This window comes from Protomyctophum parallelum (genome assembly GCF_964188405.1).
Source record: "Protomyctophum parallelum genome assembly, chromosome: 4".
In the NCBI taxonomy this organism is placed as follows: domain Eukaryota; kingdom Metazoa; phylum Chordata; class Actinopteri; order Myctophiformes; family Myctophidae; genus Protomyctophum; species Protomyctophum parallelum.
In genome coordinates this window covers 8,676,973-8,749,061 of record NC_139700.1, presented here as the reverse complement: position 1 = coordinate 8,749,061, position 72,089 = coordinate 8,676,973, and the positions used below count along the sequence as shown (strand labels likewise).

Sequence of the window (72,089 nt, the reverse complement as noted above, 5' to 3'; positions counted from 1 at the left end):
TGAGTGGCATTTTGAATATGCATATTATTGCTGCCGCCGTGCCATGCTCCAGTGGCTTCACTGTGGCTCTGATACCACAGACAAAAGAGGACGGACTCGGTCCAGGAAATTAACGGAAGGGTCCAGAGATCCGTTTGTTTCACCCAAAAGGATCTGCTTTTCAGTTCAGATGCAAATGATATCAAGTTTTGCCCCCTCAGTTGATGCTACAGCACCACACACACCAAACATCTTCTTGAATGTGCACTTCAGGAGATCACAGACAGGGGAAAAAAGTCTTGAAGATTAAAAGTGTATATTAATCTCACAGCACACTGTATTCATCTCCCCGACCGTAAAACCGCCATTCTTTGGTAGCCTATACAGAAGTTTATCGAACTATATCAGATTGAATCAGCCTATCAAACAGCCCTGAGGGCAGACGGATGAAAACAGTGTGGGCTGCATGCATATTGAAGAACAGAGTGAAAAACCATCTGGAAGCCTTAAGTACACTTCAATGTAAATCCCAAATCACATTATGCAAATCTTTGGGTCTTGGATGGAGCCCTTGAACACCATTGATTAGAATCTACTCTCTCTTTCTCTCTCTCTCTCTCTCTCTCTCTCTCTCTCTTGTATGAGCGTTGAGGCTCATGCACGTGTACATGAGATTGTAGCATTCCGCAGAAGCTCCCACTCACCAGACCAACGCGCAACGTACCGTGCCAAAACTGCCAATAGGGCTGAGCCCGATTGGCAGGGGCTGTTGCGGGCTGGGTCTTGGCTGGGGGCTACAATCACGTTAGGGAATATAGCTTCATACTGTGTCCACCTCAAACTGTCATGGCTCCTGTTTGTATATGTGGTTCCCAAACTTTTTCATGTCAAGGACCCCCAAAATGACACTCATTAGCCTGCGGACCCCCATTTGAAAATATATGCCAAGGAGGACCCCCATAAGAAATACGGCTCTATCAGTGATTTTCAACTTTTTTCATTTCAAGGACCCCCAGTTTGATATGCATTAATTTAATGGCATTTCTGTCCCTGCGACCCCAATTTATATTGTAAAATCAATGTTAATTTAACACAGAGTGTACAAATGGAACTAAATGGACCCATTACTTAAGTTAATTTACAAGAAGTCTACACAATTAGAGAATGTAGAATAATTCTTATTTTGAACATCAATTACGGGTCTGCAAGGCTACTGGATTTGTTATGAAGAATAATACATACATGTGTTTATATGTAGCATATACGCCTGCCCTTCCGTCATTTATCTATCCATCCCCAACAATATACAGAAAAACATGGCTTATTCTTTTTACATTAGTCATGATGAATACTTTTTTTAAACTGTGATTAATCTGATTAAAACATTTTAATCTTTGACAGCCCTAGTTCAAATAAATCCTTCTTTAGCCTACTGGTGCAATAAATCTGTCGTTGCAACAGTTTGTGAGATTAGCTCCGGAGAGTCCGGACACGCACGCGCGCACACTTATATTCACAAACAACCTGACCCTCTTAAAATAGATTGTAGAAAGTTGAATTGATTGTAGATGTAATAAGGTGCACAATCCTGGCGCAGGATTTCAATGACTGCATGTTCTCTGGAAAGTGGAGGCACGAGGCACCTTTGAATGAGTGACTGGATTTATCTTTCAGGTCGTCGCACCATTTATTCTAGTGGCGGTAATGTGAACATTGGCAAACCATTGGTAAATGGTAAATGGTGCATTTATATAGCACCTTTATCCAAGGCGCTTTACATATAGATTGTGCATTACTTTCACCCATTCACACACCGATGGCAGCGGAAACCATGCAAGGCACCAACTAGCACATCGGGAGCAATTAGGGGTTCAGTGTCTTGCTCAAGGACACTTCGACAGTAACTCTGTGGGAGCTCGGGTTCGAACTGGCAACCTTGCGGTTCCCATCCAGGCACTCTGAGCCACTGCCGCCCCTGAGCCACCGCATTTGAGAACAAATGCTTCGATATTACAGTTCCTTGCATGATGACTATAATGCTAATATGTCCAATTTGAGAAACAAGCAATCCAACTTTTCAAAAATGCTATAATGAAATGCCCACAGTACAATCACTCGCAAAGCTACTCCCCCGTCTTGTCCAATACCTTGTCCAATCCCCCCAGACGAGTGGATGTAGTGAAGCGATACAGAGGTAGCTTATCCTGAGAGAACCCAATACGTCTCTGAAGGGAGACGGACAAAGCCTGCAATCTGGGATGGAAGGGTTCTCAGAGGTAAATCTCTTCCGTCCCATGCCGCCTTAATCTATTTTGACCTGCGCTCAGATTCTAAAAATGTCTTCTACATCCTGACAGTTTTCTGAAAAAGCTATATGCTTCTATGTCAGTCATACTTCGATTTATTTCAAAAATAGCACACCTACAAGCTCGTAGCGCGCCACAGAGTGGCTTGTAGATCTGCTATTTTTCAATAGCTAAAGCATAACATAATGCTAACACCAAAAGGGGTTCCCGCCCAAAATGCCTTAAGGAAAAGAAGCCATTACTGCCTGACACTTAACTTCAGTAACCGATTCTCAAGCTAATATTGTAGTGCAGGGTGTCAATGTTAGCAATGTTTTTTGGTGTCACATAGGCCCTAATAGCCACATAACACCCAGGACACGAGTGCTTCGCAAACAGTCACCCAAGGGCACTTATCTGAGGTAATAGATAGCAGTATAGATAGAGTATTGCCACTGCTATCCCCTCTGCCACAGAGGGAATCATGGCTCCCAATCCCCAACAGACAGCGAAACAGGCAAAGGCCAGCCATGGGTCAAGTGTGACCAAAAGCTATTCTACGACAATTACTGGACAGATATAAAAAATAAATAAAGAATCACACCCGTGTGAATTGAGGGGCGCTCTTATCATCATCATGATGTAATGTCGATTTTCTCAGACACATATGTCGTAAATTCTCCATTCATTGTCAATGGAAATTTAATGTTTGTGTAAGACGAAAATATACACTAATAGCTGAATATAGCGCCCCTCAAAAAGAAGAGAGAGATGGAACGGTAACAGAGAAGAGAAAGAATGAAGGGGTGAGATTTTGATGATGTAATGTACCTCACAGCCTGGCGGTACATCCAGTGTAAATTAACTAAGTACATTTACATAAGTAAAACCTTTAGGTATTTGTGCTTTACTTAAGTATTTCCAATTCCCAATATGTTTACTTCTACTCCACTACATGTATTTGAAAACTTTTGTTACTTAAGTTACTTTGTAGATTTGTATTATTATTACAAAACATACATTTTCAGCCCTTTAGACATTTCGGTAATTTGAAAATAGCTACAAGCTCACAATGCGTTGCAACGTGAGCTTGTAGAGCTGCTATTTTCAAAAGATTACATTTGAAAACTTGTGAAATGAGAGATTCTGCATCATGAGTACTTTTACTTTTGGTACTTTAAGTTAGCCTACAAGCTCAACAAACCATGTGCAACCTAGATTCGGCACAAACAACAAGGGACTAAATTAATTTCGCTCCTATGCCACCAAAATGTGGAATGCCCTACCAAATGTAATTAAGACATGCAAATCCCTTGACTCCTTCAAAACCGCTCTCAAAGGGCACCTACGGACGGCTGCAATTCTAAACTGGCCCCCGTAAAACCTGAATCCACCACCCACACCTTTTTTTCCCCTCACTGTATATGTTTGTTTTTTTCCCTTTTTTACATCCTCTATTATGATTTCCTGTGTTTGGCTATATAGAGTATATTTGTACGTCTCTAATTGTTATGATGAATTGAACATGGTGGGCCCTATTGTGGGACCTAAGTGTAATACTCTATGGTGTTACGTCCACAGTTAACACAACAGTTTTGTATTGAGTTGTGCTTGAAATGTACCGTAATTCAATCAATCAAACCACATTTTCATGCCAATACTTTCGTACTTTTACTCAAGTACAGTTTGAATTCCGGACATTTACTTGTAACAGAGCATTTCTATATTGCACTGCAGTTCTGCTGCACTTCAGTAAAACGTGCGAGTGCTTTTTCCACCACTGGGTCTACATCTCAAGGAGTTATTCCTAATGCAGAATTCCCAACGTAAGGCTACCTGTTTCCTTGATGACAGAGCACTCTTCGGACGGCTCTGCTGACCCGGGCCCTTCCCTGACTCTGCCCGTTCTCGGCAGCTGCGATGAAGTGTGGTCGTACCAGCGGTGATGGTGCTGCCGTCTGGGTGGCTCGGCAGAGGACTGTTAGGCGGGGGGGGAGTATCCAAGCATTAGGATATGAGTTGAATACAGAGAAGAGGTTGCAGTCCAGTATAAAAGGCCTTTATTTAAATGGCAACAGCTAGGCAAAGGGCATTAAAAGAACGACGTCGTTTAAAAAAAAAAAGCTCTTTGCTTAGCTGATGCCATTTAAATAAAGACCTACGCTACGATGACTAAAAATAAGACTGAATATATTGACAATTTGGTCAACAAAAATGTTTGGTTGCGCTCTGAAAATAACATCAATTTTCAGCATGCACCTAAATTATAGCCATTACGACGCCACCGAGGCCCACCAAAATACTTTGTTTCCCCCGAGGACTATAAACTACGACTAAAACGAAATCAAGATTTGCTGTCAAAGACCATTCATTACATTAGAGAAAGACTGCACTTGGCTTATTTGATCCATCAAGCCCATTGTTTAAAAAAATCACACCCGTGTGAAGTGAGGGGCGCTAATATATTAAAGTCTGACTCATGTTGATTAGGTGATGTAATGGTGATGTAAAACAAACGGACAAAACACAAACATTAAACGCCAATAACAATAAAGAGACAATATGGGGGAGCGACTTGGACACTCATGCATGAAGGAAGCATGAGTTCAAGTCCGTTGCTCTCCCCAGGTTGGCGGAGGGTGTGTAGAGCCCAGGATCACATTAGATAATTGATTACACAGGGGTGAAAAATGACTTTGACTTTACAAAGACGTTTACAAAACAAACATTGAACTAAAGACAAACATTAAACCTGTGTATAGGAGGTCGCTCCCCTCAAACATCAGGGTGGAACGTAGAGTAAAATGACATTATTCCAACAATGACTTTCCTAAAAGTATCTCTATTCTCGTTCAGGCCGGACTCACACCTTTCGATCTAGCATACAACATTGATGCATGCTAGATGTATACAAAGCGTGTGATACATCTTGCCCCAATGCATTTCCAATGGAAGTCACATGGTTTGACACAACATTTGTGTTGTACGGCTTTCGGCTGTGTTTTCCGACCGCCTCCCTCCCCCTCGTACAACACAAATGTTGTGTCAAACCATGTGACTCCCATTGGAAATGCATTGCGAGCTTGCATCAGCTATATGCATCTCATACAACGAGCATACATCAATCTGTTGCGAAGGTGTGAGTCAGGCCTCAGTCTGCAGCCAGAACAGACTACAGCAGGTGTACCTGAGGTAGAGGACCCGCGCTATGAGGCCGTACAGTAGGTACAGTAGGTACTACAGCAGGTGTACCTGAGGTAGAGGACCCGCGCTATGAGGCCGTACAGTAGGTACAGTAGGTACTACAGCAGGTGTACCTGAGGTAGAGGACCCGCGCTATGAGGCCGTACAGTAGGTACAGTAGGTACTACAGCAGGTGTACCTGAGGTAGAGGACCCGCGCTATGAGGCCATACAGTAGGTACAGTAGGTACTACAGCAGGTGTACCTGAGGTAGAGGACCCGCGCTATGAGGCCATACAGTAGGTACAGTAGGTACTACAGCAGGTGTACCTGAGGTAGAGGACCCGCGCTATGAGGCCGTACAGTAGGTACAGTAGGTACTACAGCAGGTGTACCTGAGGTAGAGGACCCGCGCTATGAGGCCGTACAGTAGGTACAGTAGGTACTACAGCAGGTGTACCTGAGGTAGAGGACCCGCGCTATGAGGCCGTACAGTAGGTACAGTAGGTACTACAGCAGGTGTACCTGAGGTAGAGGACCCGCGCTATGAGGCCATACAGTAGGTACAGTAGGTACTACAGCAGGTGTACCTGAGGTAGAGGACCCGCGCTATGAGGCCATACAGTAGGTACAGTAGGTACTACAGCAGGTGTACCTGAGGTAGAGGACCCGCGCTATGAGGCCGTACAGTAGGTACAGTAGGTACTACAGCAGGTGTACCTGAGGTAGAGGACCCGCGCTATGAGGCCGTACAGTAGGTACAGTAGGTACTACAGCAGGTGTACCTGAGGTAGAGGACCCGCGCTATGAGGCCGTACAGTAGGTACAGTAGGTACTACAGCAGGTGTACCTGAGGTAGAGGACCCGCGCTATGAGGCCGTACAGTAGGTACAGTAGGTACTACAGCAGGTGTACCTGAGGTAGAGGACCCGCGCTATGAGGCCGTACAGTAGGTACAGTATAGGTACTACAGTAGGTGTACCTGAGGTAGAGGACCCGCGCTATGAGGCCGTACAGTAGGTACAGTAGGTACTACAGCAGGTGTACCTGAGGTAGAGGACCCGCGCTATGAGGCCGTACAGTAGGTACAGTAGGTACTACAGCAGGTGTACCTGAGGTAGAGGACCCGCGCTATGAGGCCATACAGCACGATGGCCACCAGCAGTGGGATGACGTAGAAGATGGTGAAGTCGATGAGGTAGATGGGCAGATAGAGCTCTCTCTTCACCTTGTAGCCACACTGCACGTGTCCATCCTGGCTCACCTGGACGCAGCGGTGGGTGGGGGGGGGGAAAGTACTCAGTTGTTTTGCTTATACTTAACCCATTCTGACCTGAGATCAGATTCATACGAGGTTTCCACTGGACACACACTGGTCTGATCAACCCATTCTGACCTGAGATCAGATTCTAAAAATGTCAGTCGTTCTTCGATTTTTCAAAAAATAGCAGACCTACAAGCTCGTATCGCGCCACTCGGTGGCGCGATATGAGCTTGTAGATCTGCTATTTTTCAATAGCTAAAGCATAACATGATGCTGACACCAAAATGGGTGCCCGGTCAGAATGGGTTAAGTAAAAGTACTCAATTGTTTTGCTTATACTTAACCCATTTAGGCCTGACCTCAAAATTAAAAAAAAATAATAAATCCGTTTTCTGGAATAAATATTTTCACGATTTTTCTAAAATAGCAGACCTACAAGCTCGTAGCGCGCCACTCGGTGGCGCGCTATGAGCTTGTAGATCTGCTAATTTTTCAATAGCTAAATTCCAACATAATGTTTAAAACACCAAAAGGGGTTCCCGCCCATAATGGGTTTTAAGTAAAAGTATCAATACTGCAATAGAAATGCTTTGTTAGTCTAAAGTATAAACGTCTGGAATTCAAAATGTACTTCGTGAGTAAAAAGTACAAAGGTATATTGGCATCAAAATGTGATTAAAGTACCAAAAGTAGAAAGTATTCACTATGCAGAATGTCCAGTTTTTAAATGTATAAAATGTATGAAATAGTTTTTCAAATGGCCGGAATGTATATAGGGCTGACTTGGTTAATGTATGTTTTGTAATAATAATAATCAAACTCTACAAAGTAACTAGTAACTACAGTTTTCAAAAGATTGCAGTGGAGTAAAAGTATAATATTTGAAATGTAGTGGAGTAGAAGTATAAAAGTACTGAAATGTTTAAATACTCCAGTAAAGTAAAAGTAACAGTACTTAAGTCAGCGTACTTAGTTACGTTCCAATATACCTATTTATAAATGTCACACAGACAGTTCACTTTTATTATTGTGTTTTTTGTATGGATATAGACAGTGTTGGGTGCTTCACATATGCACACATGGCATCAAAGCATGGTGTTGTGTGCTGGCACACTATACACTCTGTCTTTCTTTTATCTGTATTGTATTGCATTGTATTGTACTGTATATGTGTCATTGTATGTATAGTTTTACTACCAGAGCCTGCTCAGGGACTACAGATGTAAATTATCTTATGGCTAACTCTGGCACATTTACATGGAAGTAAAAACTGAAATGTTGATTAATGAGCATTGTCAAATAAATAAAATAAAATAAAATAAAATAAATACAATCACATTGACATATATTATTACATTTTGTTTGTGTAGTGACTTTCCTGAGCTCAGGGTTGCTTAAAGATTAGAAAAGAAGGCACCAATAAAACGGTTATTGAAATCACTGACTGCAATACAAATGATTAAAGGAGGTAAATACGGGGCCTTCTTGTTGTTCATGGCATGGGGGTAGGAGCTAAGACAAATACGAAATACCCTAATCAATCTTTATTCTGTAATCACACCAACCATCCAAATCCCTCGCAGGCATTTACTGTGGTTTATTTTTGGAAATGACAACAGGTAAGTCATTATGACCTAATGTTTTGCTGATTGACAGTGTCACTGCAGCTTGGTCAGTGTCGGGGCCAGCCCTGGTATTTAACAAGGCTGCTAATCAGGCACAGGTGTTGCCAGTGGCAGACGGCAGAGGCTAACAGTTTTCCACTGTGTTCAGGAGGGCTGGTCCCCTGTGTTTGTTACTGTTTCTTTCTTATTATTTTATCTGTATGTTGTATAGGAAAATGACTGCGGAAAATGAACGCAAAGTTAAACTCAACGGACATGTTTTGGAGATCAGTTTGTACTGGCACACGTAAGAACTTCCACCTGGCCGTCGGCAACCAGTAGTGCCATTAAGTATAGGACTTTAGGCACTACAGTATAGGTATAGGAATAAATAAATACATAAATAAATAAACAAATAATCAAATAAATAAACAAATAAATATACAAACTCTGACCTGAATGTCAACCAGGAAAAACCAGAGCATGCAGTAGACGCAGGTGATGATCCAAACAGCGGTGATGATCCGCTTGGCCCGGGAGACTGTGCACACCGTCTGAGCCCTGATTGGATGGCAGATAGCTATGTACCTGCATGAGGGACACAGCAAAGGGCTTTGTTGCAATATAATGAGAGCCAATTAAGTTCATGTCATGCGCCGGCACTTCAACTGAAAGGTGAGGTTTACCGATGTGTAGCAAATGCCGTGTTGTAAACAATGTGTTACAGTAGTGTATTTTAAACCCATTTTGGGGGCGGGAACCCCTTTTGGTGTTAGCATTATGTTATGCTTTAGCTATTGAAAAATAGCAGCGTAGCGCGCCACTCGGTGGCGCGCTACGAGCTTGTAGGTCTGCTATTTTTGAAAAATCGAACAACCACTGACATAGAAACATAGCTTTTTCAGAAAACTACCAGGATGTAGAAGACATTTTTTAAATCTGATCTCAGGTCAAAATGGGTTAAGCTATTTTGTACAACTTTACACTTTACGATATAACGTTGGAAAGTACCGGTACTGTATGTTAAAAGAAAAACTGAAAAGCACCTACATTTCTTTAGTCTCCTTTCCGTCTCAGAGGCAAATATTGCACTTTTTACACCCCTACAATAATTTGACACAGTAGCTTTAGATAATAATACAAAACATACATTGACTGATACTGTATATATTGACTGGTATATAATAATTTAACTGTTAAGCTACATGCACAAGAATTAACTAGAAAAGTGCGCTCCTCTGAGCGCAGATCCCCGCCAGGCCGGGTTGCATACCCAGGGCTGTGTCAGTTGTATGGCGTGCAGCAGCCATCTGGACATGAGGAAACAGTAGGGGAAATACCGTTTGTATGACAGACGGTGCAACTGTTCGCATTTGTGGCGGCCCCTATGGGCAGAAGTGAAGCCAATTGAAATAACTGGGTCGGCATGACATAATCCTTTGCATTCGGCCATTCCGGTCCTGGCGAGGATAATTTCAAAAAGCCCTATATCATTATACTGTGAAATGGTCTATTCAATGGTCTATATCAGTGGTCCTCAACAGGCGGACCGCGGTCCACGACCGGACCGCGGCACACCTCTCTGCGGACCCTGGAGAAATGATAGAATAAAGAGAAAAGGCCTGGGCCGTGGCTCAGCGGGAGTGACCCCCCCATCTCTCTCCCCATTTCCTGTCAGCCTACTGTCTGTCCCTCCATAAAACATATCAAATAAAGGCGAAAGCCACAAAAAAACATTAAGAAAAAAAGAAGAAAGAGAAGAAAAAAAGTCAAGGCAACCGGCGAGTTGAATTCTCCGTTGTATTCGATCAATGCCGAGAAACGCAATTAACACTCTGAATGTGTGTATTATGGGCCGGCATGTCATGATGACAATGTTGCGCTGACTGGCTCACTAGCAGTGACCAAGGTTATAATAGTTTTGTTTTTTTCATTATAGTTTAGTTTTAGTTAGTTTTGACTTGTTTTTTTCTAATTCAGTTAGTTTTAGTTAGTTTTTAGAGCGGGTTTGCTAGTTTTTATTTAGTTTTTATTTTGTTGAAATGCTTAGTTTTAGTTTAGTTATAGTTTAGTTTTTTTTTTTTTTTCGTACTTTGGTTTATTTGTCAGGTATAGGATTAAAAAAGATCAATATGTATTGTGTAATAAAAGCTAAAAGATATACCATTTAAAAATATAAACTCTAAAAGTTCAGAAACGTAACTTTGGTCCTTTATTTCTCCACTTTGATGATACCATTTGGTATTGTGTTTTATATCATATTAATCGTTGATCGTTGTCACCTGTACAACGAGGTATAGTCTGTATAGATTGTAAGAATCGGGCATTCGTGGAATGAGCAACACAGCTAAACGTGTGGGTAGCGCCCCCACAAAATGTGCCAAAATTGCAAATGGTTGGTATACCAACCCTTACTTTGAGTTGCTTAGTGGATTGGATGATTGCACTCTCCCACAGTAATAAGGAAAAAACAACACTTGGTTCTGTTGGTTGCATGTACAGCACATACACTCGTACAGCACGCCCAAGCTGATCCCACAAGTGTTCAATTGGGTTGAGGTCTAGACTCACAGCATTTCCACTCCTACATTTTGGAGGTACTCTGTGATCCTGGCTCTACGGGGCGAGCGTTGGCATCCTGGAGGATGGCGTTAGGTCCAAGATTCTGAAGATATGGGATCGCCACTGGCTTCAGAATCTCACTGCATTGAGATTGCCTTTAATGATGACAAGTTCTGTCTTGCCCGTGAGAGAGATACTGTTCCATACCAAACCAAGCTGTTGTGGCAAGGGTGAATAAATACCAACCACTTGCCATTTTGGCAAATGTTTTGGCAAATGTGTGCTACCCACACATTCAGCTGTATTGCTCATTCCACAAATACCTGATCCTTATATAATAGGCCTATACCCTTCCGAAGTGCTCCGCATATTTTACTATCATCCTTTTCCACAAGGCACTTCCTTGCGTCTCTCTCCCATATTGGACTGTCTCTTTCTTCCAACTTTTCCTGGCAGTGTCCGAGCACGAAAATAGCGTTTGTTCACCACCAAGTGTCACTGTTGCACAGCCTAACACACAGACACACACAGGCCAGGGAGGAGGGCTTACAGTACAGTACAGTACAGTACAGTACAGTACAGTACAGTACAGTACAGTACAGTACAGTACAGTACCACTCACTTAAGACGGGTTTGATTTTCCAAGTAACATGCAGTCAGTTTCAGGCAGTGCAGAATGTAAACAAGCAACGTAAAGTGTGGCTACATGCTGCCGTATGGTGCTGAAAACAGCCGTAAAACTTGTTGGAGAAATGAGGAAATTAATCAAATGAATTTAAAAGGTTTATATTATGAATTTCCGAAATGCATATAAATATTGATAAAAACTATAACTAAGGGTATTTTTAGTTAGTTTTAGTTAACTATTATAACCTTGGCAGTGACACATTCACACATTCAGTTGAATGAACAAAATTGGATTTTTGGAGGTGTGAATAATGAATATTTGTCAAAGTGAAAAAATATATTTTCATACTCTGCCACCCCAGTGTTGGTTGGGATGGGACCCGGTTTGTATATCTTGGTTTGACTGTACTAAACAGGCATAGTTGTTTCTAGGGGAGGGGGGCGAGGGGGGCAGCCCCACCCCATGGGGCCCACGTGGCCCGCGACCCGCAATTTTATTTGCGTGCGCATGAGACTGGACCATGGTTTTATTCAAAAATGATTTGTGGACCTTCAGCATTTCTAGTTGAGGACCCCTGGTCTATATACTTGAGAAAGCCCGGAGGGGTGAAACGTTGTATAATTTAGGTTGAAATAAAAAACTATATCCTATTCTGCATGATAACTAGCTATTACGTTTGGTACTGTACTGTAGCTTGTAGATCGGCTATTTTCAAATGGCTGAAGTGGTTAAATGTATGTTTTGATTCGCTGCATTCTGTGATTCGTGACAAAAAAAATCACGGAAGGCCATGATTGGCCAAATTAGCCATTGGGCCGGTGGGGCCCTTCAGGGAAACTGGACTGCGTGATGCTGTCCCTGAAAAGGGCTCCTGGGGGCCTTCATTCAAAATACTGGCCCCGGTGCCCTAAGCGAATCAGGCTGGAAACCAGGCATTTGCCTCTGAGGTGTAATGGATTGAAGTAAAAGTACTGCCAATTGGAAATACTCCAGTAAAGTAAAAGAATGCCTAAAACTTGAACTTGAGTAAATGTACTGGGTTATACTTTACACAGTACAGTATGCGTCACCTCTCCACGGTGAAGGCGGTGATGGAGCAGGACGACACGTTGATGCCCAGGTACTGGAGGTACGTGATGCCCAGGCAGCCGGCGTGGCCAAACACCCACGTGCCGTTCAGGCTGTCGGAGATGTTGGGCAGCCCGGCCGCCACCAGCACCGTGAGGTCCGCTATGGCCAGGCTGACCAGGTAGCAGTTGGTGGGCGTCCTCATGTGTCGCGACATGAGCACCACCAGCACGACCATGACGTTCCCCACGATGCCCATTCCGCACACCAGCAGCACCAGGAACACGGACACGCTCTTGTACTCCAGGGACTCGGGGACCGTGTCGCCGCCGGGAATCAGCGAGATGTTCGTTGGGGTGTCCGTCCTGGAGCTCTCGTTGTCCGCCATGTCCGGCAAGAAAATATTTTTCTTGTTGTTTTTCTTGTCAAAATCTGTCGAAGGCTATACTGCCTCCCCCTGGTCAGCCGGGGCGCCTGATGGAGGGGAAAGGAACTATAGATGGAATAACGTGTTCCTTCCACGCGCTACGTCCTGCCAGGGAAACTCCCCCCCCCCCCCCCCTGTCAGGTGATAAGAATCGGCCTGCTCACTCGTCCTCATGCATTGAAAGGAGCATGAGCTCAGTTCAGGGGTCTCCCCAGGTTGGCAGAGGGAGAGTAGCCCCCAGGATTACAGTTTAGGCAATTGGCACCGGGTGAAAAAATGGGTTACAAAGATTGTGGGATAAAAAATTAATAAAACGTTGAAGACTACATTCATTTGATTAAAATTACGTGATGAGGCTCACAAAACCTGAAATGTCCCATCTGTGGAATCCCACCTGAATCGGTTGGGTTCACACCAACGTGTGGCAATTCAAGGGCAGCTTGAGTCCAACGAAACTAACACATTACAACATTACAATCACAATGTGAAGGATTTAAAGAATGTGTTGGTCTTCTCGATTGCTACATTCCTCTTTCATGCTTCTTTTTGTGTCGTTTATTCCATGGCCTAAAATCTCATCCATTTATCCACCTAGAAAGAGACACACAAGGAAAAGAAAAAAAAGAAAGTATTAAAAACAACTAAATGTGTGTGTTAGAGATGATCCGATAATCGGCCAGCGATCGGTGATCGGCCATATCGGCCGATATTCACTCTGATCGGTAATCGGCATTTACCCTATCTGTGATCGGCAATTTACCCTATCTGGAGAAACTGATCTTTTACACCATTTAAGACAAGTCGTATCAGATGGTATAACATAATTTTGCATTTTTGTGACAGGCCTAAACATTCTCCCCTTCCTCCCCACACACACAGGAACAGTTTTTACGTGGATGGTTTTGACATAATCATTTTGGAAATATTAAAATGTCACAAGATCAGTATCGGTATGGGACCTGTCGGTATCGGCCGATCATGAGAAAAGCAATCGGTGATCAGTATCGGTCGCAAAAAACCTGATCGGAGCATTCCTATAGTGTGTATCGTACGATGACAAACTTTTGGCATTAAAAACACTACTTTACAGTGGAATGGACAATATTCTATCTAATCTTGCAGTATTCTATTGGTACTTATTGTGCTAGCCTACTGTGTATGCATGGTGCGGAATGACTATTTCAGGTTGTGCTGAAAAGCAATTAACCGCATGTTGACTCTGTCAGATGAAACTGTTGCTGACTTCTGTTGATCTTTCACTTGTAGGTTATATAGTTGAGCGATATTGGATCTCCCCTTCTGAACACGGCCTCTAATAAATGAAGGTGGGCAAATAAGTCAAAGTAATTTATCTCCACAATCAGTCAGACTGCATCAACCATACCCGTTCCATTCCACACACAATCTACAATTTAGGCCTAGTTGGTATGGGGCAGATATCATGCACACTTCAATTACACTGTGTTACAAGTGTGTTGCTGGGGTTGTATTGGTCTAACAGTTTTTACAAGAAATCACACTTGTGTGAAGTGAGGGGCGCTCTTATCATCATAAATGGTCCTCATACATCATCACATTCCGTGCTCAGCCAATCAAATCATCACATTCCCCAGGTACACTACACATAGTCACAGGGTCTGGGCACACCTATAAGATTCCATGCGAGGACAGAAGAAGCTGTCTGCCAGCGTCATTTCTGGGTTTTTAGACAGCTGGTGGGTGGGAATGAAGCTCCACCCACGCGGCAGATTGCCGCGTCGGGCCAGATTCCCGGAAAAGCTTGCCCCAGCGGCATTCTGCCGCGTGGGTATAGAGCTTCATTTCCATCCACCAGCTGTCTACAAACCCGGAAGAGACCCCGGCAGACAGCTTCCTTTAGCCGCACATGCATGGAAGTTCAAGTGTGCCCAGGCTGATAGACACACAAAGCTGGGCATATAGGAGGAGCTAGCACCCCTCAGAACAAAAAAGGAAAACACCTGTCAAGAAATTGTATATGTTTTGTTTCTTTGGTTGAGAGAAAGAGAGAGAGAGAGAGAGAGAGAGAGAGAGAGAGAGAGAGAGAGAGAGAGAGAGAGAGAGAGAGAGAGAGAGAGAGAGAGAGAGAGAGAGAGAGACTCAAATGTATCATCTCTTTACCACATCACATACATACACTAGGGATACCTTCAATTCATGCAGGGCTTTGTTGTGTTGGCAATCTCTCTGTAAAAGCTTTTCAACTGCCAGCCCCTTAATGCTACATCAATACACTGAAAGGCCTATTTTATTTTGCTCTGCAACATCAAACGTCTATAATGTAGGGCAGGCAACCATTCAAGCTTGACTGACAAGTACTTTAATAAGCAGTATTATCGCTCTCCTTTCACGTTTGAATAACTTCAGCAGATGTCACTATATGTGATGTGAGTATATGTGATGATATAGCCTTAAACATCCAGAAAGTGAACTGATGAGCAGTGAGCAGCACTGTGTGTGTGTGTGTGTGTGTGTGTGTGTGTGTGTGTGTGTGTGTGTGTGTGTGTGTGTGTGTGTGTGTGTGTGTGTGTGTGTGTGTGTGTGTGTGTGTGTGTGTGTGTGTGTGTGTGTGTGTGTGTGTGTGTTTTTGATTGATTGATTGAAATATGTATTAACAGTTTGCAGAATTACAGTACATTTCAAGCACAAACTCAATACAAAGACTGTTAACTGTGAGTGGACGACCCAATTAAGCCTTACACTTGTTTACAACAGGGTCCACATTGTTCAATTCATCAAAACATTTAGAGACATACAAATAGACACTTCTATATAGTTAAAGAACAGAACAGGAATTCATCATAAAGTGTGTGTGTGTGTGTGTGTGTGTGTGTGTGTGTGTGTGTGTGTGTGTGTGTGTGTGTGTGTGTGTGTGTGTGTGTGTGTGTGTGTGTGTGTGTGTGTGTGTGTGTGTGTGTGTGTGTGTGTGTGTGTGTGTGTGTGTGTGTGTGTGTGTGTGTGTGTGTGTGTGTGTGTGTGCGTGCGTGTGCGTGCGCGTGCGTGCATGCGTGTGAGAGACAGAGCGTGAGAAGCAGAGAGGGAAAACGACGGACACAGAGCAGAAACCAGAAGGATGAACAGACTACAGACATCATAGCCAGCCAGAGAACCATATAATATAACACTCACAGACACTAAAATGGAAACAAGCACACATGGCATGTGTCATGCAGTGGGTCTGCTGTTGTTCAATTTGAAAACAAAGAATGTTTGCTGCACTGGGGCACCGTCCAGCTTGAGAGGGACAACTGCCACTTAAAACATTTATTTCTTTCCTTCTTTCTTTCTTTCTTTCTTATTGTCTTTATCAATTCTTTATTTTGATATGCTTTTGTTTTGCATATGGGGATATGCATAATATGGCAATATCAATGATATCAATATCAATTGATATCATCCTTGTAAATCTGCTTTAGCTATAGGCTATAGCTTTGCAGGATCAAGTCATTTTAATCGATTATATGTGCATATATACTGTATGCCTACACGTGTCAGAATCGATCAAAGAACTCTGTGACATACAGACTTGACCCAAGGCTATATAGGCTGCAACTGCGACTGTATCTAAGTATAGGCTAATATATAGACGAGATAATATTATTAAACATGCATATAAATTTAAAGTCATCATCCAATCCACCATTATTACAAGTAGAATAATTACCTACCTGCTTATCCACTTTCTTGACAGGTGCGACGCAGACTGGAGTGCATGCAGACCATCTCTTCAAAAAACGTCTTTCTTCAAGCTTTAATATCTCACTTTTTTCGCTTTAATGAGTGTTTTCAATTTCAAACTTGTCTAATTTTTCGCATTTAATAGTGAAGTATTTTCCTCCCTTGTGTCAGGTTTCCGTCTAATTGTAGCTGCAGAGGTTATGTTATGGCAGTTGTCTACAGAGCGCCTTGTGCCGCGCACTGCGCGCAGGGTCACGGTGCCTTTAGTGCGCTCTGTGCTTTCCTTCCACAAACCAAGGGCTGGGTTGTTGCTTTCTTTGCCGGGCCTTTGTCGCCCCCATGTGGTCAATAAGGCTTTAGCAACAGGTATTGGCTATGGCTTTTGGTCAATGCGCAGCCTACCCTACGCATACGATTTAAAAAGCATGAAATGAAAAACTGAAATGTATTAATATAATAAGCCTATTTGCCTCCTTTTTTCAGTAGCCTAGATTTTTTATTCCAGACTTTTACTTGTAAGCCTAACAGAGTATTTCTATATATTGCATTATGGATATACTTTCAAAGTGAGCGGTGCCTTTGGAGTCTTGATTGATTGATTGATTGAAATATTTATTAACAGTTTGCAGAATTACAGTAGCTTACATTTCAAGCACAACTCAATACAAAGACTGCACTGTGAGTGGACGGCCAAATAAAGCATTACACTTGTTTACAAGAGGGTCCACCTTGTTCAATTCATCAAAACATTTAGAGACGTACAAATAGACACTTCTATATAGCCAAAGAACAGAACAGGAATTCATCATAAAGGAGGTAAAAAGGGAAAAGAAACATATACAGTGAGGGGAAAAAGGGGTGGGGGGTGGGGGTTCCGATTTTACACGGGGCAAATTTTGCGGCTGTCCGTAGGTGCCCTTTGAGAGCGGTTTTGAAGGAGTCAAGGGATTCGCATGTCTTAATGACTGTCAAGCACATGTGTTGTATTTACCCCTCCTTCTCCTGTGTGTACGTGTGTGTGTGTGTGTGTGTGTGTATGTGTGCGTGTGTGCGTGTGTGTGTGTGTATTTGTGTGTGCTGCAGTGGTCAATGGGTGAGTGCTTAGTGTGAATGGCACAGCATCTGCAGGGGTCAATAGGTCGTAAGGCATGGGCATGGACAGACGAATACCAACTCGCCCCGCGAAAAGTGAAGAACGGGCGCCCCGGAATTTCAGAAAGTGAAGATAACTCGCCCCCAAGCCGTGGATAACTCGCCCAGAAGCGTGGATATCTCGCCCCATATTTATTTTACCATATCTTAGAACATGCACCATAATACAGTTTGCCATTGCACTGAGCATTGTTGTGTATAAAATTTCCATAGATAGCTGTCGTTCTGGAAATTCCCCCCATTACTGACACAGGGACACCCATATTGCCATTTGAAGGAGCGGTGTGCACCACTCAAGAAAAGTGAATACTTTCCACCACTGGTCAGATTAAATTAATCCACGTACCCTAGGGCTACTATACCCTTATATCTCTATGCTACTGAGTGTTATAATCATGAGTTGCCCATCTAAGTCTATGTACTTGAACTTGAGATACAGTGTACTTGATATGTATTGTGTACTGCCTGAACTGTAGCATACTTAGATATGCTACGAGAGACATCTCAGCTGCAGCAAGGTCAGCCTTGCTGCAGTAGGCACATTATTTTGTCTCATATCTTATTGTCACGTCATTATGATCCAGCATTATATATGTTCCTGTTTGTGTAATAAACTTTGTGTGAACCTTTAGCGTGATACTGTCTCGTGTCGCATTATTGTTCTCCCGGGCCCGTCGACCGCCGCAGTCGCCGTACCGAAGGAATACTTCAACCGGATTATCGCACACCACCCCGCCTGCACACACAACCTGTCTGTCAAACCAGACGAGGGTACAGTAATTAGATTTCACAGCACAGAGTAACCACTAACCAACCTGTATCGAGACATCAGACCTATAGGCCTACTGTACTACTATATAGCCTACACACCCTACAGGATCTCCTCACTGGTCGACGAAAGCACCTTGAAGACCCTAACAGGAGGCCTCGTACAAGGTTTCTTCGACTATGCATGCACCTCAGGCTCAAAGGCCCTTAAAACAAGGCTCTAGACTTCCCAAAACAAACTGGTCAGGCTACTACTTGGCCTCACTCCCCGAGCCCACCTCACCCCTGCCCACTTTGACAGGCTGGAATGGCTTAGGTACAGCATCTTGCAATGGGTCTGGTCCACAACATTCGATACACCACCAAGATACCCTATCTAAATACTAATGTCAACGTAGTCCATACGCACAACACAACAAACCATATGCAACCCAGATTCGGCACAAAGATTAAATTTATTTCGCTCCTATGCCACCAAAATGTGGAACGCCGAACGCCAATAGTCATTTAGACATGCAAATCCCTTGACTCCTTCAAAACCGCACTCAAAGGGCACCTACGGACAGCTGTAAAATCTGAATCCCCCACCCACCCCTTTTCCCCCTCACTGCATAGGCATATGTTCCCCCCCCCCCCCCCCCCCCCCTTCATGGTGAAGTATTGATCTCTAAAGCCAAATTCCAATACCCAAAATCTCGGCCACTCGCTCACTCCAACAAGGTGGTGTACAGTGAAATTGGTGACCTGCTGAAATATGTGACAATCATGTAGACAATCACATAATGTCAGCGTAAATCATTGTGGTTTAGTATACTTTGCTTATTAGCGGAGTTCAGGTTCAGGTTCAGGTTCAATTATTTGTTTGTCCCCGTGGGGCGTTTTGTTTTACAGCAAGGCATAACACAGGCAGGTAACATGAAACACAAAAACACAGTAAAAAGGCACATAGTACACAATATTAAAACAGGATGGCAGTTCAAGGTATCATTCATAACTTTTCCAGAAAGTTGTATAAATATATCAATATTATCTAGCGGCATTTAGGCAACGTATTTAAAGACCTCCATGTAAGTTATTATGTGTATAATCCACAAGATGGTCACATATTTCGGCAGGTCACCAATTTCACCGTAACACGACCATGCTGCATGCATGATGCTGCAGAGACCGAGTTCAAGTGAGCGAGTGGCCGAGATTTTGGGTATTGGAATTTGAAAATGGACCGATGGACCCTACCCATGCAATGTGACATTACACAACAATGCTGCCTGCACCACTACCAACTGTAGGCCAATATGCTTTCCCAATTCCCAATTGATCTATTGAAGATTCTGACTTTCAAATGTACATAATTTTTGTTTTCTCATGCCAATAAATCCCTTTGAATTGAATAGTAGTACTAGTAATAGTAAAAAATAAAAAGTGAAAAAACTAATAGTAGCAGAACATGCCAGATCTGATTCCAGATCAGCCAGCATTGCATTAGCTTTCAGCGCGGCAGACCGTCGGCGTTTGATGACGTTCGAGGTAATGGCCGCTCTCGCCGTGTCGTGTAGGGCTTCTTATTTTCTCCACCACAGCAGCGGATAAGAAAATAACCACATCATATTTATTGTTAAAGTGTAAAAAAAGACCATCCCGAATAGACTGGGTAGCGCCTAACACGGCAGCCGTGTCTTCAAAGAGGTGCAGCAGGTTGCCAAGGTGAATGAATGGTCATGTTTTGATGTTAGCTAGCTGACTTAGCTAAAAGGCTAAGTTTCGTGAGGAGGGACTCCGAGGGAGGCTGCATTGTTAAATGAAAAGGCAGGCGAGCATGCTTTAATGTCGGTCACAAAGAGACGCTGTGTCGCTCGTCAAAGTCCCATGCACTTGCACAGCACGATCGCTTAAGTTAAAGATGTTTCTTTGGGTAATAAAGATTCGATTGTTTTAATTTAGATTTTTGCGCTGAGGACGGGTTTCGGGCCTGGTTGTATGCTACATAGCGCGACTCAGCTGTTAGCTACTGCTACACTGTTAGCAGGAAAATGAAAAGCTGCAGGTTTTTGTGTTGTTTTTAGTCTTGTGGGCAAACATGGCGCAAGGTGTGATCGATCGCTGCTTGAGATTATGCAAGATAGTTTTGGGCCATTCGTCTCAGATCGACAATGTGGTTGCTTGCTAGCTAGCTAAATAACTAAAGCTCAAGGAATAGTCGAAATCAGTGGCCAAGTAAACAGTTTACTTACAGCTAACTTGTCTTCAACCCTGTTGTGTGCTGCTTCTAACATGTCGTTACACTTGTATTAAAGTTCTGTGCTGTCAGTCTGACAGACGCAGCTAAAGTGAGCTGTATGTCAGTTTCTCAAAGTCGATTCCAGAGAGTCTGTGGGTACATTTCAAGGGGGGTCTCTCTGAATTGACCCATACACAGTGATGTAAATTGGTTTTCAATGGTGTTTTCAGGGACATTTTATGAGTCGTACTTCAACGACATTTGAGTACAGTATTGCATCCTAGGACCCCCAGAGGGTGACATGATTGCGTCCTTTCTCAATTTAGTGAGTCTTACGAAGCAGGATGCAGGCTATTTGCATCACTGCATACACGTTTGTAACCCTGACCGTAAACAAATGGTGATATGGAATACTCCCCATATCAACCAGTAGGTTACTCATCAAGACCATATGGAGCCAGTAGGCTCTAGCTCTACTGGAGCAGAGACGTTGTCGTTGTCAACCATTGTCCGATGTGGTGTTTGTTGCGTTGTCTGACTATTACTAACCCTAAATATAACCCTAACCTCTGTCTTAAACGGCTACGTAAGTAAACATAAATCCAAGTTGTTGTATAGTGCGTGGTCTTGATGAGTAACCTACTAGTGATTATGGGTCAATAGGATTCGAAGCGGGTGAATGGAACCAAATGAGCCCTAACGGGTCCATTTGGTTCCATTTGTATACTATCGAGGGTTAAGGGAAGAGACCTTGCAATTTAAAAGTTTGAGAAACACTGCCGTATGTCATTGTTTTGACTAATTATTGAATGTTTCCAGCGGACCGTTCTCTGATGGATACCCCTGAAAGCCCTACCCAGTCACCTCAGTCTCCGGAAGAGGAGGAGAAGGGCATATCCGACAGCGAGCTTCTACGTGATTCTGCAGGCGAAGAAGACGACGACGACGACCGGCTCCTCTCGGACAGCGAGCTCGTCCACGGCGAGGAGAATGGAAGGCTGGCGGAGGAGGAGGAGGAGGACGAGAGGACGAGGGGTGGAGGAAGAAAAAGGGATTCCGACTTGGACGAGGTGGTCCCAGACTTCATCTCCGACCCGGAAGACGAGGAGCCCGCTGTCGGAGACGGAAGAGGAGTGATGGGTCAAGAAGAGGATGAAGAGGCCATTGTTTTGGTGGAGGGAGGCGAGCAGAACTCTCCAGAAGAAGGGGAGATGGAGGAGGAGGAGGGGGAGAGACGAGGACAAAACGAGGAGGTGGAGGGAGAGGAGGATAGGGTCTTGGATACCCCACAGTCTCCTGATTCAGTACCAGACCAGCATCGGGGCTCCTTCTTCCCCCAGGAGATAGAGGAAGGGGAGGAGGAGGAAGAGCCACGACTAGAGGGCTATGGGACTGGTAGGAAGGAGGAGGAGCAGCCTATGACACCGCAGCCACCCACTGGGACAGCAGAGCTGGATGATGATAATGAAGATGGTGAGGTGGAGGAAAACAGTAGGAGGAAGAGGGGGGAGGAGGAGGAGGAGGAGGATGATGAAAACGAAGAGAGGAGGAGGGGACGGCGTGCGGCGGTTATAGTCCGGGAGATAAAGGACGACTCTGCGGAGGAGGAGGAGGAGAACGCAAACCAAGAGAGGAGACGACGGCAGGCGGCGGCGGCCATCGTCCGGGAGATAAAGGACGACTCCGCGTCCGTCTCCCGCGAGCTCGACGAACACGAGCTGGACTACGACGAGGAGGTGCCCGAGGAGCCCAGCGTCCCCGCGCACGACGAGGACGACGAGGAGGAGGAGGACGAGGAGGAGGGGGAGCAGCAGCACGTCGTCAAGGCGGAGGGAGGAGACGAAGAGCAGGAGACAGAGGAGGACATCGCGGCGGCCCGCGCCAAGCGGAGGAAGGCGCTGAAGCCCATCCTCCCTCCGTCTCCCCCCAGCGACACCCAGACCAAGAAGAACGAGGACTCCAGGGGAGCAGAGAGGAGTAGGAGAGACTCCTTCCGAGACAAGAAGAAGGACGAGGATGACGGAGAGATCGATGAAGGCGAGATAGAAGTAAGTGTTTGTGATGATGATCACCGCTGGCCTATTCTCATTCTCAGCATGGATAGATGAGGTGTTGGTAGGGGACCGTCATCTATGTGATTGGCCGTATTCTAACAACAATCTAACACATTTTAAATTATCTTTCTTGCACATCATGATCATTATAATGTTCTTGTTTTGATCATAAGACCCAATTACTGAATTACTCCAGGTTTTCTTCAGAGTGTGTATACGACACTATGACACATTAGGGAGTCCAACTACTACTAGTTGTTCTCAAATGTTTTATTTGCAAGGAGAGTGTACATTCTGTATAAATGGAACCAAACAGACACGTAGGGTCCATTTGGTTCCATTAAAACACCTGCGGAGTTACAGACCTTTAACCCATTCTGACCTGAGATCAGATTCTAAAAAAAAATCAGTCGTTCTTCGATTTTTCAAAAATAGCAGACCTACAAGCTCGTATCGCGCCACTCGGTGGCGCGATATGAGCTTGTAGATCTGCTATTTTTAAATAGCTAAAGCATAACACGATGCCAACACCAAAATGGGTGCCCGGTCAGAATGGGTTAATGGTCATTCATGACTAGCTCTTGATGTGTTTCTGGTAATAGCCCGGAAGTTATGCGGAACGCCTACTGAGTGGCAAAAAACTACTTTCTGGCGTTGACATCCCATACATCCAAACAGAAAAAATCCCATCTGATTGCATAAACAACATTAAACTCACTTTGCCACTCGATTTGACACTCACTTCACTTTATGCATGTGCATACCCTCTATATATATTATCTCATTTTGTATGTCCGTGACAAAACTGTAATTTCAACAAATATGTCCACCACAAGCCAGCATGCCGATGATGACCACTGGTTGCTGGCCATGGTTACCGGTAATTGTCATCTTCACACACGACCTGGCCTGGGCAGTAGTTTGACCTATGTGGTTCTTGATCGGGCACTTTTTTTATTACAGCTGTCACATGTAATAACATTGACATATCTCAGGACTGCATGTATCACTGTGAATAATAATGCTGCAGTGACAGATTGGATGGTTCCATTATATACAGTACATGCATTGTATGCTGTAACTGTACATGCCAAATCATGATTTGAGTTATACTAATGTCCTGTCCTTTTCTCATTGTCACTCACCCAAAGACTGCAATATTGTGAGACAGAAATATATATATATATATATATATAAAAAGTTACATTTCATCTCAAATGCTATTATGCATATACTGTACTCCACACAGTTGCTTCACACCGTTTTTTAATTAATTCTTTCTATATCTGGTGTTGTGCAGGATCTGTGGTTGAATTTTGTTTTGATCTCTCAAACATTTCTTTTTAGAACATTGTTATTTACTTTTGATAGTCTGGAATAGATCCCATGGTCATGTCAGGAAACCTGGAAAATCTATGCAATTAAAAGTGATTTGATTATATATTTTCAGTTTTTGGCCTGCTGTAAGAATTGGTTCTGTCAAAGGCTCAAAGCTGGGCACCTTTTTGAAGCTTCCTTTTGGGCTCCACGCCGTCCACGGTTAACCACTTGAACCCCAGTATCTATTATTCTGGGGAGAACATTAGCCCAAAATAGCAGACCTAGAAGCTCCAAGCACGCTGCGAGAATTTGCGACACATTGTGAGCTTGTAGATCGGCTATTTTTGCCGAGATTTGGTGTAGAGGGAAAAGTACAGCACAAACTCTGTTCTCCTGTTCTAGTCTAGACTAGGGTTGAATAGGGTTATGAATACAAAATTACAATTATATTTGCCTTTTAGGCTTCGTCGTGATAATAAATTGCACAGGGCAGATATGACAAATGACTGAAATGTACCATGAAGTTATTATTTTTAAATGTTATCCTTAGAATAAAATAGTGGAAATAGCTGATCTACAAGCTTACAATGCATCACAAGGAAGTGACGCATTGTAAGCTTGTTGATCTGCCATTTCTGTATTTTTTTTTTTAATGTATGAACTTTTTCAACATGAATGCGATTAACACAATGATTGCGATTACCTCAATTAATTGTGATTAGATGATTGTGTAATAATTGTGACATCCCTATTTGATATTAATTTCATCAAAAGTATGTTGGACTCATTGACAAGTAAAACACACATCCCTTCTTCTGGTGACATGGTGTCCTTCTAATTTGTCCATTAGTTATTTCATGCATAGATTTCATGCACAGACTAAAATATTGACATAATCGAATCAAAACATTTGTGACTGAATTTCCCCCGTGGGATCAATAAAGGTCTTATCTGGTGGTCTGCCTTTCCTTAAAAGGCAATATCAGTCATCGGAAGTTTGAAATTGAATGGGCTTACATAGTAATATCTAAATATTGAATCAAGAAACTTAAAGATTGTCTGGGTAAAATGTCCCTTAAGTACAATGAAATATGTTTTGTATTATTAGTGAAAATAAAAATCATGAAAGCCAAACATGCATGAATAATACATTAACATTGAGGTGATTGAGCCCCCTGGCCCTGTGTAATTATCACAGTTACCAAAACTCCCCATGAACATTGCATTCAGTCTGACAAACTGCACTTTGTCAGAGGCAAACTGCATTTTGTTAGAGGCAAACTGCACTTTGTTAGAGGCAAACTGCACTCTGTCAGAGGCAAACTGCACTCTGTCAGAGGCAAACTGCACTCTGTCAGAGGCAAACTGCACTCTGTCAGAGGCAAACTGCACTCTGTCAGAGGCAAACTGCACTCTGTCAGAGGCAAACTGCACTCTGTTTAGAGGCAAACTGCACTCTGTCAGAGGCAAACTGCACTCTGTCAGAGGCAAACTGCACTCTGTCAGAGGCAAACTGCACTCTGTCAGAGGCAAACTGCACTCTGTCAGAGGCAAACTGCACTCTGTCAGAGGCAAACTGCACTCTGTCAGAGGCAAACTGCACTCTGTTTAGAGGCAAACTGCACTCTGTCAGAGGCAAACTGCACTCTGTTTAGAGGCAAACTGCACTCTGTCAGAGGCAAACTGCACTCTGTCAGAGGCAAACTGCACTCTGTCAGAGGCAAACTGCACTCTGTCAGAGGCAAACTGCACTCTGTCAGAGGCAAACTGCACTCTGTCAGAGGCAAACTGCACTCTGTCAGAGGCAAACTGCACTCTGTTTAGAGGCAAACTGCACTCTGTTTAGAGGCAAACTGCACTCTGTCAGAGGCAAACTGCACTCTGTCAGAGGCAAACTGCACTCTGTCAGAGGCAAACTGCACTCTGTCAGAGGCAAACTGCACTCTGTCAGAGGCAAACTGCACTCTGTCAGAGGCAAACTGATGGAGGGAGGGGGGAAAGTAATCGACGGTAACTGCTGGGAAAAGTATGCCTGCCCTGATGGTGTGTCTGAAAGGACATACATCTACCATTTTATAGGCAAATGCAGACAGTATGCATGCTGCATGGAGGCTTTTGAAGTGTAATGTGAGCAAACTGTGTTCTTAACAAACCAAACATTTAGACAAGAATATGAGTGACTGGCCGGCCGCATAACGTTGTCCATAATGTATGTATGTGTGTGGCACAGGATGACGACCTGGAGGAAGGGGAGGTCAAGGATCCTATGGACAGGAAGATCAGACCACGTCCCATCTGCAGGTTCTTCATGAAAGGTAACAAGCCGCAGTTTAAAGCGCAGCCATTGGCGGGTTAGCGCAGCCATTGTCACACACTAAAAGGCCAGTCCCCACATTGCGATGGGTCAGAATAATCGTTAATAATAGAAATTAGAAAGTATAGTAATCGACCATCGGCCATTATTCCCATTATTATAAGGCCATTATTCCCATTATTATAAGGCCATTATTCCCATTATTATAAGGCCATTATTCCCAATGGCAGTTGCAAGGAGTTGCATTGGTGTGGTGTGGCCTTGAAACGGTTTCGTTGCATTGAAGGAGTTGGCAACTAGTTGCATTGGTGCTTTCTGGCCTTTAACCCATTCTGACCTGAGATCAGATTCTAAACGAGGTTTCCACCGGACACACACTGGTCTGATTAACCCATTCTGACCTGAGATCAGATTAAAAAAATGTCAGTCGCTCTTCGATTTTTCAAAAATAGCAGACCTACAAGCTCGTATCGCGCCACTCGGTGGCGCGATATGAGCTTGTAGATCTGCTATTTTTAAATAGCTAAAGCATAACATGATGCCGACACCAAAATGGGTGCCCGGTCAGAATGGGTTAAAGTAGCTCTGCCTTGACACTTCAGGGAGTTGTAGGTGTTGCCTGCAACTGCTGTGTATTGACCCATTTTGACCTGAGATCAGATTCAAAAAATGTCTTCTACATCAGTAGACAGTTTTCTGAAAAAGCTGTGTTTCTATGTCAGTGGTTCTTCGATTTTTCAAAAATAGCAGATCTACAAGCTCATAGCGCGCCACCGAGTGGCGCCCTATGAGCTTGTAGATCTGCTATTTTTCAATAGCTAAAGCATAACATAATGCTAACACCAAAAGGGGTTCCCGCCTCAAAATTATGTTTTTTTGGGGGGGGGGTCACAGAATGAAATTGTGTTTTGGAAGTATTTTGATAACTAATAATTTAAATGGTAAACTATTAATAGGGGCAGCAACACTGTTAAACTGTTTAGTCGAAACTGCACACATCCTTTCCTACCAACAAACTGTGCCTGTGTCTTGTGTTCTGTAATTGGGCGTTTTGCAGAATTTCCAATTCAGATCTATTCAGCTGTCGTATAGGAAGGGTCAGTAAGTTTTATTTATCCGTTCATTGAACAAATGCCACTGTTTTAATATGCAACTTGTTTTGGATTTTTATGCATTCACTAAATACATCCTCATAATATCTACATTCAGTGATTGAAAGTGTTCCAAGAAATTGCATTTCATGCCCCCTTTTCCTCTGGCTATTTTTCATAAGTTAACTTACAACTTAAGTATTCCAATCTAGCTTTAGTGTATCAATCAAGCTTCCACAAGTTCCAAGCCAAACAGACGCATCTTTTTTATTACCAAGCTTCATTGTTGGGCGCAAACATGTTCTGTGCACGCAGATTGAGAAATACATTTGAGGACATTGCATTTAACACTCTGTTGGTAATGTGGTTGAACCGTCCACCGGTGCATGGGTGGTCAGATCTAGATTGCATCTTTGGAGAACCTGCTTTAGCTTTAGCACTGTGCGGTTATAATCTGATCACAGACAGACTTGTCTGACTACTTGTTGATTGTTTTCTGTGGTATGTGGCATCATTCCATGCATAGACATTGTGATGCCTCCTTTGGCTCTGGGGTGTCTTGTATTTCTGGCGCCATCTTACAGGGAAGGAAGCCACAAAAGCCACCGCATGCGTGACAGAGCAGACATTCGGTAGGCCAATCAGAGGTGGGGGCTGGTCTTAGTTACTTGAGTGGCCTTCCGCCCTCCTACCAATGAATTGCAGCGGCCAATGAGGGATCTAGCTTTTTATTATGGGTTCCATGATCTGAACTGTTCAGTCATTGTTTGTGTGAATTCTACACTAGGGGGAGCTCTAGTACTTAAAACTGATGATGAATGTATTGTGTGCACTTGAATCAGTTAATTTGCTTTGGTTTTGGGAGGTACTCACTTTATATCCTCTGTGCTGAAAATGATCTGTATAAATGTACAGACATTTGAACTCTTGGCTTTTGCATGTTAACAGGATTTCTTCTCTGTTTGTGCTTGCTGCTTCCCACAGGCAACTGTACCTGGGGTATGAACTGCCGGTTCATCCACCCAGGAGTCAACGATAAGGGCAACTACTCCCTCATCGCTAAGCCAGACCTCTTCTCGCCTAACGGGGGTGCTCCTCCAGGCGCACCACACCCACTCATACCCAATAACCCATGGGTAAGTAGTAAAGTACAGTAGATTACACACTGCTGTTGATTTTGACAGCACGTTTTGATTTGGTTTGAGCCATAGTAGTCTTTTGAATGAAATACATTTTTGTTTCTCATATTTGAGTTCACCTGAAATGTTTTTTCATGTGTTTCATGTGTTAGTCTAGTTTTGGTGATTAAATATCATACGATTTTAAACGATGTTTTGGTTGGTCATTGATGAAATATATAGATTTTCCAGTCTCAAGGGCTTTGTTAAGACTGCAGGCAAATCCAATGTATTTCTTAATATCTTTAGGACCACTGACTTTCAAATCAGATTTGTGTACTGGTATCACATACCGTCAACCTATAAAATAGCAGATCTACAGATCTTTAACCAGCTCAGTGGCCTTGTGGTTAGGGTGTCCGCCCTGAAATGGGGAGGTCCAGGTTAGATCCCCAGCCGGGTCATACCAAAGAAATGGGACCCAATGCCTCTCTGCTTGGCACTCAGCATCACAGGTTGGATTCCTGCGTGCGGCACGGCTGCAGCTCCAAGAGAAAGGTCAAATGCGGAGAACAAATCTTGCATAATTTTGCAAGCTGCTTTCTGAGCTTGTAAAGGTTAAAGTTAAACAATATAATGTATGGAATGTGGAAGGAATGTGGCTGAACATTGCAGAACAAAGCACATGATCATCATAATCGTTTTTTTGGCGGGACAGACATTGCATTTTCGGTACTGCCCCGTTTGCCCTGATCTCCGACATGCCTATTGAAATGTCTATATATATATATACCGGTACCTCTTCTATATATACACATCCTCTTTCCATTGTAGTTATGGTCTAGCACACCACATGAAACAAAACTTCAGACACGGTTCGCCGCAAATTCCATCATGCATGTGTTCTCTGTGTGAACATTTTGGAATTATATTAGTGAAGAAAAGAAAAACCTTTGCACGGAAATTCATGGGCACCTGCCACCAAAGGGACATGGACAGATGGGTGGGTACAAGGGGTTCTCTGACAAAGCTTGGTGGCGTGACGTAGGTGGTCTGCCCCGAAACCTCTAGTTGATAAATTGGGCCAATCTCTCCCTCCCTGTATCTCCATGGTGCGTGGAGAATTAGAGATGCATGAATGAAATGGTTCGTTTCCCAAACCTCGGCACTAAATGTGGCGTCTGTAAACATACCATTGCTATAATAACTCACAACGTTGGGCTACTATGATATCCCATTTTGGGGCGGGAACCCATTTTTGCACTATGTTATGCTTTAGCTATTCAAAAATAGCAGATCTACAAGCTCGTAGCGCGCCACCGAGTGGCGCGCTACGAGCTTGTAGGTCTGCTATTTTTGAAAAAATGGATTCTCTGCTCTCTACGTTCCAGGGTGGACCAGCCGTTGAAGAGCTCCCCCCACCGCCCCCTCCGGTAGAGCCCCCCGTGGAGAGTGCCTGGGAGAGAGGCCTGAGGCATGCAAAAGAGGTACTGTACTAATTAATTGTCACGCAATTAATTGCGATTTACGGTTTAATTGAGTTTTATATGAATTAAAAGGAAGTTTCAGATTGCTTTTAAAGGAGAATTCCATGCTAGAAGGCTTTCTTACCTTTATTTGTAGTTGTTACCTCCCCACCAAAGAGGTCCAGGTGTTATTTTGTGCAAAAGTGCATTATTGGCTATTTCCCCTACCATAAGCCCTCAATGGATTGCATTGAATTGAATGGGGCTATGGGGTGTTGTGCTAATTCGCTTATTTCCATCGCTCAAAAATCAATTATTTTTGTATATATCCTCTCTTCATAATGTAAATAGTATCCCAAGCGGCACACTTTACTACTTATTTAGATGGAAATAAGCGAATTAGCACAAAAACCCAACCCCCATTCAGGGCTTATATTAGGGGAAATAGCCAATAATGCACTTTTGCACAAAATAACTCCTGGACCTCTTTGTTGGGGACGTAACAACTAAAATAAAGGTAAGAAAGCCTTCTAGCATGGAATTCTCCTTTAAGGTTTCGTAATAAAAAAATGTGCACAGTGCAGATATGACAAGTAACTTAAATATACAAAGATATTAATGGCAAAACAGAATGCGGACATAGATGAACTAGAAGCTTACAATGTGTCACTTGTGACACTGACGCATTGTACGTTTGTAGATCTGCCTATTTCTGCTGCTTTTTAAATTATGCAAAAATAATTGAGATTGTCTCAAATAATTGCGATTAGATGATTATGTAATAATTGTGACTGGCTTGCTTCATAGGCATCACTGTAGTTGTAGTATGTAAATCCAGTCTCAAGGGCTTTGTTAAGACTGCAGGCAAATCCAACGTATTTCTTAATATCTTTAGGACCACTGACTTTCAAATCAGATTTGTGTACTGGTATCACATACCGTCAACCTATAAAATAGCAGATCTACAGATCTTTAACCAGCTCAGTGGCCTTGTGGTTAGGGTGTCCGCCCTGAAATGGGGAGGTCCAGGTTAGATCCCCAGCCGGGTCATACCAAAGAAATGGGACCCAATGCCTCTCTGCTTGGCACTCAGCATCACAGGTTGGATTGGCGGGTTAGAGCAACTATAAATAATTCCTGAGCGAGGCACGGCTGCAGTTCACCGCTCCAAGAGAAAGGTCAAATGCGGAGATAAATATTAAAGGTTATAACTTGTTTAACTTTATAAAGGTTAAAGTTGAACATCCTAGAACAAAGCACATGTCAATAACGATCGTTATTGCAGAGCAATGTTTTGGCAGGACAGATTTTCGGGACTGCCCCGTTTGCCCTGATCTCCGACATGCCTATTGAAATGTCTATATATTTACATCTTCTATATATACACATTTGGCTTACGGTAAGACTTCCTGTTGCTGATAATCGTGCCCTTTTATCGTTGTCCTCATTCCATTGTAGCTATAGTCTGGCACACCACATGTCATGTGTTCTTTGTTTCGTCACTTTTAATTGTTCACTATACATTTGGCTCTTTGAGTGAGTCACATGTAATTTCTTTCGGAGATATGTTTTTGTTATGCCTGAGTCTGCCAAAAAATTAAAAGTCCAGCCCGAAACACGGTGCACCAAAAAGATTGTTCCACCTCAATGTAGCAGCAGCTGTGGTAGGAACCAAAAAACTTCAAATTGACTTTTGTTAGCGTGCATCTGCATGGATTACAGCATATGTTTAAGTCATTTTTACAAAAGGCAAATCACTAGTTATTTGTCAAAAGGCAGTCAGAAATGTCTGCACACTCAATTTACTGGGTGCACGGTTCATAGACGATTCAACACACCGAAACATTGCGGAATATGTAATGCGAAATTGTGAATACAGATAACATTATCGTGCACGTCATGTTTATTTTAAAAGCCAGTTCTTTAAATTCCAGAAGTTAATTTTAACTGGTAAGATTGTTTGGATAACATTACATTCACATCCATACACAATGTTATATTAATTTTTTGTAAACATGTACACTTGGGAATGTGGGCAGTTATCAGCTTTCTGTGCAGTGATGTAAATAGGTTTTCAATGTAATGGGTCGTCTTTTAGATGGGTCCCAGGGACATTTTATGAGTCCCACTTCAACGACATTAGGAGTCATATTTTGCAGCATTTTACTCCCACCTTATATGGTTATATTAATGTAGAAAATGTATCTGAAAGAAATAAACACAATTCCAAATCTGACAACTTAATATGGTGATGGAGGGGAAAGGAACTGGTTGGAATAACGTGTTCCTTCCATGCGCTACGTCCAACCAGGGAAACTCCCCCCTGTCAGGTGTAAAGGAGCAACTTGGACACTCAAGCATGAAGGAAGCATGAGTTAAGTCCGTTGCTCTCCCCAGGTTGGCGGAGGGTGTGTAGAGCCCAGGATCACATTAGATGATTGACACAGGGGTGAAAAATGCGTTACAAAATCGTGGGATAAAAATATATTTAAAAAAAAGATTGTTAGGATAACATAACATTTGCATAATCTTTTTGTAAACATGTACACGTGGGAATGTGGGCAGTTATCTGTGTAATATACTTAACAGATAACATTACAGTGCATGTCACATTGGGGTTTAATAAGTTAAACCTTTATTGATTGATATAAACCATGTGGAAATGCAGGTGTCATTGCAGCAACAGCTAAGAGTGAAACAGGAGAGGAGAGTTTGTTCTACTTTATATAGAATACAAAGCCACCTTTCTGGTTTTGTCGTAAATCATATAGTCTTGTAGCAGCTTTAACTAGAATTGCAGCATTGAATCGACCTAAAGACTAGTGCATCGTGAAGGGAAACACATTGGTGTTATGTAGGTCTGTCACAAGTAAGCACCCGGTCACAATTATTTGAGATAAAAGCAATTATTCTTTGCATAATCGTGCATCTATAATTCAATTCAAAACAGCAGATCGGCTATTTTCAGCATGCAACCAAACATACAATGACTTGCCTTTTCTCGTATCCACTAGTCCCTCCCTGACATTTTAGTCTAGTTTTTATTGACGAAATTGTCAGTATATTTCGTCTTAGTCATCATAGTTTTGTTTTTTATTTAGTCGTCTGTGCAGGAGGATGCTAAACGCACACCAGTCTTAGTAGTGGTGCCAGCTCACGGCAGAAACATCTAAAGAGTTCAGTCTTAAAAGACAAAAGGGTGGCTGCACACACTGAAACCCCTTTTCCACCGGTTGGTTCCCAATGGGAACCGGTTCATTTCTTTTTGGTTTTTAGTCCATGACCATGAGCCAGAGCTCCAAAATTGGTGGGCAAACTCGACCTATATTAAATTGTTTATAGGATCAATACAAGTAAATTAATACATGATAACCCTTCCACAGTAGTAGCTTTTTCATATTTTCGATTATTTTGCATATTTTCCTACATAATGCCTCATTTGCATATTTAAAAATTTAAAAATTGTAATACAACAAATCATTGTCTTCGTGTAAGTACTCAATTGGGGAAGTTTCATGGTGATAAATCTAATATAGGTATGGTTTTGCCCACTCAGTTCATAATTAACGTTCCAATTTTGGAGCTCTGGCTCATGGACTAAAAACCAAAAAGAACTGAACCGGTTCCCATTGGGAACCAACTGGTGGAAAAGGGGCCTCATAGCCAAAGTGCCGATTACTTATTAGGATGCAGAGTAAAAACCAACGTTTCGGCAACTGCCTTCTTCAGGGTATTTTATTTAGTTGTCGTCAGTGAAAAAAGGCTAGTTGACGAACAGTTTTCCGTCCTAGTTTTAGTCAAGGAAATCAACCCTGTTGTGTCCCTGGCTGTCCGTGCAGGTGCTGAAGAAGGCCACCATGCGTAAGGAGCAAGAGCCTGACTTTGAGGAGAAGCGTTTCAATGTGACAATCGGAGAGGAGGAGAGAGAGTTCGACAAGGAGAACGAGTTCTTCAGAGAGCGGAGCTACCGCATCATCAGAGAGTAAGACCATTCATTCTATAACAATCAAAAAACATTTTTAATTTTAGGTATATATATATATATATATATATATATATATATATATATATACACACACAGGCAACAAAGTTTTATGCACACCTATATGCTCTGAGACGGGTGCGTAGAGGCAGGGCTCCATCATGTATACGTGTGTGCACAAAGACCCGCACACAGTCTGCACTTGCAATACGAACTTTATTTAGGCAACGTTTTGGTCAAAGTCCTTCTTAGGCATCTGAATGCCTGAAGAAGATAAGGTGTGTGTGTGTATATATATATATATATATATGTGTGTGTGTGTGTGTGTGTGTGTGTGTGTGTGTGTGTGTGTGTGTGTGTGTATATCTTATTTTATTTATTTTTATTTTATTATTATTATTTTTATTTATTTTTCTACTTTTTATTTTTTTTAGAAGGAATTTGTAGAATCTGCCTCACCTCTACAGGGGTTATACTTATCACATAATCTGTTCTCCCTTTTCAGTGAAATGGAATTCAGAGAGCCTATGTATGGACCAGGAGGCCCAGGGTGAGTGTCAAACATAACCTAGATTTATTCATTTCCACACCCCTCACACAGCTTTTAGTTCATTTCTGTACCTTTTTAGTGGGTGGACAAATGACATAGTTTTTTTTAAATGTTCAATTTATATATTTTGTTCGGGAGCTTGCAAATCAGTTTACACGTTTTTCTGTCATTTCAAGTTTCTCACTGAAAAGATGTCTTGTTATGTACCGGTCTTTTCAACATCATTCATCAATATTTAGCATAAAACCATGCAGCATAATAATTCATTCTGCAACGATTTATTGAAAAATGTCAGGTCAATTCAGTGAGAAGGACCTTTTTCAAGAAGACATGTCAAACACAAAGTGACATAGTGCTCACTACAGCTCATCATCATATGATGGTCCACACAGCTGTGTTTGCATATATCGACGTCACTTGTTTTTTTACTCCCATTTTCCTTTCCATATTTCAAAATGTGCATTGTGGAATGGCTCAAAGTAATAGAGCACCGAAGTGCTGACGTAACTCGCTCATCCCTTCGATTCCCCTGGTTCGCGGAATTAATTTCTCTATGGAGAAGAACATGGGGTGATCTTAATATCGTCTACTATAAGCGTTGTGGTCCAAAAATAAACAAGCTGTCTCTGCGTTATTGTCAGGGAGGTGTCTCTGTATCGTTTGCAACAGTCAGTCACTCATATATGATACAGTCTGCTTCTAGCGAAAATGTAACTAATTCAGTAGCAGTAATATTAGCATTTTCTCTCAGTCAGTTGATTCTTCATATCCATATGAGTGAAGCGGCCGGGATGACATGTTTATTTTTCAAACACAGTTCTTATATGAGGCGATCTAAAATCCCCCTATGGGGATTATAATGCAAATAAAAAGTACATGAACCTGTGGATTTGCGCCCTCTACCGATATTGACGTCAGACTTCGGTGCTCTATAGTCTTGTCATAATTATATAACAAAATATACAGTGATATGAGTGAGTTTCTCTTTACAGTCCTGCTGGTGGTGACCCATACCCTGACCCATATTACGATTATGAAATGGAGGCCCTGTGGCGAGGGGGGCAGTATGAAAACTTCCGGGTGCAGTATACAGAAGCTCCTCTGCCGTACCCCTATAATGTAAGTGTGCTCTGTACTAAACTCAACTACTCTTCTAGAATAACCCATTTTGACCTGAGATCAGATTCTAAAAATGTCTTCTACATCCTGTCAGTTTTCTGAAAAAGCTATGTTTCTATGGCAGTCGTTCTTAAACCCCAGCTCCAGAGGCCAGCATACATGTTCACTTTAAGATGTCGGTGTTTGCCCGCCCCCCACACACTCTTGTCACACACACCACCGCAGCATTGGAACAAGGACACACTCCTTACCTCTCGTCAGAAGCGTTTACATGGCGCCACCGTCGCAGTACAAAGGCACAAATTAAATCCGGAATGTGGATGGCAGAAAATCCACCAAGGACAGCGATCCTAGAATCCTGAAAATCCTCCCTTCCACTGCTTTGCCCTGTGAATATATTTCCAATCCCATAGTTATAGAGGGTATGCCTCGTGACATCATCATCATACCCGGACGTTCTGCAGGAACGCCTACTGAGTGGCAAAACACAACTTTCTGGCCTTGATAGCACATACTGTACATCCAAACAGAAAAGTCCAATATGAGTGCATTAGGCGATGTTAAGCGACGTTAAACTCACTTTGCCACTCACTTTGCCACTCGATTTCTCATTCACTTTATGCATGCGCATACCCTCTATTGTGGCATCCACCGGAAAGTGAAATTTCGAGCACACACTAAACTCCATACTTTCCCTCTAGCAGTCACTCCTAGTACTCCTGCTACTAAAGTGATTTGATTCAAACCATCCACCAAAAGCAAAGTATTTCTTCACTGCTCCGTCCCACCAGGACCAGCGCGAACGAGAGCGCGATCCTCGAGACCGCCACAGGGACCGCGAGCGAGAGAGAGACCACCGCGAGAGGGAACGGCGGCAACGGGAACGCGAGCGGGAGAGAGAGAGGGAGCGCGACAAGGAAAGGATGCGCCGAAAAGAGGAGTGGGAGAAGGACCGCATGAAGCATGAAGGGGGCATGAAGCGGGACGAGAAGGAGAGGCCGAGGATGCGTCCTCCTCGAGAGCCGAGGGGGGAGAAGAAGGACGAGGATAAAGCTAAACCCCGCTCCCCCATCGGCCTGCCACCCAAGTAAGTCTTAATACCTGTCACTATACTTTATGCCCGATGCTCACAAGCAGCAACGGACGCTAGTACGGCTAAAATTAATAGGTTCTTTACAAACAAGCCACGGGAGACGAGCAACGAGTGTGTATACTTTTCTTTCCCCTCCTATCTGGCTGTACTCCTGGGCAGACGAGCTGCATGCAAACACACCCGCTCCTTAAAAAACTGTCTGGGGTGCAAGTGACAACAACGTAGATCTACATAATCTCCTATCTAATGATAGGAGATTATATGTTAATAGAGTTAATGCTGTGACACACAAAGTGTTTTCTAGAAAGTTATTTAGAGTTTAAGTGACCTTTCTGCGTTGCTCCAAAGTTATTTTTAGAACTGATTCTCTGAGATAATGTCAGTCACAGGTGTGTGACTGGCACACATGTGCAGGTAGCACGCACCTGTTGGCACCTGGCGGTGTGTTCGTGCTAGCCCGCTGGCAGGAGGTATGTGTGACACACCCGCAGGTGTGTGTGTGGGCTGGCAGGTCTCTCAAAACAAGAGTGAAAACCAACAGAAGCATATTGGGTGATGCACCCACAAGTTCAGCTGTGTTACTCATCCCACGATTGCATGATCCTTACAAGTTGTAAAGGAGACTAATCAACGATACAAACTATATAAAATTATTACAGATTATTCTGTTTGCAGCCATTACACACTGTGTGTGTAGTATGCATATTTATGTGTAGGGAGTAGGGACTAGGGAGTTAATGGGCTTTTGTTCTTTGTAAATGTCTCCAGTTGGGATTGTGGGCAGTTATCTGTGGTTGGCCGTGGCATTATAAGTGGAAAGGAATTGTTCACACTCATCATAAACAGTCTTACTGTTGAACAGTTGACAATGACGTTACAGTGCACGTCACATTTATGTGTGTAGGGACACATGTACACATGGCAATGAGAGTATTACTGTATGTGTCATATACATGTACAATATTATAGTGTATGTCACATTTATTTTGTAAGCCAATCCATTAAATATCCAAAGCGATATTTTAACTTGGGAAAGATGTTAAATAGCAAGCAACAGTAGGCAGTATGGCAAAAGTAGATTACTACACCTAAGCTTGAACCAGCTATTCACTAGTGCTGCACAATTAATTTAAATAAATAAATGAATCGAGATTCCTTTTTAAATTTGAGCAAGAATCCAATAGTTGGCTGGTAGGTTTAAGTCAAGCACTTTGATGTTGTCTGTTTAAAGCCACATTTTGAGTGTAGTAATGTTCAGCAACTAAAGACAATAAATATTTTCATGGAAAAATTAAAAATCAATATTCACATTTGAGCAAGAATTGTGCAGCACTACTATTCACTAGCTCATTGATCAATAAAACGGTCATTGAAAATAGATAGGCAGGCAAAATAATTGGGGGTACATGTTGTGGGGTTTAACGGTTACTGTAGTACATGTTGGTGTTAATCGAATGTCGGCTTGCATCAGCGTCTCTCTGAATTGCTATCAATGTTGTTCTGAAACGTTAACCCCAGTGATGTTGCTGGAGTAAATTGTGTGCATTTAAACCCACAACCTTTACTTATAGTTTATATCTACTAACCTCAGTGGCTAAAGGTCAGTCCACACCAATGCAACTCCTTGCAACCATGGCAGTTGCTGCAAGCAGTTGCATTGGTGTGGACTGGCCGGCCTTTACATTTGTTTTGTTGCAAGGAGTTGCGACTAGTTGCATTGTTATGGTTTGGCCTTAACCCATTCAGGCCTGACGTCGACATTTTCAAAATGTTTTCTAAATCATGACAATTTTCTGCATCAGTGGTTCTCAATATTTCATGTCAAGGACCCAAAATATTATATGTAAGAGGCCGCCGACCCCCATCTGAAAATGTGTTGTTCCAGGGACCCCCCAGAAGCAGATTTGAGTTAAAAATGTTCGCTCTAAAAGAATATATATTCAAAGATTTGAGGCATATTTTCACGATTTTTCAAAAATAGCTGATCTACAAGCTCGTAGTGCGGCCGCGCTTGTAGATCTGAGCTTGTAGATCTGCTATTTTTCAAAAGCTAAAGTATAACAAAATGCTTTAAACACCAAAAGGGGTTCCCGTACAGAAAATATATTGTCCTTGTTTGCTCTGTAAATGGCAAAATACTAATATCGATCTTAACTTAAAACATTTTGTTTTGGCACTGGGAGCTGTAAAGGCTCATACATAGTCTGGATTTTCGGTTGTGGGGTGACCACCGAACTACAACATGACGTCACAAGCCGCGGTGAAGAGTAAACCACCGCCACCGCTCCAGCCCTTCTCTCTGTTTTTACTCACCACCACTCAACGTTATTTCAGCTCCGGTGGTCAGCTCACCACCGGAGCGGTGGTCACCTCACCACCGAAAATCCAGACTATGAATAGGCCTTAAGTAGGTAGCTTGGAGAGTAGGAACACTGAATACTGTTGTTTCTATAGACTGATAATCCTTAACAATGAACTGAAATGCACAAAGTGTGTTTTCTATTTTAGACAAAGTGATCAGAACAACCAATACAAAGAGGTAATTTTAAACTCTTGGTAAATGGTGCATTTATATCCTATCTTGCAGGTGGATTGTGTGGTTGTCCAGCTAGAGACCTGTATTGCATGTCCTTCGCCCCCACCTGCCCTCAACTTGCTATCTACAATGTGCTGTCTGAAAAATGAAACAACTCAGTTTATGTTCTAGGTCAGGGGTTCCTTTTGTCACGGACCGGCTGACGGTTCATAAAATGTTCGTGGACCGGCGTCCGTCACGCGTCATCATAAAACCACAGGCCATGTGGAATTTCTTCCTGTTCACCCAGCCGATGCTTAGAGAGTCTCCTCAGGGTGCAAAACCATCTGTCATAGCTAGGATTATTAGAATTGAATGCGTTATCTTTTCTCTTGAGGCCAACCATAAGTCAAATGCATATTTTGGTAGATGGCCCTGTTCCAACTGCTATTTAAGACGAGGCATACTTTTACTTTATACCTTTTTAGCGGTGCCACAACAGTGCTCTGAAGAGTCTTGACATTCTAAATATAGCCTTGTCTTCAGTGTGCAGAAATTCAATGTGATGATAAGTAAGGACCTAAATGGTGGTGGTGATGAAAGAGTATGAAGTTAGCCAGTGAATGCAGCAGAGCAGTCATAGCAGCAGTGCACTGTCTAGTATCTACACAGTTTGGTTTATTTGTCAGTAAATAAATGCGCCTACTACGGTTTGAGGATTTGAGTAAATTGTGTGAATTTGAAAACTATAACCTTTCTTGTAGTTTTTAGCTAGTATAGCTACTAAGATATTGTCCTTGTTTGCTCTGTAAATGGCAAAACGGCAAACTTAACATTTTGAATTAGGTGATGTAATGCATAGGCCAATGCATGTCTGCAAAATGCATCATGGGAGCTGTAAGTAGGTAGCTCGGAGAGTAGAAACACGAAATACTGTTTCTATGTTTCTATAGACAAATCCTCAGTTACTTACAATTTTCTTTTCATCAGATATCGATTTATTTTTCTTTGAGAAACTAAAAAGGGATCCAGGACACTTCTAAATTGATAGAACTGTATTTATTTTATAGATAGAAACTTTTACCATACTTCACAATACTACTTTTTAAAATATTAGCTAAACCTAATATTTCAAACGTTCTTTCACAGAGAAGCTGATATTTGACAGTTTGTAGCGGTCGACAGTACTTGCGCGCTCTGCTTGCGCACTAGTAGGCCATTTATGGCCTACTTGTGTGCAACAAGCAAGTAGGCACTCGACAGAGTGCAGTTCTAGTTTTGACTATTATCGGAATCCGGGATTAAAATCCGAGATGAAAACATGTGAAAAAGGTAAACAGTGAGTCAATGGCTATCTTAAATGGCGGGGTCATCGCCTTTTCATCGTGCTAGCTTTCCAGACCTAACCAGAAGACGGAGATCTCCATCCATGGCACTTAACCGATGGATTTGAAAAGACGGAGATCTCCGTCCAATGCGTCCATGGCACTCAATGTGTTTTAACTGGTGAAAATAAGCTGATCTACAAACTCATTTGCAACGTCTTGTGAGCTTGTAGATCTGCTGATTTCACTAGTGTGGGTCCCGGACAAACGTTTAATTTCTCTTTTGGGTCTTGACACTTGAGCTAAAGAGTTTGGGAACCAGTGTTCTCGGTAATGGAAGAAGTCGTTTGTATTTCAGAGCCTTCAATTGGAAAGTGTTGCCGTGCTTAGAACTTGTGTAGTTAGTTACCACCCAACATAGTTTTGAATGAATAAGGAAATAGTTCTAACCAAATGATTACTATCAATTGTTTTTTTTTCCTTTTCAATTTTAAGTCACATTCTAACACCATGTAAACCGACAAGTCATTAAAGGAAGCCACCTTGTTCTTCTGTTGCGTTCAGCGATGGGTGACGGGCCGGCCCACGCTTTCAAAGGCCACCCGCGCCCCGGGAATCCAAACGCTGTTCCCATTGGCTCATAGTCCCACGAGTCACAGACTGTTTGACAGGAATGTTGTTTGCTATGAGAACATACACTAATAATTAATTATTATATTTATATTATATAAACTGCAGGTGGGCTGCCTTTTAAAACGCCCTTCTGTTTGCGGCTTCCTTTAACACTATTTTTCCAATTAATTAACATGCGTGCAGCTAACTGCTGCACCTGTTGTAGGTAAGTAGGGTTGCATAAGCGTTCAACGACTTATCATGCAAAGCTTATGAAACTTAATAACTTATGCTTATGGAACTTATGGTAGGTACGTAGGGTTGCATAAGCGTTCGACGTCACTCATGTTGGTATGAGTGACTTATCATGCAACGCTTATGAAACTTAATAACTTATGCTTATGGAACTTCTGGTAGGTACGTAGGGTTGCATAAGCGTTCGACGTCACTCATGTTGGCATGAGTGACTTATCAATCAAGTTTCTTTCATACTCTCAGCTGCCTGTTAGCCTAGCAGATAGCAGACCACTCGTTGTTGTGGTCCTTCTTAGCCAATATAGGCGTCTAATTTGTGCCTGATGGAAAATATTAAAATACTACTAACGCACGCCATGATTCTGTGCCTTTTAAAAACTATATTATACGCCTATAGAATATAGATAGATATCATTAATTTATTTCCATTTTAAAAGTTATAAAACCTAATAGATGGATGCCATTAATTTATTTCCAGCATTATTTCACCCGCGGTTTATCCGATATTAATTAATAATATATTCCATTGACCCTAAACCGACCCTAAACTGCGGCTAAATCCGCCATCCGCTGGTCTCTAGTAAGTAGGGTTGCATAAGCGTTCGACGTCACTCATGTTGGCATGAGTGACTTATCATGCAACGCTTATGGAACTTATGCTTACGCTTATGCAACCCTACGTACCTACCACAGGCAATGTGGAATTTCTTCCTGTTCACCCAGCCGACATTCTCCTCAGGGTACAAAACTATCCGTCATAGCTAGGTTAATAATATGTTGTCATTTTGCACTTGACGCCATAACAGTCAAATGCGTATTGTGGTAGTTTGTCTCTCTCGCCCTCGGCCAACTGCTATTAAAGTCAAGGCACACTTTAATAACAGTGCCCTAAAGAGAATTCTAAATACAGCCTTTAGTTGTCTTCATTGTGCAGAAACTCAATTTGATAAGTAAGGACTAGGGATGTGAATGATAAATCGATCATCGATCGATAAATCAAGGCCGAAAATCGACGTGTCGATTTATTCCTCTTCTTTTTTTTTTTTTCTTTTTTTGGCTGCGCAGCAGTTGAGAACGCCACTATGCATTCCTTTAAGCAGCACAACATGCACCCATGTTTAGAATTTGCATGAGTCGAAAAACATTGAAACAGATAGTCGATTTTCACCTTTTTAAGACTGTATAGTGCAGTGATGCATTTAACAACTTTTGCTAAATGGTTGTATAGTAGAGAGAGAGAAAATGTGTGGTGGTTTAAGAGTATGAAGTTAGCCAGTGAATGCGCCGGTCATAGCAGCAGTGCACTGTCTAGTGTCTACACAGTTTTAATTATCTGTAAATGAATGCACCTACCATGTTTTTTTACACACAAAAGTTAGATAAATAGATGGACAATGTTCCAAACTATTGCTACTTTCACTGCCTGGAAGAATAGTCTGGGCTGAATGCAGACATTTCTGTATCGAGTAAATAGTAAGTATCATGTCAAATCCAGAATATCCACCAAAATGTGTTCTGCAAGAGAGAGTTCACTTTCAAAATTCCCAAGCCATCAGACTGCCTGGAAATGTTGTTTCTGATATCATGTGCTAGTGTCGCACTTAAGCAAACAAGGAAGGAAGTCTTTGGAAAGGGGTGTTTTATTGTTTTTATTGTGTAGTAAATCACCTGTTTGGTGAATGAATAAACTGACCTACTCTAGTTCTATAAATAGCCTTGCTATAATAGGCTATGTTGGCTTTATGAAACATTTCCTGTATTGATTTACCGCTTGGCTTTGAACAGGAGGTGCCGCGTTGAATATGCATCATATTTCAGAGCCATTAATAGCACAAGAGCTATTTATAGCGCTTGTGTGTGTGTTGTGGTTCTATTTTTACTACAGAGGTGTCGTGCAAGCATCGTGTCACAGTCTGTGACACGTTTGCATGTTTGCGCTTGCATCACACCTCTGGAATTTTTCACTCCGAGGGATAGGGGAAGGGCTTACCTGTGTGTCAGAAAGAGATTGTGCAACGTTGAGTCCTTGCACACATTGACGTGTGTTGATTGACGTGTGTTGACTCTTATCCACCATTACCTTATCACATGAAAATATTTAACAACAAATTTCACTTTTTCCACTTTGTCCTGGCTGTAGCCAAGCAGGAAGTGGAAATCACTAATGCATTATTTGGAAGTGACGGTTTTCTAAAGCAGTTTTTCTTACAGTAGGGAATATCCAGTTACGCAGGGAACCCGACAACAAAAGCACCGCTCACGCCATTAATTGTTCTCGCCAAACCTCGCCATAGCAGGACGTCTGGTCATTATACAATGCATTTGAATGAGAATGGGCCCAGAGGGGGGGGGAAACGCCACCTGTGGGAGCGGAGGGTCTGTGCGTGGCTAGTGAGCAGCGGCTGCATTCATTAACATGGAGTGGAACAAAATGTGCGTCTGTGCACTCTTGGTAGGTTGCAAGCGTCACACCTTGCACATTTCCTCCAACAAATATTTGGACAGATGTTATCGACAAACTTTGCTTGTCTAAGCCTCGAATTTATGCTCTCGATTCATAAGTCCCATTGGTCCCTCTGCTACGGAAACTACCAATGGCAGGTTTAATAACAGAGCTTATTAATAAAAATGCCAGGGACGATAAGATGAGATTAATCCAATTATGCACTGATTGCGTTGCGCCTTGGACCCGTGCGTTGATGGGACATTTAGATTTAAAAGGCGAACGGATGGAAGTGTGTATAAAAGCATGGCTGTGTGCAACAACGAGAGGGGGAATAACGTTAGCTTCGCATTAGCTGGTTAGCTAATGTTGTTATCACTACAGCACAACAAGCCTCCAGTCCAGTACTTGTGAATGAAACAACATGTGGAAGTTAACGTTAATCTCTAGCGGACTAGTCCCATATGGAACCTCTCTCTGTAATTATCCAGTCTGTTAATACAGCTTTCTTCAATCAATCAATCAATCCCTCTGCTATGTAGAGCTACATATAATAATAGCTCATAGCTGGCGTAGTAGGGGCCATAAGGGGCTACTGACGTTCGACAATCTGAGAAACTATAGGAGTTCAAAGACACACCAACAAACTCGTCTTAGTGTGTGTGTGCAGAGACACACACACACACACACGTGTGTGTGTGTGTCCCAATAAAGTTTTTACGTTTTCTCATGCCCCCCATGTAATGCACAATTGCGTATTCATATACCAGTCGTTCTCAACCTGTGGGTCCCCACATGATTTGGGGGTGGGGGGAGGACCCCAGATGACAGTGAAGTGACAATTTAAGGACTTTTAAGACTTTTATAATACCTCAAAGGCTCTAAAAGAAAAAATACCATTACTGCATCAAAAGTAATCGGCAAACCATGCTATAAAAACTGGTCAAACTTGTGAAAATAGCCGATCTACAAGTTCACAACGAGCTTGTAGATTGGCTATTTTCACAATATTTATCTGTTGAACCATTCTGTTGCTTGTCTAGGTGGGGGGTCCCCAGTTCAAATATGATTACTTTGGGGGGTCACAGCCTGAAAAGGTTGAGAACCACTGATAGGCTAGCAATTTTAGGAATATTCAGTTAGTCTATAGGCCTACCACCTTGATATAAAATAAAAATTTAACTTGCGTAACCTTTTGTTATTATTCATTGATTCACTCGTATACCAAAATCCATCTGGGAAAAAAGGAAAAAAAATCACACCTGTGTGACTCATTATCTAACGTTTGGATAGTTGGTGTCAAGGTGACGTATGTTTGCTCAGTAGTTGCTGATGTCTGCTCAGGAGGTTTGAGTGTTTGCTCAGACCGAATTTTTTTTAGAGGGAACATGGTGACCACCAGGTATAAACATACTTTCTCAACCGTTTCGGACACGGGGCGGCAGTTCGGAACCGGCCCGGCACCCTGGGCGTGTTCCTGGGGGTCCCCCCCCCACCCCCGGGAACCCCCACACAGAGTTGCACCACTCACTTCACACATGTGTGATTTTTTTATTTTACTGTACCAAAACCCAACCGAAACCGTGGCCCCCATACCGAGGTTCGAACCGAACCGTGGGCTAACTGAACCGTTGCACCCCTACATACAGTAGCGCAAATGTCGATCACACTGCTGATTTCTGATCGTCTGCACCTTTGTTAAATTGACACACACATGTACACACACACACACTCCTCTCTCTCTCTCTGTTGCTCTAATGAATTAGTCTCATGTCGCGCAGCTGCGTCTATATTCTCTCGGCGGATCCTGCTGGGAGCTGCCTATGCCATAGAAGGCATAGGTGAGTTCCAGTCTAGGACGGCAGTGGCTCAGGGATAGGGTGGCCGCATGGCAACCAAAGGTTCCCAGGTCGATCCCGGGCTCCCCCAGAGTTAAGTGTTGAAGTGTCCTTCAGCAGGACTCTGAACCCCTAATTTCTCCCGATGTGCAGGTTGGTGCCTTGCATGGTTTCCTCCACCATCGGTGTATGCATGTGTGTGTGAATGAATGTAATGCACAATCTATGTAAAGCGCCTTGGATGAAGACGCTATACATATGCACCATTTACAAGGTTCGAGGTTCTACTACTTCTAGCGTTACTTTTTTGTAATACCAATTACATGCATGTGAAATTCATTGTGCGCCAAAAAAACAACACAGCAGCAACACTAAGTAAAGCTGTTGAAGACTGTGACCTGTGTCACAACTGAACTAAGAAGGTTAAATACAAATCTATATAAAATTAAATATCTTAACGTGCACCTAAACGTGCAAAAAAAACAACTTCATTTAAAAACATACAACATACACAGTCACTTTCAACAAAAAAACAACTCATACTATGCTTGGGAATGCCAAAGAATTGAGGCGTGATTTAAACACTTGAACGGCGTGGGCTTTGGAATGAGCTGCCTCTTAATGTGCAGAGGCAGCTCATTCCAAAGCTCAAAACACAGAGCTGTGTGTAGGAGGCCCTCAAAAACTAGAGCAACAACATTTGCTATATGTCAAAGCAGTGTCTGGGAAGTGTGCTCAGTAAGTGTACACAGTGTGAACTTTTAAGCTGTTCTCAACCATCAAAACATTAACTCGTCTACCCTAATGGAATTTCACATCAATCAGCATTGTCCTCTATATGGTGTCCAGTGATGCAAGCATCTGTCAGCCAGATAGTAACTGTAGATGTGCAGTATCTATCATCTCTTTCAGAAGTGTACGTGCACAGAGCTCAAGTAGGTCATTTGGCCCGATGCCAGCACTATTTCCCCTCATCTAAAGTTTACATAATATAGACAGGTTTAATGTTTGTTTTTAGTTCAATGTTTGTTTTAAAAATGCCATTGACAATGAAGAGAAATGAATGGGGAAGCCACTGGGGAAACTTCCTCTGCCCCCAGGATTACATTAGATAATTGACACCGGGTGAAAAAATGGGTGCAAAATCGTGGGATAAAAAAAAAAAAAAGAAGTAGTGAAAATAGCCAATCTACAAGCTTAAGCAAGAACATGGCAAGTATGGCTAGACATCGCATACATAAAAAAAGACTACGGCGGAAGATTGGGAGTGAGGCTGCAGTTCTCATTGTAATGGGAAGTGCATTCCATAGTTTTGGAGCCAGAAGGGAGAAGAGTTTGGGACGTGTGGAGCGTTGTCCCTGCGTTTTTAGTGAAGGTACTTTCAGCTTCCTTGTGTTGGCTGATCTGAGTGGGTTTGTAGGGTTCGATCATACTTGCAAGATATGGGGGTTAAAACTTAAAAGCTATACCTTTGATTGCTTTGAATGCCAGCATCACCTGAAACCTCCGCTTACACACCTCGTGTCCTATGGCATTGTAATGCCTTGCCACAAGAGATTGTAATGTTGCTTTTCTGTTCAGTGACTGATCTTCATAAAAGATAAAAATCATACTTGATCCTTAAACATAATCCTTCCCACTTTACCGTTATCTTTTTACCTGTATGAGGGTGTTATGAAATGATCACCTTTGTTATCACAGGGAAAGTTACCTGGGGGTGAAGGTAGCCAAGACATGCTATGTGTAGGAGGTGTGGAAAAGGCTTTTACCGCCACAGGATCAGCTGAAAGTATAGGGGAGGGTTAATTGACCACTAGAGGAAGGTTTTGGGCTAAGGAGACTAGTTCTATCTACGTCTTTGTCTCTAGACATGCTATTGCACAGTGGTAAGCCCTTGCTCACCTTTCATATGCACCACAACAGACCAGAAGCACAATGCAAAAAGGTGAAAGGTACATTTAATCTTCATTATTCCCCTCCCTTTACGCCTTTACGCTGCATTTCCATCGTCCAAACTTCATCATCCTCCCCTTTGATCCTCAGCTCCGGCAGGCCAGGGGGGCCAATGGAACCCCCGCCGAAGAAGGACGCCACCACTCCTCTAATGAGGCGACCAGACGAATGGAAGGACCCGTGGCGGAGGTCAAAGTCCCCGAGGAGACGTCCGGGGGTGGGTTCCCCCCAGCGAGGCCGGAGGCGACACCGACCCTCTGGATCCTCTGTGTCCCTGTCCAACTCCTCCAGGTAGGATGCTTCTTACAGACGCTTTCGTCACCAACACCATACACACTTTGACCCTGGCCTCCCCGTCAGTGTCATTATCTACTGAGGACTTTTCTTAGAATTTGTGTGGAAGCCAGTTTAGCGTGCAATGTCTATGTAAAACAAGCATTCCTGCCCCATGTTGCAAACTTGGTTTCCACTTTTGTGTCCCAAGACACAAAGTCAAAAGTTCAAAACCTCAAGACACCTCCATCACTCTTCGTTCCCAAATAATAATCACAAATAAAAGGTTTACTAAACGAATAACTATTTGTATAGTTCAACTTATATGCAATGATAACGTGTGCATGTCACAAACTCAAACGGTAACCCTGGACTTGTCTTATGGCACACTGTTTGAGAACTCAAAATTTATATCGTGACTCCTAATGATGTTGCCAATTGGCAACATATAAATTGTGAATAGCACAGGAGCCAGGATCGATCCCTGTGGCACGCCACATTTAAAAGGAGTTTGAGAGGAGGAGGCCTCCCCAATTGTTACGGAGAAGCTCCTATCCGTTAGATAGGATCGGAACCACTCTAGTGCAGTGTCTTTTATGCCGACCAGGTTACTGAGACGTTCAATTAAAATATCATGGTCAACTGTGTCAAATGCACAGCTGAGGTCTAAAAGAAATAAAATTGAACAGTCACCAGAATCTGCGTTTAAAAGAAGATCATTGGTAACTTTTAAAAGCGCAGTTTCTGTGCTATGTAAAGCCCTAAAACCAGACTGAAATGTTTCAAAAGTGGAATTAAAATTCATAAAAGTAATCAGTTGGTTGGACACAGTTTTCTCTAAAATCTTTTATAAAAACGGTAATTTGGAGATGGGCCTACAATTGCTTAAAACTAGGGGGTCCAATGACGTTTTTTTTTAAAAGAGGTTGGACTAGGGCATTTTTAAAATTAGTTGGAAATATGCCAGTGGACAGAGAGCAGTTGATAATAGAAATAATGTTTGGGGCAACCGTCAGCAGGTTCTCCTTCAAAAAAGTGGTGGGAATCTTATCTAGGGGGCATGATGATGATTTCATGTGGGTGACAGTTTTAATGAGTGTTTCTACAGTGATAGGGTTGAAAGAGGTGAGTTGGGAGGGTGGCACTGGACAGGCACAAGGGGCCGACTGTACCACAGGCAACTGCTGTCTAATTCCCTCTATTTTGGCAACAAAGTGTTGGAGGAACGCTTCACACATTTCTGAGGAGGCTTCTAGGGGTTGACTGGCGGGAGGGTTAATGACTGATTGAATGGCTTGAAACATTATCCGGGAGTTATGTGAGTGGGAGGCAATTAATTTGGAGAAGTACTCACTTCTGGCAGTCTTCACGGCTGATTGAAATTTAAGCATCAGCTCTCTGAGGTTATTGTGAGAGGACACTAGCTTATCTTTTTTCCATTTACGTTCCGCCTTTCTACAAAGTTTTTTAATGTCCCTGGTCTGTTCATTTTCCTAGGTAATTGACTTACGCTTTACTTGCTTGATTTTGAACTGAGCAATGGAGTCAAGGATGTGAGTACAGGTGCTGTTAAAATCATTAACTAAAACATTTACAGAAAGCTGGACAGTAGGTGGGGAGGAGGGGGCGATAGCAGGAAAAGCCTGTTGGAATAGGTAGTTAGAGTTGGGTTTAAAAGAGTGGGTGCGGTAGGACGTAGGTGGCACGGGAGTTGGAGCAGGGAACAGAGACTGGAAGAGGATGGCTTTGTGATCTGAGGGGGGGAAATCTGCTACATTTAGGTTGTGTAGAGGGAGACCATGGGACAAAACGAGATCAAGAGTATGACCTTTTGAGTGAGTGGGCCCAGTAATGTGCTGTTCCAAATTAAAAGATTCATAAAGTGTAATAAAATCAGCTGCAAAGGCAGATGACATGATAAACGTGTGCTCTTATGGAAAGGTCATGCATGTTCTGGCAGAAACTCAACTTATGAATATATTTATAAATGTTTGTTCTTGTTAAACAAATGGTAGCTAAAGGATTTATAGGGCTATTGTGCCCTTATGTCCTCGTAATAAACGTGTCTTATACAGCACTTGTTGGATGTATTTATGATTCTAATCTGGGGCCAAATAAACCAAGGTATAATATACAAATATTGACGCATATGGGAGGCAATTGCGGTCAATGAGAGCCGGGTGGACGGGTGTATGAACAAACACTCTTTTCACGATTGCCTCCTTTTGTCAGTCAATCGAGTTGAGAAATATACAAGAATCGATCACTTGTTTTTTGATGTGCACACTATGCAAATTTATTTAGGTATAAACAGTGCGAGCTATCATTTCTGGCTCGGCAGTATCGCAATAATTGGTGATTGATTGATTACTTTTTTTACTCAGAAATATAAACGACGGTACAGTAAGACATTTATGCAAAAAAAAAAAATGCTAAAAAAGTCCTGGGGACTTGTTTCCATTGTGGTACAATTACTGTATGTGACAGATAGTGATGTCAGTGATTTGACAGTCTCAGCGCATTGGAGAGAGAGAGAGCTCTTTATATACCTTAATACAATTATTTAGTGTGCACATTGAAAAGCAAGAAAGCAGAAAACAAGGTTTGATATGTCCTCTTTTATTTTCTGTTTATTTTACAAAAGTCGTTAAAGTTAAGAAATAGTATTTGTTCATAAGCTGGTCCGCCTGACTCTCATTTACTACAATGCATTCCATCCAACTTCCGGCTGCAGTTTGCCTCCCAGTGCGACAAATCTGTCAGCTGGAATTGCTGGATAGAGAAAACTAGAAAAAGTGCCCCTCAGGGCACAGGTCTCCACCAGGCCAGGTCAGGTTGTGGCCTCCTGGTGGCGCTATAATAGGCCAATAACGCCTTTGATGGCAATTTGATGATTTGAGGCATTTTGTTCCTAAAAGATTTTTTGCAAGTCCACCTGTTGGTGGCACTATAACAGGCCAATATGAAAAGAGAGGGATGTATTCCTCAGCCTAGTAGGAAAGTGTGTGAAAGATTTCACCTAAATTGTACGCTGCGTTTATGATTTGAGGCTATTTGTTCAAAACTTTGAAAGCAAATGTTAGCCAATTAGGATAGGAAATATCGGACATATCCGTCTTGAGCACATGACTATAGAGATACTGTGTAACGATTTGCAGGATTTTTGGACAGAATCTGGAGGAGTAATAATACAAAAAATGTGTTTTACAAAAGTTGGCCTCTTGGTGGCGCTATAAAAGGCAATGTGAAAAATGCAGGTCAAAAGGTTTTTCCTTGGCCTCTATGGAGTGTGCATGTTACGCAGATCGGTGCAGTTATAGATAAAAAAATGTGAAAATCTGCCTCAAGGTGGCTAAAACAGTGTGTGTGCAAACAAAGTTTGGCATCGAACAGGTTAACGGTGCCGGAGATTAGCTGTACACAGACGGACGGACGGACAGACACACATGCACGCATGCACACACTGACGGACGGAGTGCAAAACATACACTCTCCCCATGCCTTCGGCCTGGTGGAGACAATGACTTAAATGGCCGTTCCTTCGTTGTATTTCCCTTGAAATCATCTAGTTAAATGATCTAGACGCTCATAGCGGCATTGAAAGTATAAAATAGGGCTTAAATGGCTAGCCTTTCATATTTTGTTACAGTTGTGCAACTCGCTATGTATTGAGCAGATATGATGTCCTGATCTTAACTCACGGACACTTCAATGGGACTTGGTTGTTGATCGACACTCGGGCAGTTGAGAAAATATGTATTTAATGATTTCCGTGTGCTTTGCAGGTCTTCGTCTCGATCCACATCGTACACCGGTTCCGGTTCTTCTCGCTCTCGCTCACGTTCCTCCTCGTTCAGCTCTTACTCCAGCCACTCCTCTCAGCGTAGCTCCTTCAGCGGCAGCCGCTCCAGGTACACTTTGATGTTTTGATTCTGTGTCCTGAAATGTACCCACATTCACACTCATGTCCAGTCAATTTAATAATGATTAATATATGATATTATATATGATTTTGTAGATCACGATCATTCTCCACCTCTCCATCACCGGGTCCTGCAGCACCGAGAGTCGCCAAGAATAAAACAGACCTGCCTCCTCCACCGGCTAAAGGGTAACGCCAAATCTATGCCTTCCTATACTAATCTATACTCATCCATAATCTGGATTATGTCCTTCTACACGTTCTCACATATATGTAACGTGTGCTCCAGTCATGCATGGCGTGACGGGTAGATAAAGTAGTCCATAGACTCGACCCATAGTACTTAGATCAAAGACGGTAGCAGACTCTAAACCTGAAAGTGTCATCAAAGCTTTTAATGTGCCAACAACAGCGCTTTCGGCCCCTCATGACCTTCGTCAATGTGCAAAGGTTTTCCGGCCTTCGCGCGCTGACGAAGGCCAAAAGGGACAAAACATGTCCGTTATCAATGACTGTTGCTACGGCTCATGAAAAGCTCTGAAACACGAGTGCGGAACTGAAGATTGTTCCTTTGATGACACTTTTCAGGTTTAGACTTTGGGTCGAGAACGTGCGAGTGTGGATGGATAAAGCAGCCCAAGCAGTCATCCGAAGCAATACACACACAGTCAAACATTGCACAGTGCCATGGCATGGGCACATGCCTGTGATGCTATAGTCACCATTTTGAATGCCTTGCCTGTCACGCTTGCATGCCCGACCAAAACGGAACACCCTTCTCCTTCCCCCTCCCTTAAGCCCGCCGCTGAAGCCCGGTGCCATGCCCCCCGCTCGCAGGGACAAACCCCCCATGAAGAAGGCCCCCAGCCCCCCGCCGCCCGGCGGACCGCAGGGAAAGCCTCCCAAACCCACACCGGAGGGGGGCAAGCCTCCCGCCGGCATCCGGGAAGGAGGCGCTGTCGCTGGCGTCGGACCTGTGGGAGCAGCAGGAGGAGGAGGAGCAGCAGCAGGAGGAGGAGGGGGAGGAGGAGGAGGAGGGGGCAGGCCCCCGGCCCCAAGAGAGCCTGGGAAGCCCCCCAACCCGAGGGAAGGCAGGCGTAAAGAACGGCAGCAGCACCCTCCTCGGAGGTAGGAGCACGTCCCTTCCCTACACAGTGGCCACTTTGTACTGTACCATTTATTTACTGTAGGAGGCTGAACCCGAAGATTACTTTCAAAGCTCATCCACTCTTAACCCATTCTGACCTGAGATCAGATTCATACGAGGTTTCCACTGGACACACACTGGTCTGATGAACCCCATTCTGACCTGAGATCAGATTCTAAAAATGTCAGTCGTTCTTAGATTTTTACAAAAATAGCAGACCTACAAGCTCGTATCGCGCCACTCTGTGGCGCGATATGAGCTTGTAGATCTGCTATTTTTAAATAGCTAAAGCACGACATGATGCTGACACCAAAATGGGTGCCCGGTCAGAATGGGTTAAATTTGTTGAGCATTTGTTGCATCTATTCTTGGCTAGACTATACATTATATGATGCAGACCATCAACAAAACATGCTGCTTTATTAGATTATTTCTTTACGTACATTATTATACAAATATATTTACTAGGCTTTAGTTTATCCAACTAATATTTGCAAGTGTAAATATACAGGCGTATATTTCTGTAGGCGTGTTTGTTTGCGAGTTTGCATGAGCATAAATGTGCCCTTTGCTTTCACGTTTGTGTTGCACGGAAGGTAACTCCATCCAATCCAATCCAACTTTATTTATAGAGCACATTTAAAAACAACAGAGTTGACCAAAGTGCTTTACATAACATAAACAATAAAGGTGCACAAAATCATCAAAAACATATTCTAGAGATGCAAATATAATGCATATAAAAAAACAGGGTTGGAGAAAAACAAAACAAACTAAATAAAAAAAATATATATATCTCACTCTGGGGTAAAAGCTTGGGAATACAAAAGTGTTTTAAGACGTGATTTAAAAATAGGGATAGAGGGGGACAGTTTTACAGAGAGGGGGAGTTCATTCCAAAGTTTAGGGGCAGCTACAGAAAAGTTCACAATCTCCTCCAAGTCTCAGTTTAGACTTGGGGACCTCCAGCAGGAGCTTGTCACAATAAAATCTTAAACTTGATCCTGAAACATACAGGGAGCCAGTGCAGTGAAGCTAAAATGGGGGAAATATGGTCACAAATGTGGTCACTCCATGGTTAATGAAGAATTGGAAACATTGTGATGAAGCACGATTGTTTTTCCTGTTGTGTGGTGTAGGTGCTGTTGATTCATAGTTGGGAATAGACCACAAAGTTGGAGTGGGTGGAAATGTGAAAGCCGTTCTGTGAGTTTGTACCTGTGTCTGTGTGCTGTGATGAAGCACGATTGTGTTTCCTGGTGTGTGTTGTGTGGTGTAGGTGCTGTTGATTCATAGTTAGGGATAGACCACAAAGTTTGGAGTGGGCTAAGGAGTGGGTGGAAATGTGAAAGCCGTTCTGTGAGTTTGTACCTGTCTGTTTGCATGCCACCGTTTGGTTGGAGTATCCCAGGCATGTACTTTGTGTGGGCAGAGAGAGTCTCCCTGGAGAACCTCACCTGAACGGAATTTTGCCAAGGCCCTAGCTCTTGGCTTGGGCACTCCCACAATCTGAAACACATGAGTGCTTATACATTTTAACAGATGATGAAACATATGAACTGACAGTCAGTGTATGACGTCCTAAAAACATAAACTATATAGTTCAAAGATACTGACTCAGGGTAGGTACCCTCACAAAAACATGCAGTAATCATGGTCTCTAATCTGCCTCCCCCTGGCCAGCCGGGGCGCCTGATGGAAGGGAAAGGAACGGGTTGGAATAACGTGTTCCTTCCACGTGCTACGTCCAACCAGGGAAACTCCCCCCTGTCGGGTGTAAAGGAGCAACTTGGACACTCAAGCATGAAGGAAGCATGAGTTAAGTCCGTTGCTCTCCCCTTGTCCCCCATATATGGGGACTAGGTTGGTGGAGGGTGTGTAGAGCCCAGGATCACATTAGATGATTGACACAGGGGTGAAAAATGGGTTACAAAATCGTGGGATAAGAAATATATATTAAAAAAAAAGAAAAAAGATACTGACTCATGGACATCATCAATACCATTTTAAGAGAGTTGACATTATTTTCCATAATGTTTTATTTTTCAGTAATTGGTATATAGATTATAAACACCGGACACCGACATCTGGCAAGACACACCACAAGCAAACAGCTAAATGAGGGCCAATAAGTACTAACTTTGACTCATGGGGAAGAGTTAGTATTAAAATAGGGTGCATTTTGCATACCAAAACGCAGTTTATAGTTAAGGGACACACTACAACAATGACCTCTGCATCCACGGGATGCACTACTGTACTACTGTATTGTATTTTATTCTAGATTATTTTGCTAGCTTTAGTTATAATAATCATTTCTTCTTCTGTTTTCTACATGAACATAACCACATTATAACCATATACAATGAAATGGGAGTTAAATGCAATTTGTAAAAATGGCAAAATATGACTCCTGACGTCGCAAGATACTGACTCATGCTACACGAGGACATCATCAATAACCATTTTAATTAAGACAGTTGACATTATTTTCCATAATGTTTTATTTTTCAGTAATTGGTATATAGATCTTAAACTGTGCCAATCACAAGAATGTGCTTAACGTCTAAGGAAATGATCATAAGGAAGGATTAGCATAATTATGAATTGCAAAGCATTATGAGAGTAATTGCTACTCTAGCTAATTGGGCATTTTCTTTAAATTGTCTGCCTCTGTTTGGACTCACTGTAACAGGCAAAAGAAAACAGCACATTTTCCCATTAAGGAAAATTTGCCTACAATAGCATGCACTGAAAATAACTAGCATAGTATGCTATGAATTTTGGCAGCCAGCCATAGTGTTTCCACTTTTACTTCCCTCTACTGCGGTCTGCGGAACATATTTTCCACAACACCTTTAGTTTGCAAGAGGACGTCCCTTGCTTATCTGAGGTCATATATCTCATAGCTGATATTAAATCTTCTTTGTCTGTTCAAACAAAGAAAAGAATGGAAGGGAAGGGAAACTATTTGGTTAACAATGTGTGGGTGGAAGAGGACTCGTCTGTCTGTAGTCTTAACCCATTTTGGGCGGGAACCCCTGTTTTAAACACATAATTTACCGGTAGCTATTGAAAAATAGCAGATCTACAAACTCATAGCGCGCCACCGCTACGAGCTTGTAGGTCTGCTATTTTTGAAAAGTCGTGAGAAAGGGGCCGCAAATCTTTGAATATATATTTCAGAGCAAACATTTTTAACTAAAATATTGACTTCTGGGGGGTCCCTGGAACTACATATTTTGAGATGGTGGTCCGTGGCCCAATAGAGATAATTCTGGGGGTCCTTGACATAAAAAAGGTTGAGCACCACTGACATAGAAACATGGGTTTGAAAAAAAAAAAAAAGATTTAGAAGCCTTTTTTTATCGACGTCGAGCCTAAATGGGTTAACATGGCCATACCAGAGAACCCCAGTGAGTTGACACCAGTCCCATGTGAATAATGCTATAAATGACATAAAGCCTATTCACACAGGACTAGTATTACATGGAGGCCTCTGTTCAGATTTGGCTAGATTTTCCATCGTCTCATTTCAGGTAGGTTTGTTACGGAAATCAGCAGGATCTGTACACGGTACACAAATGAGGCCAAACAAGAATTCAGACTTAAAATTTATGAGCATTTTTTTACTCGAGTAAGGAGCCAAACTTACATGACTTTGCATTGCAATGGAAATCCCAGTTTGACTCGCAGAGCCACAACACTACTGTTCCTTATTATTACCACTTTTAAGAGCCTGCTCAGGGACTACAGATGAAAGTTAGCTTATGGCTAACTCTGGCTCATTTACATGGATTAGAAAACTGACATGTTGATTAATGTGCATTGTCCCTGTGCATTGGCGGGGCGGGGGTCCCGAGACATGGCCAAAGCATTTCCGGGGGTCCTCGGCCAAAAACGGTGAGAACCCCTGCTCTATGGCGCATGTACTTTTTAAAAAGCCATAACGTTCTCAATTTTCAACCGATTTTCAAACAGTTTGGTTTGTTATAAACGTCAGAGACGTCTGCATACTTGTATGCTTTTATATGACGTTCATATAAAAAATAACATTAAGCAGATAAGCATCCTGAATCATAGCCACGTTGATAACGTTTGTAATAAACCAACCCGTTTGTAAATCTGTCAGGATTTGAGCGAGTTATGACTGTTTTTGTTTGAGCTGCCATACAGTAGAACATACTGTACTAGTGTAGCCCCTCAGCAAGATCGCCACCTTGGCCATCTAGCCTTTATATATGTCTATGGCAGTTATTAAAAGCAGGAAACGGTAACATGTATGTGCTGGTCTCAGTGAGGCGTGTGCCTTGAACTGCCTTCCCTTCTCACTGCAGTGATATTGTATCAGACAGAATTAATGCTTTCATACTGGATTCCCACAAATCGTGCTTGCGTGCGTGTGTCTCTGTCTGTCTGTCTCTCTCTATCTATCTATGTTAACCTAGGGACCTAACTGTAAAGCACCTGATGTATGTCCTGCCTGTGAAGCAGTTTGAACTGCAACCCTATATGAAAGGTGCTATATAAATAAAGCTTATTGTTATTATTATCTATCTCTCTCCCAGGCGGACAGTGAGTGGCAGTGTGAGTGGCAGTGGCAGCAGTTTCACTGGCTCCAGTTCCAGATCCAGGTCACGTTCCTCGTCCAACTCACTTTCCCGCTCACGCAGCGGCTCTAGGAAAGACAGGTAAACATGAACAGAGTTTTGCCGATTGACTCGCTAGAGTTGTCCCAATACCAATACAATACATGTCCCCCACTCTCTCTCGCCCTCTCTCACACACAGTCTTGTTAACATTTAACAAGACAAAAGATTCTTCTTTTTATTAATCCCAATTTTTCACCCAGTGTCAATTATCTAATGTAATCCTGGGCGCTACACTTCCTCTGCCAACCTGGGAGGGGGGGACTGACCTCATGCTTCCTTCTATGCATGAGGAGTCCAAGCTGCTTCTTTTCAATAGATTTTCCCTGGCTGGACGTAGCGCGTGGAAGGAACACGTTATTCCGACCAGTTCTTTTCCCCTCCATCAGGCGCCCCAGCTGGCCAGGGGGAGATAGTTTAGAGACCAGGATTATTGCATGTTTTTTGTGAGGGTACCTACCATAGGGGACACAGGGAGAACGGGGAGAACATGCAAACTCCACACAGAAAGGCCCTTTCGCCAACCCCACCTTGGGTATGGGCACTGATGAGGCGGAGGAGATAACACGCCTACAGCGTCCCCAGCGGGAATCGAACCCAGGACCTTCTAGCTGTGAGGCGACAGCACTACCGACTGTGCCACCGTGCCCCCAGACATCATGTCTTCTTGAACACAAACTATAGTAGATGCACAAACTTGGGAAATAAGTGTTTCAGGATACAGATCACGGGTACAGGAAGCATCGCCTCCTCCATATATTTGCAGACTGCCAACAGACACTGAACGGAACACATGAGTGCTTATACATTTTAACAGATGATGAAACATGTGAACTTACAGTCAGTGTATGACGTCCTTAGCTAATAGGTTAAAGATGTAGTGCCATAGTTTTGTACTCTTATCTGTGTTCATATAGTCACAGACATGAGCATGGATTACAATTTACAATGTAGGCGTTTAGCAGACACTCTTAATCCAGAGCGATTTACAATAAGCAAGTACAAAACATGATAATACATCAAATACATAAAAATAGTAATCAAGAATCATACATAAACTCAGAACAGTGGAATATCTATATAATGAAACTATGCATATACACTAGAGATCTACAAAAATGCTATCTAAATGACATAAATTGAGCCTGTAAGGTCGTCGAGGCTAGAGATGGATGGACTCACCCAGACTCATGGATTCCCAGACACGTCACATGTCAAAGAAAACACTGAACTGAGCCTTCTATATTATTCTTACATTTGTGAGATGTGATTTTGAACACCCTTCTCCCTTCTCTTGCATTCTTCCATGTTGTTGCTGTTGTGCCGTTTCTCTGCTGATAAACACCCAAGGAAATCCAGGTAAGCCAGCCATCAGCCACGAATGTGATTACATATATGCATGGCCGATTATATGTATATACGGGCAGAAAACGAGTCACTTTGTGACTTATCAGGTTTTCTCAGCGTTAAGGTTATTGTGCTGACGATGCATCACAAAAGCTAAAATTATAAATGGTTGATATTTACAAAAGTTCCTAATAAATTACTCATTTACATGTGGAGTTTGCTTTCGAGTTGCCCAAACTGGCAACTACAATGCCTGTAATTCTTTAGTGGAGCCTCGACTTCGTAGTCCAGGAAGGAAGTGAGACCACATTTTCATGATAGGTTTTTGGTCATGAACATGGCGCCATGACTAAAATATAAAAATTACACACACAAACTGTGTGTGTCATTAAGCTCTGGTTGCCAAAGGGTTGAAGTGGCCCTTTAATTAGTATCACCATAAACACCTGTGAAGGAAGGAGGGAAGGGGCCCGGAAGCAAGGACTATTAAAAGAGGACGGGAAGCCAAGACCGTACGGTGGACTCCATGTTGCTCCCTGGAAGGACAGAAACATGCGCAATTGAGACCAAGGAAGCTGAACGAGGAAGTGTTGGCTGCATATAGCCCATTGTGCATGTTTCTTTCCTTCCAGGGAGCAACATGGAGTCCACCGTATGGTCTTCGCAGGAAGAGTCATCCTGTGTGCATAGAGCCCATTGGCTCCGGATATAATAATCCTAAATGAACTGTCCTCTGGTTTGGCTGCAGGTCTCTGAGTGTCAGCAGCGTGTCTTCGGTGTCTTCGGCCTCGTCCAGCAGCAGCTCGGTGCGGAGCGCCGACTCGGACGATATGTACGCTGACCTGGCCAGTCCCGTGTCCTCGGCCAGCTCCCGCTCACCTACACCTGGCCACCCTGGTGGCCACCCTAACCACCCTGGTGGTCACCCTGGTGGTCACCCCGGCCACCCTGGCCAACCTCGCAAGGAACGAGGCCCGCCCAGGGATAGGCTGCCCCCGTCCAGGGACAAGGGGAGAGGTCAGTGCTTGAGTGTATGTGTGTGTGTGTGTGTGTGTGTGTGTGTGTGTGTGTGTGTGTGTGTGTGTGTGTGTGTGTGTGTGTGTGTGTGTGTTAGAGCAGGGTTTCTCAACCTGGGGGTCGTGACCCCTCAGGGGGTCGCCAGATTATTTTGGGGGGTCCAAAGATGATTTAAAAAAAACAAAAACGTTTTTTGTTTTGTTTTTGCGACTTAAAGGCTGGAAAATGGAAATTAAGAGTTTAGGCACACATAGTTAGTACATCCATACATTTCCTCCATGATTATATCTGATTTCAGTATCTATCTGTATTTTCTCTATTATTAAGGTTATTGTAGCGGTCAGTTTGTATTGGTGGTGGGGAGGGGGGTGGGGGTTGAGAACCCCTGTGTTAGAGAGAAAAAGTGGCAGAAAAGGGAAGACTCCTTAGACTTAAATAAAATATAATTTATTTTATTTTTAAATGCTCATAATAAAGTGCTCTGTGCTCAATGAGACAACTTGCTGTGATTCGGCACTATAATACAATGTATTTGAATTATTTTACTTGATGCGTAACATGCACTTGGCACACAGTCCAGAACGTAGCTGTCGGTCTGGAATTTGTACTGTATGTACAGTACAACTTTAACCACCTGGCGTCCCTATTTTGGGCATTTCATTCCAAAAATATATATCTACAAAGGGTAAACGCTGAAGAACTTTGACAGTACTTTGAAAGTGTTTAATTAATAGCTTTGTAGTTCATCAGACTGCTGTCCTCACAGGAAGGCCACCAAAGAAAGAGGAACCCCCCTTCAGAGAGGAGCGTAGGAAGATGGACCCCTCCGGCATGCCCCCCAGAGGGGGCCACAACCCCATGCCCCGGGGCCAGGGGTCAGGGCCCCCCAACAGGGGGGGAGGCCACCAGGGAGGCCACCACATGCACCCCCCACCGGGCAGCATGGGGCCCCCAGGGGCCTATGGCGGTTCGGGTTCACACAAAGACATCAAACTCACCCTCCTCAACAAGGTAACTAGAGCTAGGACACCGTTTGTAATTTGTGACTGTAGGTAAATTGTATCCATAAAATGTGAATCTGGAAATCTGTAAAGGGGTAGATGAAACTCATTGCAACTTTACTGTAATTCACAGTATTAATTCACACATACTATAAGCATTGAACATGCACAAGAAAATGGCCATTTTCAACTCCAAGGGGCATGCTATTCCGAGGAAGCTCTCTTCTTCATGGCACTGGTGAACTAAACGCATAATTTAGTTCACTAAGCTAAATCTAATGCTCACAACGCAACCGCAGTGTCTTTTTGAGCTTGTAGATCTGCTATTTTATATGCGAGACATCAGTGCTAACTAAGTATAAAGCACAGCTTTGTCCTAAATTGGCGCATGTTAATAAATATGACGCCGTGACGGCCAATCACGTTTTCACGCCACCTCCAAAACTTTGTCTGCCAATCAAGATTTCAGATCTGTTTTGCATCCAACATCTTGTTTGTAGGCCGTACACTTGAGTAGCGTAGTTGAAAGGCTCAATACCTTGCGTACACGTTTCCAATGCGATGGCACAATTTGGAATGCAAATTTGAACACTTGAAACTTGCATGTGTTCGCATCGTCAGCTGAATATTGCCAACGTACACACAAAAGCACATTGTCAGCTGAATATTGCCTACATACACAGTTTACTGCCCAGTCAGATGAGAGGTTAGTAACTGTGTATTTTAGATGCTGCTGCTGATCGAATATTCCTGTGCCAATTGTCTAATAAAGACCAGTTTTGCTTGCACTGATTGTGTTTGTCTGTCGTTGTAGCAGCAAGGAGCTCAAATGTGGCTCATTTTCCTACACTAGAGTAAGAGAGATGAGATGACGATTCTCACACAATTCTTATTTTTTTTCATGAAAATATTTGTGTTTAGTCTGTATTTGCTGGACATTAATTACTACATTCAAAATGTAGCACCTGGAGCCAACTACTGTGGCTTTAAACAGACAACATCAAAGTACTTAAACCTCTCTTAAAGTCTCTCTCGTGTAGCAAAAACATAAGAGTAACTCAAATGAATTGGACAGCCAACTAGTGCTGCACCATCCTTGCTCAAATTTACAGATGACATCTCATAGGCGTCTGAATCTAGATTGCGATCTTTCTTAGATTGATTGTGTATCATTGTAGCGGCAGGGAGACATACAGGGGTAACACATTGTCTCTGTGTGTCATTGTAGCAGCAGGCAGACCGGGGTAACAGGAAGAGGTACATGCCCTCGGACAAAGACAGACCTGGCTCCCCCCTCAGCAAGAGAATGGCGATGTCTCCAGACCGAGGTTAGTAAGACATATAATAATAATAATGAATTGCATTTTTATTTTATGATTCATATGGCCAGTCATCCTACACATTTAATTGACAAAATCAACTGTAGATTTAGTTGACTAAAATCGTATGATATTTAGTCGACTAAAACTAGACACAAAACTAAATGGAATTTTATTGGAAACCCAAGACCCTGAGCATCACCTCATTAATTCAATACCTATAGTGGAACACTGTGGTGGTGGTGGCAGCATCATGCCCTGGGGATGTTTTTCTGCAATAGGACTAGTAAGGATCGTTTACTAGTAAGGAAGGTTTGTTGTGCTGAGCGCAACAAAGTATACTAATACTAATAAACACGCCTACAATGGTGAAATCGTGGAAATCGAACTACAAAAGTGTTGAAGACAAGGAGAATACTTTTGACCAGCTGTGGTACAGTAATGAATGAAACCCATTTCATTCTTACAACACGTAGAATAGCCTACTGAAAAAAAGTGATTGTGTGAGAACTGTAAGAGCTGATTAAACAGTGGCACCGCCGCCTGCCTTTCCGACTCCCGAAAATGCTCTTGCATAAGCGCTCAAGCTCAGCCTACTGTAGTAGGTCTGATGATCTGGACCTGCATTTTATCTGAATGACTGTTAGGTGAACGATTAAGCACCTAACTTAGCCTATAATATCGTTGCAAATGGGCAGGCTATAGAGCGTCGCAGTCCCGCCCCCTTTCATGACGAAGCCAGGCCCAGGAAACTAATCTCAATGCATTTTTCCCATAGACATTTCAAAACATATTTATTTAAAGACCTCTAAGCGTCGTACGAAGCCAACTCTTGTCATGACAAACACACAATATAATGTGACCAAACAAATAATTACAAAGAAGAAAAACAACAAAAAAAGGGTTGTAACCTGCCGTTTTTTCTTCTTTCTAATTATTTGTTCGGCCCAATTTTCTTTGTTTGTTGTCATGATTTGTCACGACAAGAGTTGGCTTTGTCCGCGGCGTAAACGTCTTTAAATAAATATTTTCTGAAAAGTCTATGAGGAAAATGAACTGGGATTTCTTTTCCGGGTCTCTCGAGGGGGCAGGACTGCGACACTATATGCATGTCTTTGTTACTTGGAAATAAAATAGGCATGTGTGTCCATTCATGTCAAAATCAAAATGTTATTTCATCACAGTCACAGCCTAGAGATTATTTATAGGCGTGTCATCTCCCGCTGCTGTCCGCGGTCAAAATCATCTCGCACATATGCACTTGCATGTTTTTATTTGATTTGATTAAGCATCTAATTAGTGTGGTTGCCCTAACAGGGCAACCAGACTATTGCTATTGTAAATGAGCGATACTTTGCCACACTACTCCTCCCACAGTTTTTGCCGCACGCACTCAAGCCATATGTCAAATTGACCGGCTTCATCGGGAATCGTGTGCTTGCTCATTGCTAAGAGATCCGTTGTATAGTTTAATTGATATTAATTAATTAGTTCTACATACACTTATAATGGGAAGATCAAAGACTAATTTAGGCTCCAATTTAAGCATTTTTTCCTTTGGAGACCATAAGCGTCATATTTACAATGGGGGGAGGTTCATAATAATTATGAAAATTAATTGAAAAGGAATTACATCAGTCGGCCTCATGGTGGCACTATAACAGCCCACTTTACGTTTTTCCCTATAACACTTGAACCATAAGTCGTAAAATCAAAAATTTCCATGGATTCCTTGGATCATGACGCATCTCCCCATATAGGCCACGCCCAATTTAGTCAGGGAAAAAAATCCTCCAAATTAGAATTTTCTTCAAAACACACTTTTTGCTCCTACAGATTTTGTCCAAATCTCACAAAAATCGGCCCACATCATCTCCGGACCTATCCTATTAAAACACCAACTGCAGAATTTTGGTAGTGTGTATCGTTCGGCCGTAATCGTCATCCGAAGATAGGCCTATTTTACAATATGACATAAATCACGAACGGAATGTCCAATCCATCCCAAATTTGAATCACATGTCGCGGTGGTTCAATCAGCCAAGTTCCAAAAGCATTTCCATTTTCATCCATAGGGGGCACTGCAAATTCCAAAAAAGTATGGTGCAAAAACTCTGAATTACTTACGAATGTGACATTATAATTTGCTAGCAACATTAGTGGGAGGGGCCTATGTAAACGACTGTGGCAACCACACTTTGCAATTTTTAAAAATTGCGACCTTTCTAGTTTAGCATGTTATTGTATTGTTTTTAATTGCTTGTACAGAAATATCCCACCAATTTCATATTACATATCGTCGATGTGTGCCATTACAAAATATTTGTAGGCCTATATTTTTAACACTTTATTTATTAGTTTTATAACTATTAGGAGTGAATACATAAATGTAGATGCCTGTTCCTCCGCTTGTCTACGACAGAAAAACAGGTGCAGACAAAATCAACGACAGCTCCCGACCTGACGTGAATTTTGGCCTGGCGAACGTCCGAGTTCAAAGTCACGCTGGGATGATGAATGAACAAAATTGCGTGGCCTAAATCACTGAACGGTCTTGAGATCTGTGAACCTCGAGTTGTGAAATGTGCTATATAAATAAAGTGGATTGGATTGGATTTACTTTGCACACATTGCCAGATCTATCTATCTATCTATCTATCTATCTATCTATCTATCTATCTATCTATCTATCTATCTATCTATCTATCTATCTATCTATCTATCTATCTATCTATCTATCTATCTATCTATCTATCTATCTATATCTAAACTTAAACCTTTATGATTCACTTCTATAGTCTCCACTCACTACACTTCCTACCCATGCAGCTTGTTCTATAAACAGTTGTTGTTTTTCAGGCCGCGATAGGAGGATGCCAGGCCGACCCCCGCTCTCTCCTCGAATGGATCGTCCCAGAGGTCAAGGTCCACGGCCTATGCCCCCCCAGGGAGAAAGGTTGGTATAAGCTCCTTCTGACTAAGCCACTGTACTTTTCTTTTTTTTAAGTTCAGCTGTCGGGCAAGCCAGAGTGTTTGTTTATCTTTCAATGTCACCGCAAAGGGGAAGTGAAAGTAGATGTTTGGACAATAGACAGGCCAGCACATCAAGGGTGTCATAATGGGAAGTTTACTAGACCACAGGTGACCTTTGGCCTAAATGAGGAACTGATCACATAGGTGGAAGCACTGAAGATACTGTCGGACAAGCCCCTCTGTCTGTTTATGCATGTTTCATGGTAAAAGTCTTCCCTTACAAAAAACCCTAATTGGTCCTCACTGGTTGGTTTGTCAGCCAAAACGTTAAGCCAAAGCTGCCATGAATAATATTTAGTTCTGTGCTACACACTTTTAGTTTATTAGTTGGTTAATTCTATTCATCCTCAAAGCTTTTTGAATTCTTAACACTTCCTGTGTCCAAGACGTCCACAGACGTCCTGGGAATTACCGCTATGCGGTGCCCAAGATGTCTGTGGACGTCTTTGAAAAATAAATAAACATTTTCTTTTGTGATTTTTATAAAAAGTATTAAATGACAAAAATAACATTGGGCACCCTGGGTGACTATTTTGTGTTGTTTGGGCACAATGTGTTGCCTGTTCTGCCTGCTCTGTTCTTGCTACTATTATAGTATAGTAATATTAATACAGTATTTATAATGTGTTTTAATCTGATTGTTTTTTTATGACACTCATAATTGAGTCCTCGTGTGCCTAATTGAATAATAATAATTAGAAATGGCACAATGTGTCTGTATATTTTTATACGGTACTCACAGTTGATGCTCTCCGTACATAAGATCAAGCCTGTAGGTCCAACGATTTCTGCAAGACGGGTTTCTGCACAGATCCCAAGATACTGAGCATCACCTCGTTAATTAAATCCTTATACTGTAGTCGAACGCAGTGGTGGCAGCATGATGCCCTGGGAATGTTGTTCTGCTATAGGGACCAGACTAGTAAGGATACATGCAGGGACATGCAGGAAGATATAGAGCAATCCTGAGTGAAAACATTTTTTTTTCAATGACCTGAAGCATAATGCCATGAAAACACAAGGGTGGCTTCAGGAAAACAGTGAAAGTCCTGGAGTGGCCCACTCAGTCTCTCGAGCTGTCACAGAGACTTTTAACCTCAATCCAAGCCTTGATGCAGATAGCTGAGCAGGGAGGCATTGGGTCCCATTTTTATAGTCCTTGGTAGGGATGCACCGAAAATTCGGCCACCGAAAATATTCGGCCGAAAATGGCTAAAAATGTATTTTCGGTGTATAGTCAAAACACCGGGTAGGTATAAACACAACACGCGATTGTCTTGAACGTAACCAGAGCGCTCCGCATCTACCTCTCCCTCTCTCCCAACTTCAGTCTCCCCCCCCACACACACACACACACACACAGCGTCAAGTTGCTCTGTGCTGTGGCTGCGATGCGCTCCGCGAAATCTGCGAGCTCATCAACAGGTCCCAAAACATGGTATTTGTGAGCACCGCCACTGTCTATTCTTTTGTCGTATGACAAAAAATGCTCCCCAATGTCTGAATCTGTGAGTTTGCAGGCAGGCTACGACGAACACTAGCAGTAGCTTGCTCGTTAGCTCCTCGTTCCACCTGTGTGTAATCTCAGCAGCGCATTGAAGTGGGCACAGGCAGGGCAAAAGCAGAACGTCCGTGAACGTTTTGCTTAACAATGATCAGTTGTTCAGTGCTGTTTAACTTTGGCAATATGTGATACTAGAGCCTAGAGAACATGCTAATATGGCTGCTAAATAAGAACGTTTTCCCCTATCAGCTAGCATGCTATTGTGTGTGTGTGTGTGTGTGTGTGTGTGTGTGTGTGTGTGTGTGTGTGTGTGTGTGTGTGTGTGTGTGTGTGTGTGTGTGTGTGTGTGTGTGTGTGTGTGTGTGTGTGTGTGTGTGTGTGTGTGTGTGTGTGTGTGTGTGTGTGTGTGTGTGTGTGTGTGTGTGTGTGTGTGCGCGTGCGTGCCCACACACTGTGTAGGACGGTGGTTCTCATAGTGGGAGTTCCAGCTAAATTATAGATAGTTAGGAAGTAAACCAAGTGGGGGTCTGTAACAGAGTGCAAAAATGGAACCAAATACACTCTCAAAATCTACATTGATTTTTACAATAGAAATAAAAATAAATTGGGGTCCCAGAGATAGAAATGGGAAGAAAGACAGTCAGCTATACACAGTCAACATTACAGATTACAGTAGCATTACAAGTACAAGGAATGGCAATGAAATCTAATTGTATTAAAAAGGGGGTAAAATATTAATTTTGAAGGAGTATTCATTTTTATTGTCTTTATTGTTAGTTACAACATGCCTACAATAACTTGAAGCTTTTTTTTTTAAAGGTAATTGCAAAAAAGGTGCCATAATCCGATTAATCGTTTAAATAATCGCCCAATGAATCGATTATGAAAATCCATAATCATGTCTTTTGCCATAATCAGGTAGCTTTACAACAAAGCTGTATTCGGCTATTCGGTATTCGGTTTTCGGCCAACTGTTTCCTATATTCGGTATTCGGTTTCGGCCAAGAATTTCCCTTTCGGTGCATCCCTAGTCCTTGGTATTTATAGACTTTGGTGTGACTCCGCCCGGGGATTGAACCCCGACCTTCCATTGTCAGGGCGGACACTCTAGCCACAACCACCCAGCTGGTTCATCATTGTCATCATAGGTCTTAGTAATGTGCTCTTGGGAATTTCCTCTCTTTTTTTTCTTCTTTTTACTTGGTTCTGTATTTTGTTTGTACAAAAGACTTGTATTGCCAAATCAATATTGAAACATAGAGGGCATGCACGTGGCATCATCATACCCGGAAGTTACTGGCAATAAAACGACTTCATGGCCTTGACAGCTCATACATCCAAACAGAAAAGTATCTGATTGCATTAAACAACGTTAAATGACATTAAACTCACTAAACTCGATTTGCCACTCACTTTATGCATGTGCATACCCTCTATAGACAAGCATTATGGACACATGACACTGACACTGTATACATTTTGCCCCCCATAGGAAACGGCCTATGCCCCCGTCATCCCCCAAGGCGCTTGGGAAAGGCCCAACGGTGCCATCATCAGGCAAACCTCCTGCGCCAGCCTCTGGTTCAACCACTGGCCCGGCGTCTGGCTCAACCAAACCCAGCAACACACTGTCGCGTCGCGAGGAGCTGCTGAAACAGCTGAAAGCTGTCGAAGACGCCATCGCTCGCAAGAGGGCAAAGATCCCCGCGAAGTAAAGAGCCACGGCTTGTCAGTCTACCTGCCTGTGTATCCCAGTTGCCCAGGCAACAGTGAGGGTCATGGGGTTGAGCCGTACCAACAAATCCCCCACCCCGACCCTTCAGTGATGAGATGTACCGTCTCACTGGACTCGTGTAAAAATGTGCTCTGTCCCACACGTGTATAGAGGCTGTTTGTATAAGTGGATCATGAACAAAAGTGGCGGCCACACAAAAACATTTTCTCCTCTCATTCTCGGCGAGAGGATGGGGTTGTGTTCCATTTTAGATCATTGTTCGCCCCCTTCTGCCCTAGTTCTGTTGTCCTTGTAGGGGATTTTGAACGTGGTGGCGCAGTTTACCGCACTATTTAGAAGGGGGAATGTACAAGGGCATCAGGGAGAAGAGGATGGTTCTGGCAATGACATTGTTCATTGTGGGAAAAAAAGAAAAAAAAAAGTCCTGAAACAGAATGGTAGCAACGGTGAACTTTGACATTCGCTACTCACTCTGGTCCTTTAAGTGAAAAGGAAGAATCTTCCTCATGTTGTGTTTGATGAATACGGTGAATTTATATACACCAAATCTATTCTCTTGTATGTCTGTCTCCCCCGAGGCCACCCCCCTCCCCCTTTATCGTCTCCAATTTCACGTCTTATTCTCAGTGTCCTGATTTTTGTTTATTTTTATTATTCTTTTCTTTCTTCTTCCTTTTGATTTGCGTGGAGTGGTTTGACTGTTGGATCCGTTCTGTATACACAGGATATCAATTAAGTCAAAATAAAAGGTTGTTTGTACAAAGACATGAATATCTAAGCATTTGTATTCAACCGACCACTTGATTCACGATGGTCCCCACCGTAACCCATAACTTGCTCCTACTCTAAGCTCTGTGTTCTATGGCTGAGATGACTTTTCATACCATGTACAATAATGTTCCGCCGTCATCAGATTTTCGCAACTATATGATTATAGAAAAACTATTTGGCAGTGATGTAAAGTAGTGCTTTTTAAAAAAGAAATCTGCAGCATTTTGTTTTCCTTCTTAGCTCTTCTCAAGTGATGAACCAATGTTTTTATTTGTCTCGCATTTTTAGTTGTCACAGAGTACGAGAGATGTTGTTGGGGACACTTGGAGACGAGAAGTATCTGTCTTGCTTTTGAGGAAGAAAACTTCTAAATAAACTATTTTGATAACGAGAACGCCTGATGACATTCTTTTCTCTGCCAAGGCGCCCAGTTCAACAGTGAGACAAACGTTAACTGGTCAAGAAGGTGCTTATCATCGTCTAAAACTCTAAATCCATGTTTATATTTTGTCACACAAGGTCAAAGTTGGGCTTTTCCCAACTAACAGCACAAATTTTGACCAATGCTCAATACTTTGGAAATCACCTGCATTGTAGTGTTTGAAAGCAAACAACAGGGTAGATGTCAGAAACTTTGAAGTGATTCTACATTGTATTACTATTGTTTACACATTTGTCTGGCTAGCGCGTGTGTTTTCAATTAATCTATCATGGTTCAAATGGAGTTCAAATGGAGTGTGTGTGTGTGTGTGCGTGTGTGTGTGTGTGTGTGTGTGTGTGTGGGCCTGCCCAAGATTCTAGCAGGTGTTAGACTCAGTTGCTCGATTCAGTATTTAGACATTTGATATTAATTTTATAAGACTTATAAACAGAAGTTACAATGGCCAGGGGGTTTGTATCAGGGGACGTCCCTTAAACAAACCCATTGTAACTTCAAACTCTGTCCTGGTTCTGGTGACTACTGCTCTCCTAATACGTGAGGAGGCCATGTTTTTTTTGTCAATTACATTTTTCATTCATTTTATAAACATTCTTTGGAAAATGAAGAAAAGAAAATCTGATCCACAAAATATTTTAAAAAGTATGTGAGTCAACCAGCTCAGTGGTCTTGTGATTAAGAGTGTCCGCCCCGAGACTGGGACGTTGGGTGTGTCCAGGGTGTGTATTTGTACATCATGTAGAAACAGAAACGTGTGTGTGTGTGTGTGTGTGTCACTGTGTGTGTGTGTGTGTGTGTGTGTGTGCAGCGCCTGTTCAGGAGAGGGAGGAGGTGTGGGGGGGTAGCGTGTACCTCCACATGCGTTACCCCCCCTAGTGAGACCTTTCACCGTCAGGTGGAAAGAAGATGTTGGCCTACTGCTATTTTACTAAATAGTGAGAACAATAGTATAGAAAAAAATATATATATATATACTTTCTATTTCACCATGAACATACCAACCACCAAGCTCCTGAAAATCAGGAACATATTTTATGGAGAAATAATATAATATTCCACTGACTCAGGTAGTGTATAGAATTGTTTTCAGGGAGATCAGAGCATAAAAAGGTTTTTATTTGATATGATGTAAAAATCTGTGGCAAACAGAAATCATGTAGGCCTAGGCTATAAACTGCAATACGTGTCCCCCAATTTAATTAATTCATCAATGAATGAATGAATTCTGAATTATATGTAGGCCTATAATGTGTAATAATAAGAAAAATTATGTTAGGGAAGATTGTTAAAGTCTGAAAGCATGTCCTCCATATCAGTTCAATTCAAATCATTCACGTGTGCATTATTTGCGCACACACAATATGCTGCATGACAAATTGTGATTGGTGATGCAATGTGATGATGACAGTGTATCAGTCAAACAGCTGAGTAGGTTGCTCTTATGGAAAGAGGAAGTCAGGGATAGGCCTATAGAGTATACCTAGGCTATCCTATCCCCGGCCAATTTCCATTTCCTCATGCTTGCGGTATTTCCCAGGTAGTAGGCAGGACTATAAATATTAAGGCATGGTGTCTGCAGCAGCATGCCGGTTATCAGCAGTGCACAGAGATTATACAGCAACATGTTTGGACTATACAAACTACAGGTTAGTGTGAGAGAGGGTCAGAGGGGGATTGTCTTTTTTTTTTTTTTCTTTTTTTTTAAGATAACGTTTAAGTTTTGTGAAACACTTACCCCCGTTTTGTGGTAAATAGTAAATTGTATTCTAATTCTTTGCATTGCAGGTCCTACTCATGGGAGTATTTTTCAACCCCGCGTGGACATCCAAACTACCGTGCTATGATGAAAGCGAGCTGGACAGCGAAGCTCAGAAGAAGCTCCAACGGCACTACCCACAGGCGTCTGCGCCGCGGTTCACCACCGGCCCTAAAGTCTGCGACCCCAGGCTCTACAGACAGTCCGATGACATCGCCAACCGCTCTATTTCTCCCTGGCGGTACATGTGAGTTAACGTCTCTTTAGTTTTAGACTAAGCTATTGTGTTTGTGAA

The 72,089-nt window shown here is 42.7% G+C and overlaps 2 protein-coding genes across 2 annotated transcripts in view; one reads left to right on the top strand and one right to left on the bottom strand.

Moving 5' to 3' along the window:
- The window catches only part of trhr2 (thyrotropin releasing hormone receptor 2), a gene marked incomplete at both ends in the record, with an annotated part of 16,240 nt that extends 3,280 nt beyond the window's left edge, over positions 1–12,960 (bottom strand). Inside the window, 4 exons of the mRNA XM_083764129.1 lie at positions 4,101–4,242; positions 6,559–6,710; positions 8,770–8,902; positions 12,575–12,960. Coding sequence (XP_083620255.1) covers positions 4,101–4,242; positions 6,559–6,710; positions 8,770–8,902; positions 12,575–12,960 — 813 coding nt within the window. The remainder of the gene's footprint in view (positions 1–4,100; positions 4,243–6,558; positions 6,711–8,769; positions 8,903–12,574) is intronic.
- A 7,192-nt stretch (positions 12,961–20,152) lies between these two features.
- Positions 20,153–69,984, top strand: zc3h18 (zinc finger CCCH-type containing 18). Its single transcript, XM_083763984.1, has 19 exons — positions 20,153–20,319; positions 21,653–22,881; positions 26,438–26,522; positions 28,597–28,748; positions 30,122–30,217; positions 34,036–34,178; positions 34,684–34,728; positions 35,721–35,847; positions 36,636–36,934; positions 47,972–48,172; positions 51,940–52,065; positions 52,173–52,265; positions 52,875–53,204; positions 57,792–57,914; positions 59,968–60,236; positions 61,003–61,247; positions 62,466–62,565; positions 65,416–65,512; positions 68,586–69,984. Exons 2-19 carry the CDS (start codon positions 21,667–21,669, stop codon positions 68,806–68,808), a joined length of 3,969 nt encoding a protein of 1,322 aa, XP_083620110.1. The 5' UTR covers positions 20,153–20,319; positions 21,653–21,666; the 3' UTR covers positions 68,809–69,984.
- Positions 69,985–72,089: the final 2,105 nt, after the last annotated feature.

Excerpts from the sequence above, each read along its gene's own strand:
- zc3h18 (XM_083763984.1), top strand. The coding sequence starts at position 21,667 with ATGGATACCCCTGAAAGCCCTACCCAGTCACCTCAGTCTCCGGAAGAG. Across the intron at positions 53,205-57,791 it reads CAGCAGCACCCTCCTCGGAG|GCGGACAGTGAGTGGCAGTG; the intron begins GTAGGAGCACGT and ends TCTCTCTCCCAG. Across the intron at positions 57,915-59,967 it reads AGCGGCTCTAGGAAAGACAG|GTCTCTGAGTGTCAGCAGCG; the intron begins GTAAACATGAAC and ends GTTTGGCTGCAG.